The 71,581-nt window shown below is 43.6% G+C and overlaps 1 protein-coding gene across 1 annotated transcript; it reads left to right on the top strand.

The window, feature by feature from the left end:
- The first annotated feature begins 18,762 nt into the window (after positions 1 to 18,762).
- RAB2A (RAB2A, member RAS oncogene family) lies at positions 18,763 to 66,579 on the top strand. Its single transcript, XM_072151841.1, has 8 exons — positions 18,763 to 18,916; positions 30,070 to 30,141; positions 35,240 to 35,307; positions 39,918 to 40,000; positions 41,064 to 41,156; positions 44,722 to 44,833; positions 56,828 to 56,896; positions 62,814 to 66,579. Exons 1-8 carry the CDS (start codon positions 18,871 to 18,873, stop codon positions 62,901 to 62,903), a joined length of 633 nt encoding a protein of 210 aa, XP_072007942.1. The 5' UTR covers positions 18,763 to 18,870; the 3' UTR covers positions 62,904 to 66,579.
- Positions 66,580 to 71,581: the final 5,002 nt, after the last annotated feature.

The raw sequence follows: 71,581 nt of genomic DNA, 5'->3' as shown, positions 1-71,581 counted from the left end.
GGTCCAGGATTCACATACTGACCACTGTTGTGTACTGATGACCTTAACCTGTGTCCTCTGGAATATCTCTAGGGACGGAACTACAGTGGTAGCAGCCATAGCTACTGCTATGGGGTCCGCATTGTCAGAGGGCCCCAGGATCCAATCTGACAAACGAAAGAATTGAGAATGTGCACTAATATCTACATATTATGCTGAGCATTGTACAGCATAATATGTATATAACAGTGCACATCTTCCACACTACACAGAATGAATCGGCAGCTCTTACAACAAAAGGGGGAGAGGGAGGGGACAGCAGAACGACAGGACTAGGGATCTCTTATCTCTAATTCTTGCCGTGTACTTCCCTCATGCGCAACAACACTCAAGAAAAAAGGTGGGATGCGTACAAGGGACTAGACGATAAGACAAAATTTTATTAATTCAAAAAAACAAATGTACACAGGACAACAAAGATTGAATAAAAACACTTAAAAAAATACACCCAAATGGTGTATATGACTGCGAGGGACTGGTAAGCCCTGAAATCCCTTCCCTCATGTGGTCAGCAGCTACTGGAACAGATCTGTATAAGTGTATAAATAGTGTACAAATATATATGTGTATAAATGTGTGAACATACAAATATGTATATTTTCTGAGGGGGTAGGAGGTCCCATTTAGAAGTCTGTAATGGGGCCCTGCCTCTCCTAGATTCGCCCCTGCTTATCTCCAGAATAAATGGCACACATATACCGTATATACTCGTGTATAAGCCGAGATTTTCAGCACAAAAAATGTGCTGAAAAACCTCGCCTCGGCTTATACACGAGTCAATGATAAAAATAAATACATTAATACACACCCTCCGGTGTCCCCGATGTTCCTCGCGGCTCCCGGCGGCTCCCGATTCCTGTCGCGGCTCCCGGCGGCTTCTTCACTCTTCACTGGAGATCGCGCTGGCCGTCGCACACTGTGATGTTACGCTGTCGCCGCGGATGACGTTATCAGCGGCGACAGCGCGGCATCACAGTGTGCGACGGCCAGCGCGATCTCCCGGCCAGAGAAGAGTGAAGAAGCCGCCGGGAGCCGCGATGGGGATCGGAAGCCGCGACGAACATCAGGACAACGGAGGGTGAGTATTAAGTTTATTTCTTTATCTGTATACTGATGGGGGCAGGCTGTATACTACTGATGGGGGCAGGCTGTATACTACTGATGGGGGCAGGCTGTATACTACTGATGGGGGAAGGCTGTATAATACTGATGGGGGCAGGCTGTATAATACTGATGGGGGCAGGCTGTATACTACTGATGGGGGCAGGCTGTATACTACTGATGGGGGCAGGCTGTATACTACTGATGGGGGCAGGCTGTATACTACTGATGGGGGCAGGCTGTATACTACTGGGGGCAAGCTGTATACTACTGGGGGCAAGCTGTATACTACTGGGGGCTGGCTGTATACTACATGGGGGCTGGTTGGCTGTATACTACATGGGGGCTGGCTGTATACTACACCCTCGGCTTATACTCGAGTCAATAGGTTTTCCCAGTTTTCAGTGGTAAAATTAGGGGTCTCTGCTTATACTCGGGTCGGCTTATACTCGAGTATATACGGTACTCAGGCAGTGTTTAGCAAAAATATGTCTAAGCTTTCTATCACACGAAGGTATCCTACGCCCAGGTCGGGAGCCAGGTGTAGCATACATTCTGCTGGAGAGGTAGTGTGGTGAGCGCTCCTTACCCCTTCCCTATGGGTTTGTTTTTCCGGACCGTACATACAGCGAAAGATAGAGCTTAATCTATCTTTTTCTGGCTATGGCGCATCAGAATGGACATCATCAGAATTTTCACTTGTTTGCATGGGACAAGCAAAAATCTTTGTAAAAAGACTAAGTTATACCTCTACAAGTCTAAAACAAGTTGCCCATGAGCAAGTTTGGTCTAACGAATTTGTTCTGTGCAGTTGCAGGTTTTTTCTGCCTAGTTCAGTTCAGTGATTCTAGGTTCAGTCCAGTAAATTTGCTCCTGGACATAAGGATTTATATTCATGGTCTAGAGAGAAGTGGATTTTGCCCCTTATAAATTAATTTCACTGTGCCCGTCATTACACATTTTGGAGGCCACTATCTCTGAGATCAGTCATCATCCCTTGATTGGTTTGATTGTGACTTGTGACTACAGGCAGTCCCCGGGTTACATACAAGATAGGGTCTGTAGGTTTGTTCTTAAGTTGAATTTGTATGTAAGTCAGAACTGTATATTTTATCATTGTAATCCCAGCCAGAACTTTTTTGGTCTCTATGACAATTGGATTTTAAAAATGTTGGGTTGTCATAAGAATCAATATTAACGCTAAAGCTTCATTACAGACACCTGTGATAACTGTTACAGCTGATTATTGTAGCCTAGGACTAAAGTACAGTAAATTACCAATATCCAGAGGTCCATTTGTAACTAGGGGTCATATGTAAGTTGAGTGTTCTTAATTAGGGGACCGCCTGTATTGTGAAGCAGGTGAGTGCTATATTGAGGCTATGCAGGCCCCGGAGATAACATTAGCTGTAATGTCAGAACGCAACAGTAACTTGAAACTGAATTACAGAATTTTTGTTACATGTAAATTTAAATAAATTTGGACAACAGCAAATGGAAGAACAACTAAAAGTGGTGTTTGGTATATAATACAATACTGCTATGTGTATTAGACCATTGTAGTAATCTGCGGCTAGCTGGTTACATCGTTTTTATACAGTTTTCAGATGCCATTATCATCTCTAAGCTTGTGGGGACCTCTAGTGTTGGCTAGAAAGAAGTTGTATTACAAGTATGGCTTTACAGGAAACCTACCATGAGGATTCTACTATCAGAAGTAGATCTAATGGTAGATTCCTCCTGCCTGCCTCTGGAACCTAACCTAAATTGTTAAAAAAAATGTGGAAATTATCTGAAGAGGCTACTGGGGCATGTACTAACCTGGCCAGGTACTGGGAGCTAAGGCTACTCCATGCGTCAGTAGCCTGTGCCCGCAGCATTTAAACTGCCTTCTGGGGGTCTTTCCCCCACAATCCCCCCCCCATGGTGTCCCCCAGGGCTGTCTGCAGGCAGTGCCTGTAAGATGGTGTCTGTGACGTCATCATTAAGGCACAAAGCCAGCCTATGCACGTGCATAGGCTAATACCCAGCTAATAACTTGCAGGTTATTTTCATGAACAATCAGATGATTGCCTGTTTAAGTCCCATAGGGGAAGAAATAAAAAGAAAAAATGTAATCCAATAAAAAATAAATTAATAAAAATGCCCATAAGTCCCATAACATATAAAGAGACATATAATCGATAAAAACGTCTAAATCATAACACAAACCCCACATATATTGTATCACCGCGTCCATAACAAGCTGTAGAATAAAAATAAATAATTATTGAAAATTATTAAACTTGCACGATGAAAACCATAAATAAAATGTTAAAAATCTACCAAAAATTATGATTTTCACCTTGCAAAAAATGCAATAAAAAGTGATCAAAAAAACATGTACTGTACTCCAGAATTATACTGTTGCAAAATACAACATGTCTTGTTAAAACAAGCCAGCAACCAGCTCCATAGCCAAAAAAGTAAAAAATGTTATGGCACTCGGAAGACGGCGATGCAAAAAAAATGATAGATTTTTCTCCACATTAGGGTTTTATTTGGCAAATTTAGTAAAACATAAGAAAAAATATTCAAGTCTGGTATCCCCGTAATCATATTGACCCATAGAAAAAAAATAACATGATTATTGGGCTATACGGTGAACACCAAAAAAAAGCAAAAATCCAGTACAGAATTGATGCTTTTCTACTCCTGCCCTCAAAAAAAAGTTCATAAATTTTCAACAATAGGTGATACCAACCCCAAAATGGTAACACTGGAAAAAGCATCTCCTCCCACAAAAAAATGCTGTCAAATGGCCCCAATAACAAAAAAGCAAAATTTTATAGCCTACAAAAATTGGCTACTGTGGGGACCGCTACAGAAAACTAAAATCCTGGCAGCTGCAGGGCGCTCCTCCCCTTCTGCGCCTCGCTGTGCGCCCATAAAACAAGTAACATCCACATGTGGGGGGTCTCTGTACTCAGGAGAAATTGCAGAACAAATTGTATGGTGGATTTTCTATTTTTATCTTTTGTAAATGTGTAAATTTTAGGGCTGAATGAATGTATAACCGGCACAATTTGACCATTCTAAATTTCACTGTTGAAATTTTGTATGGTTTTCACATTGTGGTCCAAATAACAGAACCCCTTTATTCCTTGGGTCACTACGATGACTGAAATGTGCTATGGAACTAGGTAGTTAAAGACATAGTTAGGAATGAGAGCTGGACACCCCCAGCAGCTAAAATGAACTCACTTAAAAAGTGACTCTGCCAACTACATTTGCACATGACTTTGGAGTAATTTTTTCTTATGGGTGAACAGATGAGTTGTGATGCGGACCGCATTTCCATCGGGTTTCCCGACGATTTCCGTTTTGCGCCGCATTTAACAGGGGTTTTTGCCGCACACGATCGGATTGTGTCGCAATCGCGCTGGCTTTCACGCGACACAAATCGGGGGGCAGGCTGTAGGACGATCCGATGGATTCGGACAAACCACGGGATTTAACTTTCAAATTGTGTCGCATATCACTTACATAAACCGGGAAGAAGATGGTGAACTCCGGCGGACCTGAGCGGGGAAGCGACACATACAAGATATCAGGCGCACGCTGTAAGTGAATCACGGCAGCTGAGCGTTCTCGTCGGCAATCGCACAGGGACAGGTAAGCAAATGTGCCCCATTATTTCATACCCCACCTGTGGGTGCTGGGATTTTAGCGGTATGAAAGCTGATGACATTGTTCCCTTATGTTTACATCGGCTTGCGATAGCTTCCGATATTTATAGCAGAAAAAAATAGTGTAGCAGGGTGTGCCATTTATGTTACTATAAAATACCATAGAGTGTCCATACTTCCTTACTTGGAACGCTATGGGGACTATCCATATTTTGTTTGTTACCTTCTTCCAGCACAATAAAAGCTTTGTCATCCTGCCCAGCAGTCTGGCGCTTCACCTCTCTACATATCTGAGAATCCCATTCCAGTGGCCAATTCTGGAAAATGTCAGCTAGATTGAGGATAAAATGTGCCCTTTCCATCAGCAAAGCAAAGAGAGTGAAACAGTAAAAATCACATTAGGTATCACCCTGATCTATAAAAACACAAACCCAGTTATTGCCGGTGGTGAAACCTATAATGGAAAATAGCGCCCATATGTCCGAAATACATATGCATATTTTATACCATTTTACATCACATAAAAAATTTAATAAAAAGTGATCAAAATTTAGCAAAATCCTAAAAATGGTAGCAATAAAAATGTCAGCTCATTTCGCAAAAAATGACACCTCACACACCACTGTACACCAATGTACAGTCATGGCCAAAAGTTTTGAGAATTACACAAATATTATATTTTCACATGATCTGTTACCCTCTGGTGGTCAGGCAGGGCTCAATAGCACATGTCTGGCCACTGCTGCCAGAGTGTGAGGTGGTCGTATCCAAGGAAGCAATTTCGTTTCTAAGGGACAACATGGCTACATTTTTGAGAAATTATCTTCACACGGGAACATTTTTTTAATAACATCCAATGTTTACATATGACAAATAAATTAAATTAAATGTGAATGTCCAGATGGGAATATCCCTTTAATGCAGCAAGTCAATATTTGCAGTGTTGACCCTTCTTCTTCAGGACCTCTGCAATTCTCCCTGGCAGCTCTCACTCACCTTCTGGACCAAATCCTGACTGATAGCCGTCCATTCTTGTACAATCAATGCTTGCATTTTGTCACAATTTGTTGGTTTTTGTTTGTCCACAAGTTCTCATTGTGATTAAGATCTGGGGAGTTTCCAGGCCATGGACCCAAAATCTCTATGTTTTGTTCCCTGAGCCATTTAGTTATCACCTTTGCTTTATGGCAAGGTGCTCCATCATGCTGGAAAAGGCATTGTTGATCACCAAACTGCTCTTGGACGGTTGGGAGGACATTCTGGTACCATTCTTTATTCATCGATGTGCTTTTAGGCAAGACTGTGAGAGAGCCGATTCCCTTGGCAGAGAAGCTACCCCACACATGAATGGTTGCAGGAGGCTTTACAGTTGTCATGAGACAAGACTGGTGGTATCGCTCACCTTGTCTTCTCCCAACAAGCTGTTTTCCAGATGTTCCAAACAATCGGAAAGAAAATTCATCAGAGAAAATGACCCCAGTCCTCAGCCTGTACCCTGCTGCCATTCCTGAGCAAGCTCTGCACTGCTGGTAGCCCCAATCCCAAAGCTGAAACACTTTTAAGAGACTTTATTCATTAAAAAGATGTACGCATTCGCATAAGGAGACAATAAGGTTGACGTGTTTCGACGCTAAGCGTTGTTATGATTAAGACGCTCAGCGTCGAAACGCGTCAACTTTATTGTCTCCTCATGTGAATTGGTGCATCTTTTTAATGAATAAAGGATAATTCAATTGGTCTAAGACTCGACGAGGATTTCCTTTGTACAGTGCTGGAGTGCCATCTTTTTTTCATCCTTTTATCCAGACGGCTGTGGATCATCTTTCCGTGCACCGAAGGGGAGCCGAGGTCGGAGTGCCATCTTTTGAGGTCTCGTGGTTGGGTGAGCTGGCATTTTTTTACTACTTCATTGTAGTGGGATATATATTTTTTTACACTTTTAAGAGACGGTCCTTGGGCTTGCTGGTTCTTCTTGGGCGCCCTGGAGCCTTTTTGGCAACAATGGAACCTCTCTCCTTGAATTGCTTGATGATGATAGATCAGTGATGGCGAACCTTTTAGCAGCCGAGTGCCTAAAAAACAACCCAAAACCCCCTTATTTATCGCGAGGTGCCAACAAAAAATTAAAGCAGTAACTTATTGCTCCCTGTTCTTCAACAATCATACTGGCCTCCTGAGGACAGCAACACAGTAGAAAGAAAGATGGAAAATTTGCATCATTGTAGCTTCTTTCCAGTGTCCCTCTGTACACAGAGAATTGTGGGGCCAGCAGGAGGTCCTACAAATATAATTTGGCCCTGTCTATTCATTCTCTTCTCTTCCTACAGTCCCAAGTAGTGAAGTAAGTATCAAAATATGACTGAAAGCAGCATCTTTTAAGTTGCTTGGAACTGCAGGAAGTTTTTTGAGTCCTGTCTGGTGTGCTGGGGTGATGGCCCGGGTGCCCACAGAAAGGGATCGGAGTGCCACCTCTGGCACCCGTGCCATAGGTTTGCCACCACTGTGATAGATGATAGATTGTTGACTGAGGTGCTATCTTTCTAGCTGCGATACTCTTCCCTGTAAGGCCAGTTTTGTGCAGTGCAATGATGACTGCACGTGTCTCTTTAGCGATAACCATGGTTAACAGAAGCGAAACAATGATGCCAAGCACCAGCCTCCTTTTAAAGTGTCCTGTGGTGTGATTCTTACTTAATTATGACAGATTGATCTCCAGCCCTGTCCTCATCAACACCCACACCTGTGTTACTGGAGCAATCACTGAAACCATGTTAGCTGCTCCTTTTAACCCCTTAAGGACGCAGCCATTTTACAGCTTAAGGCTCAGTCCCATTTTTTAGATTCTGACCTGCGTCTCTTTATATGGTTATAACTTTTGAACACTGTTACTTATCAAAGCGATTCTGAGATTGTTTTTTTTCCCCACATGTTGTACTTCATTTTAGTGGTAAATTTTGGCAGATAAGTTTTGCGTTTATTTACAAAAAAAGAAAAAAATGATGAATTTTTAGAAAAATTTGCCATTTTCGAAATTCAAAATCACCGCGTTTTTAGGCAGATCGATTTACCACCTAAATAACTTGCAGAATAACATTTCCCATTTGTCTACTTTACATTTTCATAATTTTTGAAATGTCTGGATAATTTATTTTGACGTCACGCGGCCTACAAATCGAATAGCGATTTATCGTATTTTCAGAATTGACTATTTTGGGGATAAATACTGTTTGAAATAAAATTTTACATATTTAGCAACAAAAAACCCCTATATAACCAACCCATTTTCAAATCTGCACCCCACAAACTATCAGAAACAGCATTTACAAAGATTGTTAACCCCTTGAGATCTTCATAGTAATTGAATCAAAATGGCGGTGAAATTTAGAATGGTCAAATTTTGTCGGTTATACGTTCATTTAGCCCTAAAATTTACACATTTCCAAAAGATAAAAAGAGAAAACTCACCATAAAATTTGTTCTACAATTTCTCCCGAGTGCAGAGACCCCCCACATGTGGACGTTACTTGTGTTATGGGCGCACAGCGAGGCGCAGAAGGGAAGGAGCACCCTGCAGCTGCCAGGATTTTAGTTTTCTCGTTGCCCCCTTTTGAAGGCTATAAAATTTTCGCTTTTCCGTTATTTGGGCCATGTGATGGCATTTTTTTTGCACGATGAGATGCTTTTTCCAGTGTTACCATTTTGGGGTTGGTATCACCTATTGTTGAAAATTTAGGAACTTTTTTTGAGGTCATGAGTAGAAAAGCATCAATTCTGTACTGGATTTTTTTACTTTTTTTTTTTCGTGTTCACCGTATAGCCTAATAATCATGTTATCTTTATTCTATGGGTCGATACGATTACGGGGATACAAGACATGAATATTTTTTCTTAGGTTTTACTAAATTTGCCAAATAAAACCCTAATGTGGGGAAAAATCTATCATTTTTGCATCGCCGTCTTCCAAGTGGCATAACATTGTTACGTTTTTGGCTACAGAGCTGGTTGATGGCTTGTTTTTTGCGGGACATGTTGTTATTTGCAACAGTATCATTCTGGAGTACATATGTTTTGTTGATCATTTTTTATTGCATTTTTAGTGGGATATAATAGGTAAAAATCATAATTTTTGGCGGGTTTTTAACGTTTTTTTTTTTACGGCGTTCATCATATGGGTTCAATAGTTATTTAGTTTTATTCTATGGATTGTTACGGACACGGTGATACTATATATGTGGGGTTTGTGTTATGATTTAGACTTTTTTGAGCGTTATATGTCTCTTTATATGTTTTGGGGCTTATGGGCATTTTTAGTGATTTATAAAGTAATTTTTTATTGAAAAACATTTTTTTTTACATTTTTTTACATGATCCACCATGGGATATGAACAAGCAATCATCTGATTGCTTGTTCTTGATAATACTCTGCAATACTAATGTATTGCAGTGTATTATCAGTGCCAGCCTATGCAGTGCCAGCCTATGCAGATGTGCCAGCCTATGCAGACGTCTGTGACGTCATCTTAAAGGTAAACCCTCCAGGCTTCTCTGGGGTCCCGATCGCCCCCCCCCCCCCCCCGAAAACGGTGCGGGGGGGGGGGGGGCGATCGTGGGGTAAAGACCCCCAGAAGGCATGTTAAACACCCGCGATCGGAGTCCACTCCGACCGCGGGTGTTAGCCGGGGATGTCAGCGGTAAATTACCGCTCAAATCCCGCGGCTAACGATGCCGGTTCGGCTGCTGTGCAGCGCTGAACCGGCATCGTCTCTGCGCAGTAGCTGTACTGCGCTGAGCGCTATTCGCGGGACTCAGCGCAGTACAGCTACGGCGCAGAGCGCTAAGAAGTTAAGGCAGGCCTGCAATGAAGTTGAAATGTGTTTTGGGGGAAAAAGTTCATTTTCTAGTCAAATATTGACTTTGCAATTAATTGCTGTTAAGCTGATCACTCTTTATAACATTCTGGAGTATATGCAAACTGCCATTACAAAACCTGATGCAGTAGACTTTGTAAAAATTAACATTTGTATCATTCTCAAAACTTTTGGCCATGACTGTATGAAAAATCTGCATCAGAAAATGACAAAAACTTTTTTTCTACACATAATTTTTTTTTTCTAAACACAATAAAACCTACATAAATTTGGTATCAAGTTAATTGTACCAAACCAGAGAATAAAGCAGAGGTGTTATTTAGTCAGAAAATAAGTCCTCGCCCAACTCTGTACACAGAAAAATTTAAAGTTATGGATGTTTGAAGTTGGAGAGAGAGAAACAAGCAAAAAAAATCTGTGTCCTTAACCCCTTAACGCTCCGCACCGTAGCTCTACGGCGCAGAGGTACAGGGAATGTATGAAGAGGGCTCACGGGCTGAGTCCTCTTCATACAGAGGTGGGGGTTGTTGCATATTGCAGCAAACCCCCACCGCAAATAACCATGGTCGGTGCTTGCACCGATCGCGGCTATTAACCCTTTCATTGCCGCCGGCAAAGTCGCCCGCGCGCCGCCATCTCTATTCCGATCGCCGCAACCCCCGAACGCCATCGGGGGGCGGCGATCGGTTGCCATTGTAGCCTCGGGTCTTCGTTTGACCCGAAGCTATCTGGCATCTGCAGATTCGTTACAATGAGCCAGTGGCTCATTGTAATGAATGAGCTGCAAAAATGCCATATATTGCAATACAGAAGTATTGCAGTATATGGTAGGAACGATCTGACCATCTAGGGTTAATGTACCCTAGATGGTCTAAGAATTAGTGAAAAAAAAAGAAAAAAAAAGTTTAAAAAATAAAAAAAATTTATAAAATATTAAAAATTCAAATCACCCCCCTTTCGCTAGAACTGATATAAAACATAATAAACAGTAAAAATCACAGACACATTAGGTATCGCCGCGTCCCAAAATGCCCGATCAATCAAAATATAAAAACGGTTATGGCTGGCGGTGACCTCCGAGACGGGAAATGGCGCCCAAATGTCCGCAATGCGACTTTTACACCTTTTTACATCACATAAAAAATGGAATAAAAAATTATCAAAATGTAGCACAGAACTCAAAATGGTAGCAATGAAAACGTCGGCTCATTTCGCAAAAAACACCTCACCTCACACATCTCCGTGCACTAAAGTATGAAAAAGTTATTAGCTTCAGAAGATGACACAAAATTTTTTTTCTTTTTTGTACACATTCGTTTAATTTTTGAAAATGTATTAAAACACAATAAAAACTATATAAATTTGGTATCATCGCGATCGCACGGAACCAAAGAATAAAGTAGGCGTGTTATTTGGAGCGAAGAGTGAAAGTCGTAAAAACTGAGCCCACAAGAACGTGACGGTTTTTTTTCAATTTTTCCACATTTGGATTTTTTTTTCAGCTTCGCAGTACACGGCATGTTAAAATAAAGAACATTACGGGAAAGTAAAATTTTGTTACGCACAAAATAAGCCCTCACACAGGTCTGTACACGTAAAAATGAAAAAGTTATGGATTTTTGAAGGTGGAGAGCGAGAAATGAGCGAATAAACCCTGCGTCCTTAAGGGGTTAAGGGGTAAATGATAAACTCCAAACCCGCTCTTATAATCCATCTATTAGGAAAAGCCAATCACATTCCCTAACTGCATGAAACCCTCCTCCCCGGCTACCATCCAGACCAGATCTCTAAGACAGTGTAGTAGATGTGGATGCTACCCCTGGCTGGCCCGGCCTCTGTGCTCTGCAGCAGAACCCTCCTCATACTGTGAATACTTGCGTATAAGCCGAGGCCCCCAATTTTACTACAAAAACTAGGAAAAGTTATTGACTTGAGTATAAGCCCTAGGGTAGGAAATGACCACTTTGACATCACGCGCCCGCGACAACGCTGCCGTCTATGGGGGACATATATACGCCGTATATACGTGGGCCGTATATATACGTCCCCCATACAGCTGTGTGAATGTAGCCGTAGTCTCATTACATCTGGAGTAGAAGGAACATTATATGAACAGTAAAACTTGGTGGTGGTCATGTGATGGTCTGGGGCAGTTCTGCTGCTTCAGGAGCTGGAAAATTTCTGTGATAACAGGAAGAATGAATTCTGCTGACTACCAACAAATCTTGAAGGAGAATGTCAGGCCATGTGTTTGTGACCTGAAGCTGTAGCGCAGTTGGATTATACAGCAGAATGATCAAAGACCCACAAGCAAGTCCACCTCTAAATGGCTTAAACGGAACCCGTCATCAGTAAGGTAATAGGTGTCATCCTCCAATACCCTTTTGTCGTGCATCTACAGAATTTCACTGCCTTTTAATTGTTGACTTACCTGACTCCCTGCCAGCGGTGTGTGACGATTCCCAGAAGGGGGGTACGAAGACCAGGGTGAGGCTGAGGGAAGTTAATGAGTGAGGAAGAGGGGAGGAGACAACTCCTGCCATTTGACCTGCCTTCCCTGGGACCTACCACACGCTGCTGGTAGGGAGCCAGGTATTGTTAAAGAAACCATTAAATATCAGTGGAAAGATGCTCGAAAGAGGCAATTTTGAAATCAACGTTTCAGAGGCTAATGGAACCTGTAATCATGATGATAGGTTCCTTTTAAGAAAAACAAAATTAATACTTTTGAGCAGACTAGGCAAAGTCCTGACTTTAATCCAAATGAGATGCTGTGGCATGACCTTAGGGTGTGGTCACATGTTGCATCGCAATCAGTTTTGAGGTGGTTTTAGGTGCAGTTTTGTTAATTTAGACATGAACTGTACAGGTGAATTTGATTTTGAAGGGGAAACCTGTTCCACAAATGTCATTGTCGTTCAGCAATTGTCTTTCATCTGTTAAATTAACAAAACTGCACCTAAAACTACCTCAAAGCTGATTGTCATGTAGTTTTAACTGCAACGTGTGACTGCACCCCTAAACAAGCGGTTCATGCTCAAAAACCCTCAAATCTTGGTGATTTTCAATAATTCTGCATAAAGGAGTGGCCAAAATCCTGCCAGAGTTTTGTAAAAGGCTCATTGGCCATTATCACAAACACTTGATTGCAGATTTTGCTGCTAAGGATGGCTCAACCAGTTATTAGGTTCAGGGCCGCCGATAGGGCAGTACAACTGGTACTGCCCTATGGGGCCCGGACTCTAAGGGGCCCTATGGGGCCCGGCCGGTGGGGTAATATTACGCCAAACTTCTGGCCCCGGCTCCTGAATGGAGCCGGGGCCAGAAGCTGCGGGTGTCGGCTATATATTATAGCCGACACCCTCCTCTAACACCCGCGATCGGAGATTTCTCCGATCGCGGGTGTTAACCCCTAACACGCCGCGGTCGCGCTGACCGCGGCGTGCTAGGGGCATTTAACAGGATTCGGACCCCCCCGCGGCGCTTACCGGGGGGGTCCCGCTGCTCTGATCGCAGCCCCGGGACTGCCGGTGCCCGGGGCTGCGCGATCTTCTTCCGGGTGCCGGGTCCGTGCCTCCTGGCAGGACCCGGCTGTGACACACTGAGCATGCGCAGCATGCTCAGTGTTTCACATAATACAGTGTAATACATCTGTATTACACTGTATTAGGTGAAGAATAGCTTGAACAAGTGATCAGTGGATCACTTGTTCAAGCTAACCTGTAAAAGTAAAGAAAAAAAAGTTAAAAACACTGAATAAACACAATTTTTAATAAAAATAATTAATTAAATAGAGTTAAAGTCCCCTAAACACAAACATTCCCTATACACATCTAATAAAGTAAAAATACCTGAAAATCACCGAAACCCCCCACATATTTGGTATCACCGCGTCCGTAACAATCTGTACAATAAGTCAGAAACATTATTGGACCCGTACGGTGAACGCCGTAAAAACAAAACCCGAAAAACTCGCCAAAAATATAAATTTTCATAAAATCCCTTTACAAAAATGTTCTAAAAAGTGATCAAAAAAAGTTATGTGCCCCAAAATGGTACCAATTGAAAGAACAACTCAACACGTAAAAAATAAGCCCTAAACTAGCTCTGTCAACCAAAAAATATTAAGGTTAAGTTCCCGAAAAGATGGCGATGCAGAAACAAATAAGATTTCCTCTGTATTAGTTTTTCTCCAGTAAAATTGTAAAAATAAATGAAAAACTATATAAATGAGGTATCACCGTAATCGTAGTGATCTATAGAATGAAAATATTATAGTATTTTTAGTGTATGGTGTACGACCCCCAAAATATACAAAAAAAAGAAACCCCAAATTGACAATTTTCTTTTCCTCCATACATTAAAGAGTTAATAAAATCTCATCGAAAAGCTATAGACCCACTAAAATGAAGTATTTGTAAAGTGCATCTCATGTCGCAAAAAATAAGCCCTTAAATGTCCAAATTGCCAAAAAAATAAAGATTGTATAGCCAATAAAAAGTGACAATGCATAATCTGCTCTGAATGGCGCAGCTCCCCCTCAATGCCCTGGCGTGTGCCCATACAGCAGGTTACCACCACATATGGGGTATTGTTATACGCGGGAGAGATGGGGGATCAAATTTTGAGGAGCGTTTTGGAATTTTATCCACTGAGAATTTGTACATTTTATGAAAAACACATTAATTTAGCCAAATAAAATGTAATTTCGAAATTGCATCCGATTTTGTTTTAACCCCTGTAAACCAATTAAAGGGTTAACAAACTTCATAAAAGTTGTTTTACGTACGTTGAGGGGTGTAGTTTCTATAATGGAGTAATTTATGGGGTTTTACTTTATTTAGGCCTCTCAAAGTGACTTGAAACCTGAGCAGGTCCCTCAATAGCAGGATTTAGCTTTTTTTATGAAAATGTGAAAAATTGCACGTGACGTTCAATAGTATGACTCCTATTGGCAATCTACCAGAAGAGTGTGCCTTGTCGTAGCAACAGGCCTCAAACCCTGTTTGTGAAAGGTCACTGCGGGGGGCAGGAGGCTTGTTCGGTTTTGGGGTGTGTTGGGGCCCAGACACTTTTGCTGTATGGGGCCCCGAATTTCCTGATGGCTGCCCTGATTAGGTTTAGGGGGAAATTATAGGGGGAATACATGTATGCATACAATTTAGACATGGAAAATAATTAAGTTGGCAGACCTTCTGGCCTTCACCGGATCAGTACATGTAACAAAATGAAATGGTATAGTAGACTACACTACTCCATCCTGCAAGATACAAGCTTTGCCATGTGATGACGGTCAACATTATATAAATGTCATCATGATAGGTAAGTGCAAGAAAGGGTTAAAAGTTGGTTATCTAATAGTCTTTAAGGGGCTGTCCAGAATTTGAAAATACATCTCATCATGGTATATGCCAGAGTCAGGGCCGGCTCCAGGTTTTAGTGGGCCCCTGGGCGACAGAGCCTTAGTGGGCCCCTCCGTGGACCGCCCTCCAGTGACCACACTGCGCCCCCTCCCCCTGCGGACACACTGATCCCCCCCCTCCCCTGCGGACACACTGAAACCCCCCCCCTCCCCTGCGGACACACTGAACCTCCCATGTTGACACAATGACCCCCTCCAGACACAATGAACCCCCCCTCCCCCTGTGGACACAATGACCCCCCCTGCTGACACACTAACACCCCCCCTCACCCCCTGTATACACACTGACCCCCCCCACCCCCCCCCCGCGGACACCCTGACTCCCCTCCGGAAAAGAAAAAATTCACCTTTCCTGGTTCCCCTGGAGCAGCGCCTGCAGCTGTCTTCGGCCTGGGCCTCCCGTGCGCGCCGGCTCTGAAGCCGGCACACGTGATCCGATGACGTCATCATGTGCGCCGGCTTCAAAGCCGTCGCATACCCTGTGGAGCGCTGCATCGTGGGAACCGGGACAGGTGAGTTTTAGATTCTGCCTCTATGCTGCGCTCCCGACCAGCGCAGCATAGAGGCAGAAAAGCGATCGATCCGGATGGTGATCAAATTGTACCAGTGTCTTATAGCGACACTGGTACAATTGATCCAGGGGCCCGAGTGGGCCCCTCCAGTACCCCGGCACTTGCCCGGGTTGGCCGGGTGCTGGCGCCGGGCCTGGCCAGAGTTACAGTTTAGCTGTTTAGAAATAAATCTCACAAAGTTGCAATACCGTGCACTACCTGTAATCGGGAAAGACACTAGTATGGGCTAAAGTCATCATGTTTGTAAAACTTAAAGGAAATCTACCATCAAAATTCTGCACAATAAACCAAGGACACCTACTAATAGATCCAGGCACGGTGACTGGGCTCGTGGGGGTGTTACCAGAGCCCTTCTATGCTGCAGATTAACAGGTTGTTACAGTGTACAGGAACACTTCCCCCTCTCCCTGTGTGCTAAAACTTCCTCTGCTGTAGTGCGATTACTTCAGGGAGGGAGGAGACGCTGTAGCAAGAGAGGGGGAGGGGAGTGTAACACCCTGTGAACATTTCCTTTAAAACAATTCATCGTGGCTGTGGAAGTTGGTGATGATTTGGGTGGGGTCAGAGTCGTGATAAAATGGACCAACTCCAAAAAAATGTGAGAAATTGGTGCAGTTTGAGCAATGCAGTATCTGTTGAATTTTTTTCATATGAATTGGGAAAAATCATGAATTGTCCTTTAAATGTCTATTCTATTCCTGATCTATGGCTTTATGTCAGGGATGAACCACACACATTAAATTACCCCTCACCCCTGCATTACAAGACCAGCTCAGATAATGGTATTTCCTGCCAGCAACCAGTGTGCTCTACAATCTACAGACAGATAAGGCATTTATCCAGGGGAGAGGTATATAGCAGTGCTGACTCTGTTTGTTATAGGTGAGTTAGCAGAGCTGAGAGTGTCATTTTTTTTATATCCATCTCGTGGATCTCATCATCTCTCACCTTCTTTTTCTCTGTTTCAGGTACTAGCAGAACGTTCAGATGCTAAATAAAAGTGTAGATAAACCCTGTACCCTGATCTAAGCACATTGTCAGCTCACAGCACTACACTCTGGAATCTTACACTGACCATCACTGTGTGATAGGAGCTAAAACAGAGTAAAATTGTAAAGTCAGGTGTTAAAAATGATCTTTATTGTATACACATCACTCATCTATAACCAGCATCCTAGATGCACCTACAACCACAGTACTGTACACAATGCCACCCCAAAAATGATAAATCCCTCAGTACAGAAAAAGAAAACCTCTCTTTACGTGGCTCCTCTTCTGCTCCCTGTACCACACTCTCCTCTCCTCCATGTGCCGCTCTTCCCTGTGTCCAATGCTGGTTGTATGAGCTGGCATCAGGACCTGAAGCAGAACTGTGCCAGGAGAGGTAGAGGACCCAGAAGAAGTACAACACATATGATAAGTATCATCATTACTTCTGCTGGGTCCTCTCCTGGGGCTGCTCTGCTCTGTGTCCAGTGCTGGTTGTAAAAGATGGAATCAGGACCCCAAGTAGAATTGTGCCATGAAAGGTACTTGGAGCAGTACAGTACAGCTGACAAGTACTTATCATGCCTGGTTCCTCTCCTGTTTCTGGGAAAGATCTTCTCAGGGTCCTGCACAAGTGCATACAACTGACATCAGGACACAAAGCGGAGTGCAGAAGAGACGTTTGAAAACGCATGCGTTAACATAATGTGTGAATTCAGCCTCAAACACTGTGACAGCACTTATGTGTCCAAAAGTTGGAGAACAGGCAACAGGCACTGGGGGACATTCACATAAAGTGTCAGTGTCTGCACTGGCTTGATTACCGACCTGCTCTCGATTTAATATTGTGGAGCTGTGCAGATACATTTCTGGCGCTGAGACCATTTTCTGTCCCTGGGACCAAAATCTTTCCCGAGCTCCAGATATGTGTCTAGCAGTCGGAGAACAGGCAACAGGGCAATAGCACTGTTTTGTGTCCCTGCTAGACCAAATCTCTTTTGGTATACTTTCCGCCAGTTTACAGCGGCCAAAAATGGCTGCGACACATATTATTTGTGTCTGAGTTTCCACTCCGCCAAAGCCACGGCCCTTTTCAGAGAAGAGTCGGAGCAGGTGGAAAAAGTCATTTTTTTATGGCGCCGCCAGCTAATAATTAGGTCGGAGAGCAGAATATGCAGTGAGAGAGCGGCACAAAACTAGAGTAAATGTCCCCCCATGTGTGAACACAGCCTAAATGAGGTCCTGCTGGAGCCGGAGGGGATCTGTTAATGACTTCAAATAACATCTGATAAACACATATTTTTTAAAATAATGTTACCCCTCATCAAAACTGCCAAACTGCCAGCACCAAGGAGCATTTAGGCCTGCCTGGATTAGAGGCAATCCAGTTTGTTCGGGTGTTTTTTAGTGAAGATTTCCTTTAAATAAGCCACCAATGCTAGCTCCTGGGCGGCCCCTGTAAGGACTAGAGCAGTGGTGGCGAACCTATGGCACGGGTGCCAGAGGTGACACTCTGAGCAATCTCTGTGGGCACCCAGGCCATCACCCCTGCACAGAGTTTCCAGACAGGACTCAAAGCCTCCTCCTGCAGTCCCTGGCCACCCAGGATGTGCTGTGATGAGGGCTATTTTAAAACTACACATCCTTAGCTGCCTGGAACTACAAAAGGAGCAAGGAGGTGCAGAGAAGGGTGCGTTATTATTGGAACTCCGCACCGCAATTCTTTCTCTACAAGGTACCCTGGAAGGATAATCGGAATTTCTCCTTTTTATTTCAACTGCATTAGTGTCCTTTAGGATGCCAATAAAATGAAAAACCGTGACAAAACAGGTACCGGTAGTAACATGCTACTGATTAAATTGCCCCGTTGGCACTTTCTATTTAAATAAGTGGGTTTGTTTGTAGTTTGGGCACTCGGTCTCAAAAGGTTCGCCATCACTGGACTAGAGGATCTTTCTTGTATAGTCAGAGCACTGCTGAATGGCCCCATCCTCTTAGCCCTGATGATTGTCCTCATAGTCAGGACACGATGCCGCCATCTTGCTACCCCCTGCCCTCAGCACCAGTGACGCCCTGCGCTCTACACCACGACTACGGCTGCCAGGCGGCGCATGCGCGTTTGGTCACGCACGTGAGGGCTGTCGTGGACGAGCCCGTGGTTACGTCAGCGCGGCCGCTAGTAGCAGTGACGAGGAGAGACAGATCATCCGGACATGGCGTACGCTTATCTCTTCAAATACATAATCATCGGTGACACCGGTAAGCAGTGGCTCGGGCGGTGCGGCTGGCAGTGTGAGTGATAGCGCCGCGCTCAGGACGGTTGCGGTGCGGGCGCTGTGCTGGCTGCAGGCGGCTGTGCGGGCGGGGCCGCCGGTCTTCCCATTTCCGCAGTGTTGGAGTCGTTGACGTGGTGGATGCGAGCGGTGCCAGGGCCCGGAGCGGTGCTGTAGGCCCGGCCCCTGCTGTGTGTGCGAGGCCCGGCTACCGGACTATAAGCCGCCGGGGTGGGCCGGTACCGGGTCCTCCAGCTGGATCCTGCACACCGACCGCAGGGTGGAGAGCGGCACGGCCTACCTGCCGGGGGTAGAGTCTATGACATCATTAGGGCTTACTGCCTGTGTGACGTCATAACCTGGCAGTACATAAGTCAGTGCTAGGTCTATGACTTAACCCTGGAGTCCAAGTAAAAGGTCACTGCCTCCGTGATGTCACAACCTGGCAGGATGCATGTACCTTTCCTGCCTCTGGGATGTCATACCCTGGCGGCACGCATGCACCTTTCCTGCCTCTGTGATGTCATACCCTGGTGGCACGCATGCACCTTTCCTGCCTCTGTGATGTCATACCCTGGCGGCACGCATGCACCTTTCCTACCTCTGTGATGTCATACCCTGGTGGCACGCATGCACCTTTCCTACCTCTGTGATGTCACAACCTGGCGGCACGCATGCACCTTTCCTGCCTCTGTGATGTCATACCCTGGTGGCACGCATGCACCTTTCCTGCCTCTGGGATGTCATACCCTGGCGGCACGCATGCACCTTTCCTGCCTCTGGGATGTCATACCCTGGCGGCACGCATGCACCTTTCCTGCCTCTGGGATGTCATACCCTGGCGGCACGCATGCACCTTTCCTGCCTCTGGGATGTCATACCCTGGCGGCACGCATGCACCTTTCCTGCCTCTGTGATGTCATACCCTGGCGGCACGCATGCACCTTTCCTGCCTCTGTGATGTCATACCCTGGCGGCACGCATGCACCTTTCCTGCCTCTGTGATGTCATACCCTGGCGGCACGCATGCACCTTTCCTGCCTCTGGGATGTCATACCCTGGCGGCACGCATGCACCTTTCCTGCCTCTGTGATGTCATACCCTGGCGGCACGCATGCACCTTTCCTGCCTCTGGGATGTCATACCCTGGCGGCACGCATTCACCTTTCCTGCCTCTGGGATGTCATACCCTGGCGGCACGCATGCACCTTTCCTGCCTCTGGGATGTCATACCCTGGCGGCACGCATGCACCTTTCCTGCCTCTGTGATGTCATACCCTGGCGGCACGCATGCACCTTTCCTGCCTCTGTGATGTCATACCCTGGCGGCACGCATGCACCTTTCCTGCCTCTGGGATGTCATACCCTGGCGGCACGCATGCACCTTTCCTGCCTCTGGGATGTCATACCCTGGCGGCACGCATGCACCTTTCCTGCCTCTGGGATGTCATAACCTGGATGTACACACGTATACTTACATCATCTATGACAGAAACCAGCAGACTCCATAGACTGTATGACCTCATAATGTATTGTTACTTGTTACTCAGCAGCAGAACTCTCAGATCTATTCTTTTTATGACATCACTAGTGGTGTATCCATGATTGTCTGGGGAACACCCTTAGCCATTTGCAGCCATGGCTTGTTGCTATGCGCCTCAATTTGCCACATTGGTTATTTGCTAAACGTTGAGTCCGCTCATTTCTAATGGTCATGTGACTGTAGAGACGTGATGTCACTGTGACCTGAGCTGCTCCTAGGGCAGAGGGAGACACCAGATGTGTTCTTTACTATGTGTATAAATATAAACTGTATGTCTGTGAATCCCTCGTGTCAGACCTAGAGAGCCAAACTGGTTATCATGGGGTTATGCCGGGGGTCCGGAGCTCTTCTCTACTGGGGGCACATAGAGAGGTGATGTCAATAAAGCAGCGCTCTGCCCTTCTCTTGTCTTCCTTGAGAACGGTAGGATGGAGGAATGTTACATTATTAAATGATGTGATCAGGATAGACGGACAGGCATCACTATACATTAAAGGACATTACCACCAAGATGAAAGACTGTATGTAAATAAGCTTGAGGGCTCCATGGTCCATTAACACCTATGGAGCCCCACAGGCTCATCTGTATACAGATGCCCTTTAAATGAGGAATTTTTTCGATGTGCAAGTAATGTGTATGGCCACCTTAATGTCACCACAAATCTGCTGCCTTGGTATAGTACCCACATGTTGCACAAATATTGAGGTACAGGCTGCCGTCTTAAGAGCTAATACAAAAATATTACTACTATTGCATTATCTTGCATGTCCCAAGCAGGCCCATTAAAGCCTCCTGAGGGGTCAGGAACACCAAAACACAGTACCCAAGTACCAAGAACCCACTCTGATCAACTATTCAAGGGAACTGAACTTTGGGGCAGGGGACACAACCCAGGTTCTGGGCTGATATTAAAGGAAAACTACCACTAGGAGGAAGGAAAGTAAACTGAGCACATTTACATGGAGGGGTGTGCACCATCTGACAGGGTCCGCTCTTTAATTTACTAGTTTCCATTGCCTTTCTGCAAGTTATCCTGAGGGGCTCTGTAGCTGTTTATTGAGCGCAGAGCGCCTCAGGCTGATTTGCATAGTTTTTAAAGCCTTTTTTTGGAAAAACAAGGTACTGGGCAGCTAAAAAAAAGAGCAGTAAAAATCCTGTCAAAACAAAGACAAAGTACATGTTCCATGTAGCATCGATCTGCAGTACTAACTGCTCAGTCACCCATAGCCTCCTCGGACCACTGGACGTCTCTTGTCCCATGGATTGAGGAGGCCGATGTCATGGCAAAGCATCAGTGGTAGATATGAGAAGACCATCTTGGCACGGGAGCAGGGTGAGTACTCTTCGAGCACTTTATCTGGCACCTTCAAGCTTTACCAGTATCCCTTGAAAACCTCAGATATAACCTTTTCTAAAGATGCGTCATCATTATAGGAAACTGTAGCTTCCAGTGATCAGCTATTGATCCGCTATCCCTGCAGATTGCAGCTAAATGTTACTCTTAGGAAGCCTCTTCTGTAATGGTTCTGGTCTGTACGGTTTCCGGGCTTATACTTTGACCAGTCCTAGAGGTCTTGTCCTAAGCACAAAGCAGATAAGTGATTGCCGGTGGCCATTAGCATTAACCGTTTCATACTCGCTAAGAGACATTAAGATGTGTTGTTAGGTAAGACCCAAGTCATTTCTATCAGTTTCCTAGCAACACACGTGGTCATCGGAAGATTCCTACGCTACAGTCCTCTGTACCGGCTGTGTGTAGTGACAACCCCCGGGGCTCGGACGGTGGAAGGCTCGGACGGTGGAATGTGATGTAAAGACGGTGTAGTCCATGGGAGGCATCACAGCAAGTGCAGACACGTGGCCTGGCACCACTTTAGGTCTGACCTGCACTTGCAGCCTCATAGGTCATCATAAGGGCTCTTTCACACGGTTTCATGTTTTTTGTGGGGTTTTTTTTTTTTTTACATCTGCAAAAAAAAGGGATGTTTGGCTAAAATTAGATGCCTGCTGCTTCAGCATCTACTTTTTACAAAAAAAACCCAACAGCACAATTATCAGGTTTTTGGACGGGAATCATTAGCATTGATAGTGTAGAGCAGATCTGAGGTTTGACCAGGACCCAACGTTTTTGGATCGGGACCTGGATGGATTCAAGGTTGAACAGCCAGTCCGGTAAATGAACACCCTTCGCTGTTAGCCATCGCTAGTTGCTAGGGAAGTTCATTTGCCAGTTTGGCTGTTGGGCCGACTATACGCCAGGGTCGGGTGGCAGAATCTGAATGCTGAACCTGGGCGTCGGGTCCGCTCATCTCCAGCCAGGATACTTCCATTCTACTCAACGGGGTATTCCCATTTTAACAAGTACCGGTAATTGCTATTGTTTTAATTCTGAAAAGTTATACAATTTTCCAATATACAGGTCCCCTACTTAAGGACACCCGACTTACAGATGACCCATAGTTAAAGATAGACCCCTCTGCCCCCTGTGACCTCTGGTGAAGCTCTCTGGATGCTTTCCTTTAGTCCCAGACTGCAATGATCAGCTGTAAGATGTCTGTAATGAAGCTTTATTAATAATCCTTGGTCCAATTACAGCAAAAAAGTTTGAAACTCCAATTGTCACTGGGGAAAAAATATTTTTGGTCTGGATCTACAATTATAAAATATACAGTTTCGAATTACATACAAATTCAACTTAAGAACAAACCTACGGACCCTATCCTGTATGTAACCCGGGGTCTACCTGTGCTTTCTATATCAATTCCTCATGGTTTGCTAGATCTCTGCTTGCTGTAATTTTATAGAAATCTTCATTGTTTACTTCCAGTGGTTATAAATCTGGACATGGTCACACAGGTGCACGGCTCATTATATCACACAGCTCTGATTACTGTGATATAATGAGCCGTGCACCTGTGTGACCATGTCCAGATTTATAACCACTGGAAGTAAACAATGAAGATTTCTATAGAATGACAGCAAGCAGAGATCTAGAGAACTTTAAGGAATTGATACAGAAGGTATATTGGAAAATTAGTTTCCATGATGAAAAATACATCTTAAATTTGCTGAAGTGGGAAAACCCCTTTAAACAACTAAAATGTCAGTGTATCCCATAACAACCAACCAGTTACTGCATCTAACACTGGAAATGCAGTCGCTCTGGTTCAAACCAACTGCAGAATGTGGGATTAACTGGAATGTGTTTGATTTAGTGATTTTTTATTTTTTTTTTTATTTACCCATCCCATCATTTAAAAGGGTTGCCGGGGATTTTTATATTTTTACTAATACCTACAGGTGGTTTGAAAATAAAAAACATGCTATACTGTACTCGCTCCCCTCCAGTGCAGCAAGGCAATGCCCGACACCACGAGTAGAGGCACAAGCACAAGTGCTGCACAAACCGCTACAGCCTATAGACCACACATCTGTACAAATAGAGACGGGCAGTGACAGGCTGCACTGGAACAGTGTCTATACCGTATACCAGTGGTGACCTACCTGTGGCAGTCAGAGCTCTCTATGTGGCCACCCAGGCCATTACCCCAGCACAGGACTCAAAGAATTCCAGGCAACTTAAGAAATGCTTAATACATATGGTTAATGTATGTGTCAGCATTACTCACCAACCTTGTTGTAGTCTGAATATGACACAATACAAAACCCAACTATAAATCATTAGTATAACCTTGAAGTATCCTATGAGCCAGAGGTAGTAAGCTCTCAGTTTGGCACTTGTACTTGTGCAGTTCAGCTGTTTCCCTTTTTGTAAGATGCAAGAAAATATTACATAAATCTGAGATGTCTTTTTTCTTTGCTGAGCTGTTGTTTGCTGTTTTTTTGCTGAGATGATGTTTATGAGCACAGGACATCAGTTCTTGTCGTACAATCTGCATGAATTTCCTCTATTGATTGGTAAATGGCGTAGCCCCCCCTATCTATCTAGTTGTTGTGCAGTAATCCCGGCACGTGTGTTGCGCTCAGTAAATGCCCAGGTTGGGGTGGAGATCATCCTAATAATAGAATACATAATGTAGCTGTAAGCATAGAGAAAGCTTACTCAGCAATTGGTCAGAGTCTCATGGGGACGGGACCCTGATGTGAACAGTATTCAGTATTTTCTTACCCTTTGTAATGCATCCTATAACCTCCTTCTATTGTGCTCATCAGCGGGTGTCTCTGGGTTTCCCATTGATGCCTCAGATCTTACTCCTGGACTGTAATGGTCGCTCTGGCTTCTTTAGTCAACAGTGTTTTGGCAATTTCTTGCATAATTTCCATCCATTGTGCCAAACCCCAACCTCCCCTGAATAACAGGATCTGACAGTTTTGGAGACTACAAGATTCCCCCCACTACATCCCCCATGTCACTCTAACAACATGCCAGATCCTTTATTGTCAGAGGAGATAAGTTATTACCTGCCATATCTGTCAGTATCCAAGATGTGGCCCAAACAGTTTTTGGATCACCCTAAAAGGGGTTGTACAGAAGTAGTAAAATAAAGATATTGCAAGTTTTCTGCCATACATCATACACTGGTTTGATCTTGCAGCTTGGGTAAATTGACTTAAAATAGGCTGAGCTCCAAATTTACCATGTGATGCATGGATCCATCTCATATTTACATGTGATTTTTTTTTTTTTTTTCATCAAGTCCCAGTTGATACCTGCATCAGACTAACGCTAATAACAAACCTAACAAAAACTACATATGGAGGTTAGCTGTTTCTGTGGCTTGTATCCGGCCTAGATGAAAACCTATGTACCGTATTTTTCGGACTATAAGACACACAAAAATCCTTTGATTTTCTCAGAAATCAAAGGTGCGCCTTATAGGCCAGTGCGCCTTATATATGAACCTAGACATTTTAGCAGGCATTTATTCATGGTGCGCCTTATAGTCCAAAAAATACTGTATATCTGGACTGAAAATTGACCTGTATGTCAATTTATGGTGATGGCAATGTCACAGCCACTGCACCTTGACATCTGTAACACATAATGTAAGGAATATAACTTTTTTATTACTGTACATTTTCAGCAAATATTGTTATGCCACTTCAAGCTATTGTTTTCTTTTTTTTTTCCTGACACCCATTGTCCCGTATAATGATAAACTGATATTTTTCTCAAAATATTTCTGATGTTTGTGTTTTCCCTGGCTTCTTTTTACCCTCCCTGGTTGTGAATGGCTCGGATGGTTCCAGAATAGTTAGGTGTTCGCTTTTGAAGTGGAGAAACAAGATTGTTTACATGAAATCCTGAATTTCCATGTGCGAGACTTGTCCTCCCCGCACAGAGACACGTTGTCCTTTATCCACAGGATTGGGAATATGGTAAATAGTTGGGTCGCTTGCGCTCCTGTCTAAAAGCTGTGGCAGTGGTGCAGGTTTGCCTTAATTTCTGCTGGAGGTTGTAGTCCACCTGTATATCTCCAGTATTCACATGGACATGAACCACTTTCCTCCCCCCCAGGGTTTGGATGTCTAAAATCTACAACTGTCTTAGTCAGATAACATGTCTCTATGGGAAAATGCTTTTAAAGGAAATTAAAATTTATCATGACACTCAATCCAGGCACCGTGACTGTGGTAATCGTCTTATTTTTGTTATCCATGGCCTCCTTTCTTCTAAAATCAGCTTTTCAGATTATGGTAATGACCCTTGGATTGTTAAAAGATCCCCTCTGTACTGCAGATTCACGTGCTGTTACACTGTTTCCCTCCTTGCTCTGCACTTTTCCCCTCCCTCTGGCTGATCCCATACAAGGGAGAAGCGCCGTGTAACAGCCTGTAAAGCTACAGCACGGAGGGGCTCTATTAATTCTCCCAGAAGCCTTTGTGGCTCATTGTCATGAGTTGATTTTCAGAGATTGACGGGAATTGATAACAAATATAAGAAGATTACCACGGTCACGGTGTCTGCATCTATGAGTTGGTGTCCCTAGTTTATCATGAAGGATTTTAATGGTAGATTTTGGGGAAACAACTTAAAGAAAAAGATTATACTACTCCATAAATGTCCAATGGATATCCCCAACTATCTTCAAAATAAACCTCCCCAGATGTTGCTTTCCTTCTGACATATTCTGTGTGTCTGAGGTGGTTGCACTTTACAGAAGCAGCAGCATAGCGGCTATAGAAGTGAGCTGTGGTGTCTCATGGGAAGTCGAACAGTGAATGGTAAAATCTGACCTCTGCAGTGTGGAAGGGAGCCACAGGATTATGTTGATTGGTTCATTTTAGAGATAGGTGTGGGTCCCAGCTTCAGACATTTCGGATCTGTCCTGTGGATTCCATTGAAGACACTCACATTCTTATTGTTTCTTTTTTTTATTTAGCTGAAGCTAAGATTGGCTATAACAGGAAGATAAAGGGAACCTGTCACCAGGAGACCCATTTTTAGCACTCCCCCAGTCCCCACAGAGGATAGTACATACACTGCCAAAGCGTTTTTGTATAGAAAATAGGTTTTACAGAAAAAAAATATGTTATACTGTACCTTGCTGTGTGACTAGGCACTTGTCCACTGGGAGTGGCTGGAAAGGAGCAGTCCCCCCACCTCCCCACCCTTGGGAAACTGCACCTCCATGTGTCCTTTTTAAATATATGAAAACACCCATCTCTTTCTTAGCGACGCCCCCTGCTCCTCTACAGCCAATCCTGAGTGAGGGTAGTTATTCATGTATTTGAAAAGGTCCACTCCCAGTGGATAAGTGCCTAGTCACACAGCAAGGTACAATATAACATATCTTTTTTTTTCTGCAAAACCTATTTTTTAAACAAAAACACTTCGGCAGTGTATGTACTATGCTCTGTGGGGACTGGGGGAGTGCTAAAAATGGGTCTCCTGGTGACAAGTTCCCTTTAAAGATGTATTTCCTGTTTTAATCTAATCCTGCTTATGGTTCAAAAAACATACAGCAAAATCTGCACGTAAGAAGGAACAAAAACTATGTTTATCTCCAGCCTAAAGGAGTGTTCTGTGGTTTACAGTGACACGTCGCAGTTCTCTGTGTATAGACCCGGCAGGAGGAGATGCTCTGGGAGCCTGGTGGCTGATCCGGCCTCAGATGAGAGAGTCTTAGGTCAGGGGCACCAATCATGGTCGCTCCATGAAGAGTGGACAGGACACTGGCCAGATTCTCTAAGGGTCTGAGCACAGTGCTGAGCTAGATATGTAGCCATGCGTGATGGTCCTTTCTTCCCAGCATCACTGAACTATGAAAATCTGTGATATCCGTCTAGCACTCTGCCCTTTTTTTCCATGGACAAACTTCTGCCATGTTCTTCTAACCTAACCCATATACCAAGATAATGGGGAAGAGTTACCGGTCCTGTCTATTATTTAATGAGGTCAGCAGAAGATGCTAGTCTTGATAGTAGGGCTGATTTCATTTTAACGGGTTTGTTCTGTCAACAGGCCTGAACAGCTGAACTAAACTCAGCTTAAGGCCGCGTTCACACGTGTTGCTCTTTCCCAATGAGAAGCGTTTAGGCTGCATTCACACGTTTCATGTAAAACTGCATTGAAACCTCTGCAATCATGAAAAGCTCCTAAGTTCTTACACATTTCTCCCCTTCCCCACCTGCCCAGCTCTGGCCTTTACCTGCATCTTATACTGCACCTAATACACACGTTTAATAACTCTCTCACTTGTGTTTTTTTTTTTTTTTTAACACCAAGCCTAGTCCCCTACTCTCTAGACTTTAGAAAACTTTGTAACTCCAGAATAAATGTTTGCGGCACAGCTCGGGGACATTCTGGGTGGTAGATGTCCCTGTTGACAGACTTGTGGTTACTGCAGCACCTCTCCTCCAGATGGGCGCATGTGACTTGTCATGTTACTAATGCTCTGTGACCAGATTCCTCTCTGGGAAGGAAAACATCTAAGATTTCAGTCTCTTCCAGCTCCATCTGCAGCTTGTGCTTATTGTGGAGGGATTGCCACTCACACATCATCTAATACTAGCGCTTATGTAACATCAGGCTATTGTCCTGCCAATAGGGTCACAAACAATGGCCCCACTGCCTAGTGCAGATGACATTTGTCCACACAACCGGACAGTCAGATGCATTGTGGTGATGTGTGCATAGGCTTTCTCCATGCACACCAACCTGTGCTGCTTGGTGCCTACCATCGGCATGTCCGCACCCCTCACACCACCAATGTCAATAGAAAATGCTGGGAATAGGTCCTGCTCTACCTTGTGAAGCCTAGGCAGGCGGCTCATGCACTGGGCCGTGTACCAGCTGCTGAAGAAAAGTTGAGCGCATGGCCCTAAAATATGCCTGTCATCATGAGGCCATGGGGTCACTTCCCTTGTATCGGCTACCCTTTTTGCTTTTTTTATCTTAAAAGCTGATGATCTGAGGATAAAAGTTATGGATGCAACTGATATTTGAGTCACAATCATTGTGGTCACCATTGGTGTTGGTCTTATGATCCATCTCGAACTACAGGCAGTCCCTGACTTAAGGACTCCTGACTAACAGATGACCCCAAGTTACAGACAGACCTCTCTGCCGACTGTGACCTCTGGTGAAGCTCTCTGGATGCTTTAGTTTAGTCCCAGGCGGCAATGATCAGCTGTAAGGTGTCTGTAATGAAGTTTTATTGATAATCTTTGTCCATGACAGCTCAAAGTTTTGAAAATCCATTTGTCACAGGGACAAAAATGTTTGGGCTGGTGCTACAATTATACTTGAATACAAATTCATCTTAAATTCAACATCTATCACCAGATCAAGGATTGTAAACCAAATATACAGACATACTGGGGTGTGCTCCCTCCGACAGGATCTGCTCTTCTTTAAGCTTCTTATGCCCTGGTTTTTAAGAAAAAGGGCTTTAAAAATTATGCAAATTAGCCTAAGGGGGCGACAAGCTCAATAGGAGTTAATGGAGCCCCTCATGCTCATTTGCATAATTTTTAAGTCCTTTTTCTGAAAAACCAGGGCATAAGAAGCTTAAGGAACAGCAGATCCTGCCAAAGAGGGCGCACACCAGTACGTCTGTATGTTTGGTTTACAATCCTTGATCTGGTAATACATGTCCTTTAAGTAGAAACCAATAGAACCAATCTTGTATGTAACCTGGGGACCCCCCAGTACCAATATTTTCTGTGTTCTTATAATGGAATCGTAATAGCTGAACAGATGTAAATGCAGCCTTGGGGTTCTATCAAACTGCTGTGAATCGTGGACCATGCAGTGTCCTGTTTCATGGACTGACGTGAATCCTAGCACCATAGCGATATCTGATGGAAGGTGTCCCTGCATCCCCTACAGGGCAGCAACGCTAAACTGTAATCCTAACAGCAGGGATAAAGGGACTCTTTCTATCATGTTACACTATGATGCAAGGAGTCCCATCCTTATTTCCATACAGTGATGGTACCCTGTAGACTGTAACTACACTGTAAAGGCCTGTGCATCATACTGTATATTCCTCACAGAAATATGGGCATCAAAATGCTCTTCTTTATTAGTTTGATTTAATGAAAGAAATGAACATAGGAGGGTATAATACGAGCTGGGGTCTGGCCAGTAATATGATGATGAATAAAATCTCCGGTGTTTGTCTTGCAGGTGTTGGGAAATCATGCCTACTATTGCAGTTCACAGACAAGAGGTTCCAGCCGGTGCACGACCTGACAATTGGTAAGAAACTTTAAAAAAATCCTATCGTGTGACATTAAATGACACCTGTCAACAGGACTTGGCAGCCTGTAAAGATAAGTGGTGATGCCGTATATGTGTTGCTCTTTTACCTGGACTAGTGATGTGCCCTGCTCTCTGCATTGTACTGATCCACAGCCCCTTCTTTTTCTGTACTTCAGCATTACACAGAGGTACATACAAATTCAGTACAGTATGGAAAGGGTTCACAGGCTGAGCCCTCTCCTTACAGCTGGAGTATGTGCTACATATTGCACAAAAAAGGGTTAATTTCCTAAATAAAGGTTAATACACACATTTTGGCGAAGTTCTTTGTGGCTCCCACAATGTCACAGAGAGCAATCTGTCAGCCTGGAGTTTATATGAGACCACCGGACCTGTCATTTATGCAGTTCTGTTACAGTGTGATGGTGGCACAATAAATGGCAAATCCACCATATACTGCAGTACTGTAAGTATTGCAGTTTTTGGTAGGATTGATCAGACCCCCTAGGGTTAAATTACATTAGGGTGTCTACTAATACAGTAAATAAAAATGTAACAATAGATTAAAAAAAACAATTATAATGACTATATTCCTCTTCACTGGATAAAAAAATCATTATCCATTAATCCCAAAAGCCCCAATCTATCAAAATATAAAAATGGTTATTTCTGTTAGGGAAAATAGGGTCCATTAGCTCTGCACACAAAAATATTGTAAAAATAGTTAGGGTTTTTTTTAAAGGAGAGGAGCAGAATGGAAACAAGGCATTGGCGGAGAGGGGTAAAAGGATGAAATGTTCTTTCATCTCTGAAGTGTCATGACTTATCTGCAGTGACCTACTGAAAACTGAGCCCTACTTAATTACTCTATTTGTACAGTGCCCTCATATTCGGCTGAGCTTTACATGCCATGGGCTACATCTACAAACAAAAGAAGACATAATACAGCACATACAGTCAGATAAACCATTAGGAGGGAATAACAATCTGATCAATGGGAGTCCCACTACCGGGATCCACACAGTTCAGGAGAACCTATAGTCCTGTGCTCACAGTACAGCGCCCGGGTATCTCAATCTTTCCCCTAGATAGCCGTGCAACTTCTGGTGATGTATGGAACCAAGTAGAACGGGTCAGGGCACATACCCAACCTATCAATGTTTACTGGAGAGGACGACTTATAAAGCAGAAGACCATGATGAAGAAGGGAGCGGCCATAAATCAGGACGCTGATAGATTGCCAAGCAGATACTTGATCCTTTTCATCTGGCACATGACTGTGTTATAGATGTTTATCCTGGGTGTTCTGAACTTGTTTTCTGAGGGTCCATCTAGTGCTCACAGGAGGTTCTTCTGCTGAGGGAAGAAGATATATGGGAACATGCACCTTGGCATGTTATGGGGTGTCCTTACAACTTAATCAGCAGATGGCTCCTTCATGGTGTCTTTTTCCTGAAGTCCGGTTTATATTCACTTTCAGTGTACAGTGGTTCATGCAGCTTATGTAATAACCCACATTTGTCTTCTCCCAGATCAGATCTTAGACGATTGCAAAACTGCATGTCCAAGGATATAACATATTTTACAGACTTTAATGCACACTCTTTAGCATGACAAAGTCTTGCTAAAAATGCCAGTGTTTTATACTCCAAAGGTCAGGAGGAGCCTGCACCTCCTGACCGCTGTCCTAGGGATCGGGAGAAGCGCTGACAAAGCATTTTATCTGATCTCTTAAGAGAACAGAGCTCCTGCACTGCTCTTTTGGTGGTCCCAACATAAATATAAGTGCTGGATCTAGAGTCCTGTCAGAAGAATCACTGCAAGGTCCTTAAACCCCTTTCCTGCTGCCAGGGGTTGGACCCAGAGAAGAATTTGAAGCTGAGACTGAGCTGTGTGTGTATGGATGCAACAGTGCTGAGTGTGTTCATATGAGTGAGTGGTAGCAGGGTGGAGCGAGCGAGTGAGTGAATGGATGTGGCAGTGGTGTGTGTGAGTGAATAGACTGATGGATGTAGCAGAGTTGTGAGTGTGAGGATGGATGTAGTAAAGTGGTGTGTGTGAGTGGACGTAACAGAGCTCTCTGCTTGTGTGTGACCAACGGAATTCTTTTATTGACGATAAAATATATTTTTCCCTTTTTATGGATAACAAATTCTGGGGTGTGGCTTACAGTCTAAACAATACGGTAAATAATCCTTCAATAGCTTTGTTTCCTTCTCATATTTTCAGAAACTAAAAAACCTGTAGAAACCTAGAATATATATAATGATGACATTTGTGCCCTACAATTTGTCGGTAAGGGGGCTCAGGGTGGCACCGGACACATGATCTATGTGTTTCCTACATGTCCTGACACACAGATGAGCGGTAATAGTAATGGAGCATACGACCCAGTTACCTGCGTCCCCTCAGTATAATTGCTCTCTTCTGGCCCTGATGTCACGTATGACGTCACTGTCTCCATGACAACTGCCTGAAAGCGAAAGCATCGTCTTCTGCATTCAGGAACGCAGCGGCCGCTGCAACTAATCTCGCTCTTGTCATACAACACTGACAGCCTGATCCTGGTAATGTCAGCAACACGGGGACATTTTGGGATGCGGCGATACCTAATATGTTTGATTTTTGTTTATCGGTCCTAGGGAAAGGGGGGCAATTTGAATTTTTAAATATATAAATTTATTTTCTAGACCAGGGGTCAGGAACCTTTTTGGCTGAGTGAGCCATGAATGCCACGTATTTTAAAATGTTATTCCGTAAGAGCCCTACAATATGCACATCCCTCCCAGTAGATAGGTAGCCCCAGCACATGCCCCCCAGCACATAGGTAGCCCCAGCACATGCCCCCCAGCACATAGGTAGCCCCAGCACATGCCCCCCAGCACATAGGTAGCCCCAGCACATGTCCCCCAGTAGATAGGTAGCCCCAGCATGGCGCCTGGGTCGCACAAAGGACTTGGGCAGCAGTAACATCGCTGCCTGTGTCCAGTGATCAGTCTGAGACGCACAGCAGCCATCACTATTTATTAAAGATCTGTCTGAGAGCCAGATGCAGCCAACAAAAGAGGCACATCTGGCTCCCGAGCCATAGGTTCCGTACCCCTGGTCTAGACCCTCTAGGGTACTTTAAACCTAGACAGTCTGATCGATACTACCATATAGTGCAATACTACTGTATTGCAATATATGGTGTTTTTACACCGTATTTGCCACTGACCCCCAATAACGTCACGGGGAGCGTCGTTCGCAAACAAGATGGCGGTGCCCATGCGCTTCCGTCTTTTAAATGCCGCCGCTGGCGATCACAGGGTTAAAATTTTTATTTTAATATTTATCCCTAGTGTTTCTTTCAGTATTTGACTGACAGTTTGCCTATGAGACCCAGTATTGGACTGGGCCGCATCGGCCACCGATACAAGGCAGACAGGAAGGTCTATGTCGGACGTCCAGCAGCCATGGAAACTCCTCCCTCCATCTTGTGGGCCACCGGAGGATTGACAGGAGGAGCCCCGTCTCTCTCCTTAGCTTCCACAATGGTGCTTGATCTCACTGCTGAGCCGACACAGCTGTATCCAAAATAGATTGTCCATATGCAGCAACGGGCTACTAATTTGTACTATTTCGTCCTATGGCAGATACCATTTAAAGAAAAACCAAAAATAGAGTCCCCTCTAGATGGCAGTGCCGCCTCATTACATTCTGTAGTGAAATCAGTTGTGTCTACTTTAAGCAAATAATTGATATTGTTTGTAATGAAAAGTTAGTATTCCAATATTTTCTATTTTATTTCCTTGCGTTATCTAGATCTCTGTAACATAGGTGCACGGCTCATTATCTCACTTAGTTATGAGAGCATTGTGATATGAGCAGTGCACCTGTGTGACATCACATGACCAGGGACTAGTGTTGATTTACAGGAAGTAAAGAATGAAGCTTCCTATAGAATGACAGCAAGCAGAGATCTAGAAAACCGTGAGAAAAAAACATAGAAAGTATTTTGAGAAATTGTATAAATTGCCAGCCAACGTGTATATATACTTGAGTATAAGCTGAGGTCTCTAGTTTTGTCACAAATAAATGGGAAAACTTATTGGCTCAAGTATAAGCCTAGGGTGGGAAATGCATTGGTCATAGCCTGTCCCCAAGTTATGTAATGCCCCATTCAGCTAGCCACCCCCCTACTGTGTGCTCTGCCCACCGGCGCACACTGACGCAATCAGCAGCGACACCGCCGCATCATACTGTTACAGCAGAGAGAAGAAAGAAGAGGAGCCGGGGGGGGGGGGGGGGGGCGCCGGAAGGGGAGGATGTAAGATTATTATTTTATTTATATATACACTTGTGCATAAGCCGAGCTGGGGTCTTTCAGTACATTTTTATGAGCTGTTAAACTCGTCTTATATGCGAGTATATACTGTAGTCCTGTTATCAGTGACAATGTAAATGATGCCGGGGGTAGACTGAGACAATGAGAGACAATGGGGCGTATCATTGTATGTCTGCAGTCGGCACACTTGCGTGTTCTTATGTATCTCACACTGGGATACATGAGAACATCTGGGTTTTTTGGTGGTATGAGTGCCCCTTTTTTTTTTTTTTTTTTTTTTTTTGCAACTTTTTAGCCACTGAAAAAGTCTAATTTGCTCAGAAATAGCATCCGTCTTGCCCAGATACACTAGGAACACTGCAACACACACACACACAGTGGTGAACGTCCTAACACCCTGGTGTAGGCGCCTAAAAACGTGCAAGTACTCACAAAAAGCTGTAAAAAATCTTTTTGAAAATCTACACGTCCCCCACTGAATGGCTAAATTCCTATCATTAATAGCAGAAGAAATAGCATCTGTTTTTCAGTTCTGGGCTCTTCTAAGATGGAGGGTGTAATAGAAACCCGGATGTAGATGTGAACTGGGCCTTACACCTGTAAGTGCAGAAGTCTACAGACAAGAATGTTGTTCATATGGTTTTATGCCATGGTTGTCATTATGTGACCAAATTCAATAGTCTGCTCAATGACGTATGTGACTGGTGACATTTTACGAATATAGAGCCACGTAAAGAAATTGTAACCTGCCTTCTTCTTCACTCTCAGGTGTAGAGTTTGGAGCGCGCATGATAACAATTGACGGCAAGCAAATTAAACTCCAGATATGGGACACGGTGAGTAATGGCTCCAGTAACCCATCTAGTTACTGCTCAAGATTTCTCCGGTACAGTATAAGGACAGCGGGACACGTCAATCACAGACTAACCACAGTGCCCCTGACAGGACTCAGAGCATCGTAGGGATATATGATGCAAGGAGCCCCTAATTCTCTGTTATGATTCAGACTTGCTCTGTGTACTGTTGCCCTACGTGTGCCGTCGCCCTCATTACATGGCCAGTTTCCATATAACAATATTTTGGCTGCTAAGGGTTAATGCGCACTGCTTTTAAGTGTACATTTGGACGCAGCAGAAAATCTCCGTATAATCATCAAATGTATTGTCAGTTTAGGCTGGTATTATAACACTACACTAGCTATTTTTATTGGATTCTTTTAAGCTTGGTATACTGCAAAAAATAAGCTGACATTGTGTTGCCTTTATTTGACATAAAATATGGTATCCTCAGCACTAGATTTTATACCACTAAACTTCTAGCCCCCTCAGGAAAGATAAGAAACGCCCTTTCTAGAATTCCCTCTTTTATGTGAAATTTCACCCAAAGCCTTATGAAAATTAGCAGAGAAGAGTCATATTTTGACCCTAGAAGAGACAAGTTTAGCCACTTGAACCATAATTCTGGTATGAGAGAATAGAATGTTATGTCCCCATATATCCAGAAAATATTTTTAATAAATCTAATCAAACTCCTTTCCTTATAATACAGTCAATCCACGGATTATGTACAAGATAGGTTCCATAGTTTGTTCTTAAGTTGTATTTGTATGCAAGTCTAAATTTTATAATTGTAGCTCCATAAAAATGTTGACAATATGAGTTTCCAAATTTCTTGCGGTAATGGGGCCAAGGATTAAATAAAACCTAAGGCACCTTACAGCAGGTCATTGCAGTCTGGGACTATAGTAAAGCATCCAGAGAGCTTCACCAGAGGTCACAGTGGGCAGAGGGGTCCGTCTGTAACTAGGGGTCAGGTGTCCTTAAGGGGAACGCCTGTACACACAGAAAAAAAAATAAATCCAGAAAAATCTCTTAAAGCGACCCTCCAGTGACAGCTGATTCATTGCATAACACCTTGTGCTGGGCCTGAAGGGAACAGTGTGAATTTTGGTAGGAATACAAATTGCCATAGTCACCCAGTTGGCCCAAGACTAAACATATTATATATCAAAACGACCGTCTCGCACTAGGGAATTCTCTTATAATGGTCATTTTGAGTTGCTTTGAATTGTTGTAACTTTAACACCTTAAACAACTGAAAAATGTTCTTTTAACATTTTGTTAATTGTAATCTAGCTCTGGGTCATGAAACTATATGCTGAAAAAATGTTTTAAGGTGGCACATCATAAAAAAGTCAAGGCCCTTAATCCATTACCAATACGCTAAAAATGCCCCCGTCTTTTGAGTCTTTTCAGGTGTTGTCATTAAGGGGCTAAAATATAAAAATCGTATATGGGAACACAACAGAAAAATGTCAGAATTGTGTTTTCTTCATCCCAGGAGAAATGACCCAGTACATTGTTGTGTAACAACAGAGAATTGTTATATGATGAGAAATATGGAGACAAATCCATCCAGCGCTGATTTCTGTATTAACAAGGTGCCAAACAGCCGATTGGTGCAGAGTCCGGGTGTCTGTCCCCCACTGGTGCCTACCCTGCGGCAGTGTCATCTATAGTTATTTCTTGCGAACCCTTTTTAAAAGGATCACTTTAGATATGACATATTTTCCAACTCTGCAGATACATAGCGATCCCTCTTCCTCCATATGAGAGGATAAATTCTCTGTAAGGTCACCTGCAGATGTGTGTGGGCAATATGAGGGCGAGTCAGAAACATGGGCAGGAATAGGACCTGCGGCTTGGACAGACTGTTCATACACGGACTAAGGAATCCACAGCTGTGTGTATGAGCCCATAGACATACATGAGGATGTGTGTTAGCTGTTGGCTACAATGGCTAACATGTGGCCAAAAATAAAGTTTTTGCTAATCTTGGTAAATTAAGTTGCCTGGCATCACTGGCCATAAGTGAATGCACTCGCTCCATGCACCTATCTACTCCAGCTGGGGGCTGGCATGCATTTCAGAAAGCTTTTATGCCAGTTTTTGTTTAAAATATGCTAAAATTCTGTAAAATCTAGTGGGTCTTCCCTTGCTTCCATTTGGGGAATCAACGAGGGTGGTGGATATTTTCTACACCAAAAGGACATGGTAAATTGTCCCATTGCTATATGTACAAGTACCAGAACATGTTCAGTACACGTTCCCGTAGAAGTCACAAAACATCTATGGTCTTCCTCTTCCTATAAGTCCATGTTCCTCCTAATACATATAAGATACATGACCCCTACGTTCACTACTATGAGACTTATTTGAATACCCCGGCAAGTAATGGGTCAGGGGGGGTCTATCTTTTAGCTTATATTGGATAAAGAAGAAGCTATTCCAATGGATGGTAGTCATGTAGAATCACAGAGCAGAATTCTTTCTGAAATTGATCATTGTGATCCGATCTGCAGCATCTCTTGTGGTTCAAACGTTTTCAACAGATTCTCCACATGTCATGTGGGTCCAACACCTTCCATTCTGTGTTCTGCACCATGAATAACGGGTCATGCAAACTTTTGAGCCACAAGAGATATTGCGAATCTGATGGTGGAAGACAATCTGGTCGTCTTATGCAACATGACCACCTTAACACTTTAAAATACTGATCCAATATGCCTTCTTTCAAGATGGCAGCTATGTTCTGGACATAGCCTTCACCTATTACTTGCTGGGACATATAGTCACACCTTTTGTCTTTCTGTTTCTCATGAGGCCAAATGCACAGATTTGTATCTTTTATAGCGACCCCCATTCTCATAATTTGTGGGAGTGCGATATATTCCTTATAATAACTCCATTATGTGACTCATCGAAGGATGAGCTTCCAGTCACATCTGGGTGGGGTGTCCAGTGTCTTTAGAAGACTAAATCTATTAAAGTGATGTGCACCAGTGACCATCAGAACAATCCGGGCTGTCGTCGGATCCCAGCTCCTTTCTTTGCCTAAACAGATTAAAAGGAGAAAAGTGACAACATTAAGTCTGGGGACTGCTGAAAGCCTCGGCTGCTTCCGATAGAAGGGATAAAATCTGCATCCTTGGCCTTCCAACAACCTTTACACCAGCAGATGGTGGGCGTAAAGATGTCATTCATCATTTATTTACAATGGGCTTTATTTATTCCAGTGTCAACAGCTGCCCCAGGGAGCAGGTTATTGAATAGAAATGCGCTGCTCCGGGTTATTTGCTTCCTTTCAGATTTGTCTTGTGAGCTCAGTTGCTAGGAGTCCTTTCTGTCTTCTAATAATGATTCATGTATTGTGAAGCCATTCAGTAAATTGGGATGTCAGGGATTGCCAGGGAAGGGCCGCCTGTTCCTAGAAACAAATAGAAAGCAGAAGGCTCTATAAGCCGCTACCTGTCCCCCACCTATCGGGTGCCATCTCCTCCGGGCACAGAGGAAGAGGGAGACTACTGTAAAATGTCAGCACCGCCACATAAAATAGTGAATTATAGGGGCAAGTGCTGGGAGTTCTTTATATTTATATGTCAGGTACGGGAGATATTTTCCGGGTGACTGATTTAACATCAAGACAACAGGATAGTAAAGATGGATTTCCAGCTGAACCTTGGGGCAGTGAGGGGCACGGACGGGTGGGTGTCCTCCTTCAACGTAGAAAAGGGAAACTTTCAACCCTGAATACATGGGGGCAAGTAACTTTTGCTAATTTAGCTGGCATTGGGACAGTATCTGGTGGCATTCAGTCACATACTAGGAGCTCCCCCGCAGCCCAGTGAGGGTGAAGTCTGGTCTAACTGCTCGGGCGCCCTGTGATCAGTATAGGGGGCATCTAGTATTGCTGCATTAGACATGTTCTTTGTAAGTGAAGTGCCCGTGTCCCACTGGTACGCAGAGTATGCCAGTCACGGATCGCCCATACTCCCAGATCACTAGGCCTTCAAGTTGTCTTGCTCCTCTATTCCTATCTTTTGTATTCACAATAACCGCTTTAAACAAGGACCAGGTATTGTTCACCCAAAAATTGTGCACTCTCCATTCACATCTTTTGGTTTCATGTATATTTTTAATGTGCAATTTGGCTATTTAAAAAAAGGTAATGGCAAAGTGGTCTACAACCTGCAACAGGTTGTATTAGTTATGCAGTTGCTGGTGATGGCATTAATGTGCATATAGCACAGGTCAGTAATTTTTATGATGTATTCTATGAACCCACACACCAGAGCACTTTTATATACTGGAAGTCACCTTAACATTGGGCAGGCAAACCACAAAAATGTAAAGTAAAAGGTTATGTAAAATTCCACCAGCGCAGTCTGTATTGTTCTGTCCATTAAGTTTTATGGTCTTGATCCTCCTGCCCAACCAGCGTGAAGGTGTCTGTATTAGAGATACTGGAGCGCTTATAAACTCTCTGGACTTTTTGGTCCTTAAAAAGGAGACTTTTGTTTGTTTTTTGTTTGTTTTTTTTCCCCTCTCCTGTTTCGGATCTGAACGTTCCCTCAGTTATGGATGACTATTCTTGTGTTTTCTTCCAGGCCGGACAGGAATCTTTTCGCTCCATCACAAGGTCATACTACAGAGGTGCAGCCGGTGCTTTATTAGTTTATGATATTACAAGGTAAGATTTTTCCCGTGTCATACAGATCATACAGATTTTTTTTTTTGTCTAATTGAAGTTTTAATTTGGCTTCCCCATTACTTGGCTGAGATTTTGTATGGTATTTTGCATCAATAGAAGAGCTTTTAAGTCCAGCCAAAAACATGTAAGCCTGTGAAAACAGAGAGTGGACTTACAACATGAAACTGCATGCCGGCTCGTCAAAACTTTATCTTTATCTTGTTTCATCTCGTTATAACATAAAAATCGGTTCTGGTACCTCCATAACTTTATACTGGTGTCCAGGTGAGCATGGCGCACGGCTGAGCCACTCCTACTAAGCAGTCATGTGCTATGCTCGCCAGGACAATACTGTATCTTAATTAGGGACTTTGAAGGACTGCTTGGGACTTGGTATAAAGTTATGAAGGTACCAGAACCCATTAAAGAATAAAGTAATAAAGAAATGAATAAAGATAAAGTTTGGATGAAAGAAGACTGGCCGGTGTGCAGTTTTATGTTGTAAGTCTGAATCACAGAGGACTGAGGAACCTCTTACAGTACATATAAATTGTCACTGGTGGGAAAGCTGCTTGTTGTTAATGTTTCAAGTATAGAAACGGAGAGTCAATCAACAGCAGGATACTGTAATATCATTTAGATGTACGTCTCTGAACAAAGACCAGGGTGTATTTGAACGAGACCTAAAACGCTCTTCTCATTATCTACCATTATTTATAAAGCGACAGCAATATCGCCAGTGCCTTACATTATCATTCATGTCAGCCCATTTCATTACGGGGCACACAGTCTAAATTTCCCATTTTTATGCTCACAGGGGTTAATTCCCTAGAAGACTGACTAACCCATAAATACCCTTGGAGTCGGGTTTAAACTCCCTGCAAAAGGACAGTGCTGAAATATGTGTGCCCGCAGGCATCTAGAGTTATACACTCATTGTAGGTTTCATGGTTCACAGCCTGCATAATAAGTCGGACTAGCTGCCACAGGCTAGTAATGTATATCAGTCTCATGAATGAAAAGCTGGGCCCATCTCACCATGTCATTGTGTGTTTGTACCTAGGAGAGACACATTCAATCACCTGACTACCTGGCTGGAAGACGCCCGTCAGCACTCAAACTCTAACATGGTGATCATGCTCATTGCCAATAAAAGGTAAACTGCTTCTACTGTATCTAAACATCCATTGAATGTAAAGCTGACCCTCCCAGAGATAAGATTAGGCAAGAAGGAAGACTTTACATTCCTGCAGAGGAGGCCTTTCAAGGCAAAGATTTCAAGCCATTCATGCGCCACTGGGGATTCTGGGAAATTAGATATGCAAATACATTGGGATCAAGAAAACTTGGCAGCCATCTTTTAACATCCTGGAAAACCTATTTGCATATTTAATCTCCCATAGATGGACATATATAAAGATTCCCTGACATACAGTGGGTACAGAAAGTATTCATAACCCTTTGAATTTTTCACTCTTTGCTTAATTTCAGCCAATTGATAAGATCAAAAAAGTTCTTTCTTTGCTCATTATTGTACTCTCTGCAACCCATCTTGACAGAAAAAAACAAAATGTAGATATTTGGTAATTTATTAAACAAGTTTTTATACCCTTTGCTGTGATACTTGTATTTAACTTACGTGCTGTAAATTTCCTTCTGATCCTCCTCGAGATGGTTCTACTCCTTCATTGGAGTCCAGATGTGTTTAATTAAACTGATTTGACTTGATTAGGAAAGGCACAAAACTGTCTATAGAAGACCTCACAGTGCATGTCAGAGCACATAAGAATCATGAGTTCTAAGAAACTGCCCAAGGAGCTCAGAATTGTGGCAAGGCGCAGATCTGGCCATGGTTCCAGAGGCTGAGATTTTGTTTAGTATTTTGCATCAATAGAAGTTAAGAGCTTTTTAGTCGAGACAACGATTTGCAACTGCACACCGGCTCATCTTATTACATCAAAACTTTATCTTTATCTTGGTTCATCTTGTTATTACATACAAATGGCTGCTGCTACCTTCCTAATTTTATACCAAGTCCCTAACAGTCCTTCAAAGTCCATAAATATGATATAGTATTTTCATTGTTTCCACATGTACTGGCGTCCAAGTGAGCATAGCGCACCTACAAAATGTCACAACAGCCGTGCGCTATGCTCACCGCCAGCCAGTACAGGAAACCATGAAAATACTAGATCATATTTATGGACTTTGAAGGACTGCTTGGAACTTGGTATAAAGTTATGGAGGTACCAAAACCCATTTGTATGTAACAACAAGATGAAACAAGATAGAGATAACATTTTAATGTAATGAGTGTGGGGTGGTCGTATCCGAGGAGGCCATCTAGTTTCTAAGGGACAACATTTATTATGATGAAATGATTATATTAAGATGAACCGAGACATAGCTAAAGTTTTGATGAAATAAGAGGAGCCGGTGTGCAGTTGTATGTTGTAAGTCTGAATCAGAGGAACTGAGGAACCTCTTACAGTACATATAAATTGTCACTGGTGGGAAAGCTGCTTGTTGTTCATGTTTCAAGTATAGAAACGGAGAGTCAATCCACAGCAGGATACTGTAATATCATTTATATATATTACTCTAACATGGTGATCATGCTCATTGCCAATAAAAGGTAAACTTGAACCTATTGTGTCTAAACATGCATTGAATGTAAAGCTGACCCTCCCGTAGTCAGGGAGGTAAGAAAACTTTGCCCTGAAAGGCCTCTTCTGCAGCAAAAATAACTGTTTTGATCTTACCAATTGGCTGCAATAAAACAAAAAAAAAAATGTAAGGGTGTCTGAATACTTTGCATACACACTGTATACCTCTAATTGATTCACTGTGCTGTATAGTCAAGATTCCCATATGAAACAAAATGGGGTCGGTCTGGCTTGCAACCCTCATGACCTTATGAGTAAGGATTAATACCACACTATTTATGTTTTACATTTTTGTACCATGAAAATACATAAGTGGTTATGATATCACATTTATGTATAGGCACAACATTATCACACTTGAAATACTAGTTTTGTAATTTTGATGGAAAGGCGCCATATAATCGCCGTCCTCCCTTAGGCTATTGATAAGTATCTTCTAAGAAAGCGAAGCTCTTCAGACATCACATTGATCCCTGGTGCTGAGGTCTCCTGAGACCAAGTAGATATGTGGGGCTTGGAGTATTTTTCATAGATTTGTAATGCATGCATTTTGAAGTCTGTGGTTTCTTGTGCGAGACATTTTAGTAATCCTCTATGGTGAGCAGAAGTGGTACTGACCGCACAGGCAGGGGAGGCACGTGCCTAACTGAGTTTTTATTTATGTGGATTAAAGGATTTAAGCAAATAATTGATATTGTTTGTGTAATGACAATTTATACAATATTCCACTATTTTTTCTATCAATTCCTCCCTATTTTCTAGATCTCTGCTTGCTGTCATTTTATAGGAAGTTTCATTGTGTGCTTCCTGTGGATAATAACCTGGCCATAGTCATGTGATGTCACACAGGTGCATGGCTTGTTATATCTCTGAGTAATCAGAGCTTTGTTTATATAAAGAGCCGTGCACCTGTGTGACATCACATGACCAGGGAGGGACGGGTTATTATCCACAGGACGGCCTTCTTGATGGCGGTATTCGGTTCGCAAGCAGCAGGTTCTTTAATAAATAGTAATGGCTGCCTGTGGCCCAGGTTCTGCTGCCGTTGTTGCTTTAGGCAACTGCGTCTGGGTCATAGGGAGTGCTGAAGAGATGAGAGGCTACGTACCTACTGGGGGGCATGTGCTGGGGCTACCGATCTAATAGGGGAGGCGTACACATTTTAAAATATTTGACGTTCATGGCTCTCTTATCCAAAAAGATTCCGGACCCGTGGTATAGAATGACAGCAAGCGGAGATCTTTAGAACACACAAGGAAGTTAAACTGAAAGTGTATTGAAAAGTTGTGTAACTATCTGCTGTAAGTGTTGTAGTGTAATGTTGCAACACTCTACAACTATCTGCTGAAAGTGGACAACCCCTTTAAAGAAGTTTCTGAGCTAGGGTTACAAGTGTTCCATCTGTGCCTGGCTCTTATCGTTGAAGGGGTATTCTCCTCTGGGCAGTCACATTCAGTTTCATTAATCTGCCATTTATATGCATTTCTTCAATAAAATGTTATTTAAAAAAATGTAACTGTGTGAAGATAATTTGTCATAGAAACAAGACTGTGTCCTTGGATACGACCACCTCTGCTGGAGGGATTGCACAAAGAAACAAAAGTTTTTTTTATATGTAATTTCTCGGAGATACTGCATATCTCACAGCCGTCCTGTGGTAATGAACGCTGTATCCAAGATGGTCAGGCAGGGCACAATAGCGCATGTTAGGCCACCGCTGCCAGAGTTGCGGGGTGGTCATATCTAGGTACTAAGGGACAACATGGATACATTTCTGAGCAATTATCTTCACACAGGAACATTTTTTTTTTTAATAACATCCAATTGAAGAAATGTTTACATATAGCAAATGAATTAAAGTACATGTGAATGCCCAGATGGGAAAACCCCTTTAAGTAGAGATGAATGCAGGAAGGCAATGCTCACAGTGGTGTACACCATCTCTTAGAACACTTATTTTCCCACTTTCTATTTGCTTCCATTTTTGAGCCTTCTGCAGCTTTCAGGATGTGCTTTTTGTAAATCTCTTTCTGACACGTAAACTTTTTCCCGCAGTGACTTAGAATCAAGGAGAGAAGTAAAAAAGGAAGAAGGGGAAGCATTTGCCAGAGAACATGGTCTAATTTTCATGGAAACCTCTGCAAAGACTGCTTCAAACGTGGAGGAGGTAATTCAGTAATCTATCACAAAGTTATCAGAGTATAACACATACAATAAGTACACTTTACCGCACAGCATTAGAGCACCTGTCGCTCCATTCAGTAGTATGGGAGTGTCGCAAATTACTGAGAACCGCGCTCGGCTATCTCTGGGCCTTTCATAGATAGTGAATGGGAGTGCCGGAGATAGCTGTGCTCGCTAATCCCCTGGCATTCATGAAAGGAAATCTACCATCAAAATCCATTATGATAAACCAGGGACACTTACTCATAGATCCAGGCACTGTGACTGTGGTATCTTCTTATTATTTCTATGTTGGCAAACTAAAAGTTGGTATATAATGAGACCAAAATACATCAGACTCTGTGATCAATTGGCCTAGACTGGTTTCGTAGAATTTGTAAATCTGCTGCAATGTCTCCATTTTTGGTTGTTAGATGCAATATTTTAGTGTTCCTGGTCTTCTGTAAGGAGTCCCATATCTACATAGCTGTCATTTCACCTTGTGACACCAAAACAATGCACAGACTGGGTTCCCTAAGGCAGCGGCAAAAATGAGTCTCATCGTCGGGTATGTGCTGGGTCACCATATAGGCGGCTCGTCTCCTCTACTACACCACAGACATCCTGGCCTACATTTCACTTGTCCCCCCTGAGGCTATTAGTTCTTTGCACAGCCGGTCTAGCAGAGGGCTGACTATGTATGGCAGAAGTTTTGACTGGGTTATGTAAGCTAAAAAAAGAACAAAAATAGCACCCATCATGTCTAAGGGTTGTGTCTGGTATTAGAGGGAACCAGAATCTAGATAAGAGCCATATCCAGATCTGAATCCTCAGGTGGTGATAGACAATGGTGTCCTATAGTAGGGAGTGCCGCATATTTAGAAGTGAATCGCAAGGGGGTGGTACCTTTTACCTAATATTATGCATTTTACAGTTATAAAATCTTTATTTCTACATCGTCATCATATACTGCGACACTTTACAGATTATCGTACGTATACAAACAAGAGCTTACAATCTGAGATCCACGGCCAAAAGCTGCATTTTACGTATAATAATCTGCTTCCCATCCCTCTCTTATTCCTTCCTCTCCTGTTGGAATAAATCGGCTCCTCTGACAACTATCATTGACCTGAAGAAATACAGGAAAGAATTATGGGAAACAATGTAATTAATAATCTAACTCTATGAGGGAAATGTAATCTCTTCTAGTTGCCCTTAGAAACCAATCAGAGTTCAGCTTTAGTTTTATAAACTGCTGTGAGAAAATGAAAACTGAGCTCTGATTGATTGGTTTCCATGGGCAAATAGAAAAGTTCTGCTTTCAGTTGCATCTGATAAGGCCCCTTTCACACTTGCGTTTTCCACACACATTTTCTGCACGTGCTTTTGACGCACAGAACTTGCATTGCACCCTGACCCATTGTAATCAATGGGCTTTTTCAGACTTGCATTTTTTTAACGCGCGTTTAACTCTCAGCATGCTCTACTTTTGCAAGTCACACATGTGAAAAACGCACCATACAAGTCTATGGAGACGCATCAAAAACGCATTGCACTCTGAGACACTTGCAATGTGTTTTTCACACATTAATTGCCATAGAAAAGATAGAGCTCAGTCCTGAGTCCATTTCATGCGTGTTATCTGTGCGTGAAAAACGCATTGAAATTGCATTGAAAATGTGTGTGAAAAACTGAGACACTGAACAAACTCTGACTGAAAACTGTTTGAACTCTGATGCAAAATGTCAGTTTTTCACTGACCAAAACCTGATCGCACCCTGATCAAATTCTGACGTGATCTGCAACGCAAGTGTGGAAGGGGCCTAAATCTCCCCCTTTTGTATTGTCAATCAGTATGATCTTTGCCTTGTATCCCTGAAATGACATGACTAGAAGTAGTAGCAGCGGCTTTAGGTTAGCTGCACACCAGTGAGTTTGTTCTGACAAGCTCGCTCCACGTGTCTGATGGATTATCCGTCAGTCGGTTTGTCGTGTACACCTGTTCTAGGCCCGTCTTACAGACTGGGGATCTCTGGTTGGAAAGACTTGTGGGGGCTCAGGTGATGAACTGTTTAGGAGGGTTTCATATAACTTGTCCCTTTAATTCTGCCTGGGGGAAGACTGTGTCGCCAAGATCAAGTTAGGATGAAATACTTCACCGGGCAAAATATAAATTTAGATATTTGAAATTGCAGAAATAATTAACCAGAGTTCTGCTTAATTGCAAGTGGCATCCCATTAATTAGGTGCTCAGAAACTTTCCGCTTCCTTACCTTTTTCATTTTTCCCCCTTCTCCTTCTACAAGAGAGGCTTGGGAAGGAATGTGGAAAGTCAGGCAGCTTAGCGGGGTCCCCCATCAACATGACAGCTGAAGATTAATTAGCACTTCCCTAATAATGGAGATACATCTTCTCACCCATCACAGATTTATCACTTGAGCACAAGCGGCGGGGGGGTTTTCCTGGAGATTGCTACCCCTAGCAGCTGTGTGATATGGTACAGGGGTCACTGCATCTAGGAACGTTCCATGCACTGGAGGTCACTGCTGTTTAAAGGGGTTGTCCGTGGTATTAAAAATATGGCAGCTTTCTTCCTAAAACCGCTCCATGCTTGACCATGGGCAGAGCTTGTATCACAACACAATTAATTATAGTAAGGTGGTCCTTTGGGGCACAGTTTGTGCAAGAGGGTAGCCATGTTTTTTCAACCCGAAAAAATGCTTTTTATGTACCAAGTTCCCTCAGCTGCCATCTTACTTCTACGGCAGTGTTATCACGGTTTGGTTGAGTAAATATTGTTCTTGATCCAGCGATTTGTGTAGATTATATATATTCATGGCAAGGTTTTCCCAGTTTTTTATTGTTTGAACCAGTCTTACACCGATCACGTAGATGGCTTTGCCCAATAATATGGTGGAAGGTTGACACCCGGACCAAGCATCAATCAGCTGTTCTGCCTGACGTAAACACAGAAGACGAAAGCACTTGGTTCCATCTGCCTATAGTGGCCAGAAACTGTCACTGCAACTGTCGCTCACAATGCAGCTGACCGGGACCCACACCTGTAATTACAGCAAGGGGTTCTTATAGAAAGAAACTGCTTACGGCAGGCAACCCCTTAAAATTGAGTTTTCTTATAGAGTTAAATGTCTTTCATTCACTCATCTTTTCCACAAGGTGGCAGTATAACACCTGGAATCTCGCAATGTTTGCCGTGCCTCTGACCGACAAGCGGTGACATTCCCAAGTTTCCTTGCATAATTGATCTGATCATTTATTTATGTGGCATTTTATAGTTATTTATGCACATACACCCCATGTATTCTGCAGATAACTTGGACTGAATTTTATGGATTGTCCCCTAAACTCTGTGAGAGTGGACCCTCCTTAGGCCTTGTTTGGCCTAGCGGTTTTATGCACATTAGGAACAATGTAAACGGAGCGGAGAGTGACATTCGGAGTCCAAACTAAGACACTGGATGCCAGGAATAACTATGGGATCAATTCCCAATCCGGAGGCCATGTACACAGACCACATAGTACTCCCCCTGTACTGCCCCATTATTGCGTGTATATGTATGTAGTTGGCTGTTTATGTCTTCTAATGGATGAATTGCTTGTATATTAGATGTCCTCTATATACAGGTGTTATTTATAAGCTTGTGAGTTATTTTCCTCCAGGCAGATGAATATGCAATTCTCCTCCTCCTCCTCCCATCTTTCATTTTATGTGATATATTACATGCGAGGCTACAGCTAGGTGCGGCAGCCGGTGGGTCGTCTGCCGGGATCCTGTAAAATCATGTTGGACACCAGATGCCCAAATATTGAGGCACAGTTAGAGGTGACAGGAGAGGACGTGGAGATTGAAATAATTTTTGATCGGCTCTGGAGGGAGCTGGTGTTATAAGGTGGGTATGAGCCATTCCCAAGGAGACTAGCTCCATATAAATAATACCTTGGGGAAAGCGGGTGATGAATGAGGCTGTCATCTGCCTTCAGTTTCCCGCTAGTATTTCAGCCTCTCACTAATCATGCCGTCTCCATTTTCTGTCTTGTGATGTTCATTTCCGCACCAGGTATCAAACATCCTTCTGCTTCAGTATGGACCTGTATTATCGGAGCTCATTTCTGTGAGGATATTGCTCTCATGTATTATATGGCTACTCATGGCATTTTTATCACTCGTCTACTATTTGTTCTTACACAGAAAGGAAAAATGACATTAGTATAGGTCAAACCCACAACCCCCATTAGCAGCTGGAGGTGACTCGTGAACGGCATCCAAGGCTGAGCTTTAGCCGGCTGTATGGGCAGCCCTGTACTGTACACACACACATCCCCTCTGCCCTGTAGTATTGTAGACTAGTCACCAGCATATATATAAGTGTATATGGTGACTGCTCATCTCTATGAGGGAGACCTTCAGTTTCTTCCCACTTGTGAGAAAGATGTTTTTTTTAGATCAGGGGCTAATCTAATTTTTGGAACAAAAAGTGGTGGTCTCTGAGCTAATAACCACTAGTCCATGGTCCTTAGGTTTATTGAACCTGGCGCTGATATTGGCTCATAACTTACAGGTCCCAGCAGAGTTATGGGCAGAATGTGAAGAACAAAGAGTGATGAAGGTTGTACTCACAACACTTAATTTTTTTTTTTTTAAGATCAATCCTTTTCTTTTATTAAATTTAGAAGGGTTTTAAAAATGTGATGATGCTCCCTGATTGTATGTACAATACACAGCTATAGTCACGTGTATGCTGTATTACTATGTAGCTCTAGAGTCATTCACTAGGCCCCCGGCTGTCATGACATCCTATTGGCACCACCAGTTGGATCAGGGGGGATAATTTGGTGATAGATGGGTTAAAGGGTTTGAAGTTGCCCCCTATCATGTGGATGGGGGATAACAAGGTGATTAGTGAGGGTCCAACTGCTGGGTCCCACGCGATTCAGAGAAGAGGGACTCTTTCCCAATAATTGATTGGGTCCTGCTGGCTCCTGCACCAGTTATTGGTATGGGAGTGTTGCAAATGGCTAAACTGCTCATCACTATGTACAATTGATGGCCTATTCTTTATATTGCTAATACCTGGACAACACATTTATAGTAAAGGTGTAATATACATACCTACCTGGCCTAAAAGCAGAAATTCAGCCGACTTCCCAGGGCTACCCAGAGCTCTTGTATTGCTATGGCATTGCTCTGGCATTGTGACTACAGTATTGTGGTTGTAGCCTGCACCTGAAGTCTGACTACTATATACTGGGATATACAGCATCTTAGTCATGAATATGTGCAGTTCCCCTTTAAGAACACTTCGGAAGTGTCTGTGTCCTGGCAGCTCTGGTTTCTAGGCCTCCTCTGTGCCAGCTTGGTGTTCTCTCCTCTTGAGCCAAAATGTGCAGCCCAGGAAGCATGTAACAAATTGGGTTTTTTCCTCTCGCCAAGTGGAATAGTAGGCAGGAGCATGAAGCCAGACCCAGTGCACACGGAGACATGGATTCTTGTAATCTAACTTGATGCGTGTTGAAAGATTGAATATATAGCGCTGAACAGTAGGGGAATGTTGAGGTATGTTGGAATAAGTGGTGCATGTGATTCCAAACATCTGGATCCGCAGCCCAAGTGCTGCACGGGGATTCATCTGCTCCTCATTCACCTCACAAAGCTGGGTTTGTTTAAAAGAACCCGCGTCCGTGTCATTTTTGATGGCAGCCATTGAAAATTGGAATTGTCTGAAGTTTATTTGTGGGTAATTGCGTCTAAATGGTATATTGCTGTAAAGTTACAGTAATCCTTTCTTGGCGCTGTCACCCGTACAGTACGAGGTTTGTGCAGCCATAAATCAGCATATAATTTCTCATAGACCTAAAATAAACTGAGCCCCTTGGTTTTAATTTAACTGATCCCCCCCTAAAATGGAGGCGGGAGGAAGCTGCGCAGCGGTAATGCTTCCCTCCATGTGCCAGTTGTTAAGTGCTTGTTTACATGAAGTTATCATAACACATTTTCGGGATTTCATGGCTCTGTTTAATGTTTTACTTAATGTGAGCGACTGAACACCCCATACGGGATCCCAGCTGCTTGGATTTGTGCAGCTTTTGACCGCCGTTTTCAATTAGCACGGTTTGTTAGGCCATCGCGATAATTGGTATGTTAATCGTAAGCCCAGGATTTTTTTTTTCTACTCAATCCTCCCCCCCCCCCCCCCTTTTTTTTTATTTGAAAATTAAAAACTTCCATTTCGGAGGATTGTGAATCAATTCACGGTTGGCTCGTTGCCAGGTCCCCCCCTTCCTCTCCGTCCGTCCTAACGGCACGCCTGGAAAAATGCACTCGCTTTCCCCCAGTGCTTGACGAAAATGTGAGATGATTAATTCCTTTCATTATTTTGCTGCAAATTCTCGTGACCCCTCTATGATGATTCGATCACCCACTTAGAGCCCATGCATATTCATATGGCCCTCCGCCCGCTGCAGCCGCTGCGGCCTGAGCCCGCTGCAGTAATTGAGCCGCAGTAGATTGATTGCTCTGGGGAGCTGTAAGGCCTTTAAAGGTGAAAACATATCAGTCCTGTTAATTAGGAAACAAAGCTCTGGTGGCGAGTTCAGCCGTCCAATGCTGCGCGGCTCAAATGAGGGGGACCCAGAGGAGGCTGTTCCCCCATGGTCCTTGTTTACTTTCTTGGATGTGAATGAGATCCCTCTATGTACAGACATATCCAAGCGGATCAAAGAATCTTCAGCACCCGAAGTAACGCAAGAGATAAAGCCTTGTAATAAATTCTGCTCGTTAACACATTAAGGTGTTGGAAGGTATTCAGTATTTTTATATTATCGGATGGCAGAACATCAGAAATTGTTTTTCTATTTTCTGTCCATGATTATGGGGGCTGCCATTTTGTGTGAGATCCTCTGCTTTGTTTAATAGCATTTTGTGATGTGCCTTACTGCACCTTTGTGGCCATAGACCTCAACTGAGGTCCATGGGAGTGGTTTCTTCTTTTTTAAATTTCTTTATTGAAAACATACCAACAAAAAATAACCATGTATAAAGTGCGTGTGTATGTATGTATGTATGTATGTATGTATAAATAGTTTATACCCTATGTCGATCAAGTTCAACCAAGGCAGGGATGTAAGAGAAATAATTATAACATAAGAATCTGTTCCCTTCTTGAAGCTCTCTGCTGTCCCTGCTGTGACCAGCTCCTAAGGCAGGCTATTCCACATATTTGCAGTTCTTGGGCTACATTCACACTGGCGTATGGAGGACGTATATACGGCCGATATACGTCCTCCATAGACGTCAATGGGCACACGTGCGGCACCGTACCGCTCCGTACCAGGAAAAAGATAGGACCTGTCCTATCCTCCTCCATAGTACGGCGCAGTGCGCCGTTAATTCCTATGGAGAGGGGCGGGGGTGAGCTGCGCTCACCTCCTCCTCCTCTCCCCGTGCACTGCCGTTGCCCGCTACGGTACGGTACGTTCGGGCAACGGCAGTGTGAATATAGCCTTATAGTATAGAAGCCTTGTTTCCTTTAGAGATTAAACCTTGTTTTCTTCAGACAGAGACAGTGCCCCCCTTTTCTTTTGTAATTTAACCTGGAACAATGTTCCTTTTTTTTTTTTGTATGTTCCATTCATAAATATATATATAAATTTATCATGTCCCCCCTTAGTTCTCTCTTTTCAAGACAAAATTAAATCTAATTCTTTTAATATGTCCTCCATATACCCTCCATACCCCTTATCATTTTTGTGGCTTTACATTGAACCCTCTCCAGCTCCAGGGCATCCTTTTTATAGACCCGTTGCCGAGAACTGGACGGCATATTCCAGGGGAGGCCGAACCAGTGCCTTGTACAGTGGTAATATTACATCCCTATCACGAGAGTCCATACCACTTCTGATACATAAGATCCTACTGGCTTTAGAGGCAGCTGCTTGACATTGCTTGCTGTTATATAATCTATGATCTGCAAGGACACCCAGGTCCTTCTCAACAAGGGACTCTCCCAGATTTACTCCCCCAAGGACATATGTTATACTATAATATAATGCATTATTATTACTATATCATTAGATCTAATTTTCTACCTTATGCCCTGGTATCAGCAAATACCAGATTTAACCATAATGCCACCTCCGCCCAAAAAAAATAAATAAGATGCAAAATAGTAACAAATGTATTATCAAGTGTGATCCCATTATTAGACTCATCCTTCTATTATAGAAGTTCTATTAGAACTGAGCAGTACAGTGTATATATACGGTACATGAGCCACGTCTACCCCTCCACGGTAATCTGTGTCCGGACGGAAGACAACTGGATGGAGCTGGAGCCATCATTCTGCTTGTCTCCAGCTGACATTGGACAGTGGTAGCAGTTTGGCCCGTGGATGTTGCTCTTGGGGGAGGGGGGGGGATGTGGTTGTTTGTGTCTAGACCAGATGCTGTATGACGACCCGCACATACGGGAATAATCCTGCTGTCATGAAGGTATATATAGCCTGAAGGAAAGGATGAGGCAAACACCCTGGTCAGAAATGCAGTAAAATTGCCTGCGTTCTATTGTTTAGTCTGGTAGTTATGGATATGTTGATAATAAGAGTCAGAACTGTACGGAGCACTCCACAGACTCCGTGGGTGAGGGATTATGCTGAAGAGGCATCTCCAACTTCAGAGACGGGAGCCCAAACCACAAGACGGCTAATCCTCTGAAGAATCTGAGAAGCATCTGTCTTGATGTATGGATTGATTGATCGGCCGGCCACGTATTGTCTGTCAGCATTTGTGTATTATCAGTCAGCGATCATTTACATCTCCCTTCTCTGACCAGAATTAGCAATAGGAGGGTGGGGGTGATGCTGGTGTCCTATCCATGGGCTCTGTATTCCTCCTAGGATGTATTCTAGGTGTGCCATCACTACATGGATCGCTCCTTTATCTTATAGAAATATGTATGTTGCTGGCTGGTTACATGACATCCTGTATTATGTACCTGGAAAATAAGAGATGGAACCTGCTTCCTCTGCAGATTTTCTATACCAGGTCATAGGTACCTGTCTACCACAGACCTTAGCCATTAAAATCCAGATTGTACCCACTTTAAGTTATCCCCTATCCATATTTGTAGGGAGACAGACATAGTCAATGGGAGTGCTGGAGATACCTGAGCGCTGTGATCTGCAATTTCCAACATTCCTGAGTTCTCATGATGAATTGAAGCCCCTGAGGATAGAGGATGATTGGTACAACCCCTTTAACTTGCATACTTGACTCTTGCTTCAGAAGGGCCTTGGGGCCCATGCTCCATGCTGTAGCTTTGCAGGATGTACACTGTGCATCATCCCTCATTCCCTCATGGTTTTAGATCAGGCAGGCGGTGGTGGGGGGAGGGGGTTGCACAGGGAAAGTGGAGACTGTGTACCAGCCTTTGAATCCAGAGCACAGAGGGTCTCTAGTAGCACCCCTAGAACTCCTCTAGCTTGTTAGCATAATTTGAAAAGCTGATTTTAGATCAAGGAGGCCATGGATAACAAATATAAGAAGATGACCACAGTCATGGTGTCTGTATCGATGAGTAAGTGTCCTGGTTTATCATGCTGGTTTTTCATGGTGGATTTTCTTTGATAGTTTTGGGGGTCGGATAAGGATCTGCCAGACCTTTTCGGTGTCATTTTTAATCGGTAGAAAACATGGGTGCAGACAAGTCATAAATATTATAGCAGATCTTATCAAATTTGACTTCCCTTCAAAAATTCTAGTTTATGGTCTCGGGAACTGTATATAGTAGATGGAGTTTCCCGAATTGCCAATGTTTGATCGGGCAGGACCAGAATTCTTGGCTCTGACACATTGATGCCCCCTCCAGAGGTCTCGGGCAGAGGCTTCCTCACTTGTAATGAAGGTGTATGTGGCATATAATGGCCACTAGTCCCTATACCTCTTACACTAGATACATTACTGGGGAATGGTGCAGAATGTTTCCTGTAACCAGCACTACAGTAAATGTATCAAATTGCAGATAAAAGAATGTTATCTGCAGGGCACAAATGCCTTCATCTTCTGAATCCCCATACAGGCATCTTGTGGGAACAGAGAAGGTGCTTGGCAAAATCATTGTCCTCCCCTGCAAAAATGTTTTGGCCAAATGCGACTGCAGCGTAGAGCACATAAAGCATGGCGAGTGTCATCTTCCCCCGGTGCACTCTGCTGAAGCGGAACGTCTCTAGTGTCTGCCGCCCAATGTTAGTAAGGTCACCATTAATATTTAATGGCTCTAGCTCGGCAGCAGGCAGCTCGTAAAAGTGTGCGCCTGCTATCTGTTACTGCGGTGACTTCATAGCTGCTCTGTAATTTCACCATTGGTTAATATAGCTGCCTTCCCTGACAGCTTAGGGAAGATTTCCGGGCTGTGGAATCGATGCTTCAGTGCCCAATTTAACGCTTTCCCCGGCCGGAGCATGTGATTTCCCACAGGCTGCAAAATCTCAGCTACTTCTTGTTGTGATGCCTTTTCTTTTTGCAGCAAGATCATGGTATTTGTGTTTACAACATGGGCTTATATAAGGAACATATCACATTTGAGTTTGCTGTCCTGTCTTCAGGCAAAATAGAGCAGGAGGTGCAATTGCGCATAGTGACCTATCTGCAGGCAGCATGTTATATTTTGAGGAGGGCTGAGCAGATTGTATAGTGTCTTATCTGCAGGCGGCTTGTTATAGAGCAGAAGCAGCTGAGCATATTGTATAGTGTATTATCTAAAGGCAGAATATCATAGAGCAGTGCCCAAACTCCAACCATAACGTGCCAACGAGGAGATTTAAGCAGCAACTTGTTTTAAAGGAAAACTACCATTTGTTTTCATCCATTAAGAGCCAAACGTACCTTGAGAATGCTGTAGCTACACTGATGCAGATACATGTCTTGTTTAATTGAAAAAAAAAATTAAACATTATGATAATGAGGTTCTGGCACTCCTGTTGCTGCCCGGTGTTCTCCTCTTACCCTAATTATGCTCTGCTTCAGCCTTGTCTTGCCAAGCATAAGCCGAGCATAGGTCATCACTGTGTTGTCCCTGACAGGCAGAAGTAACCAATCGCTGCACCATCACCCAGCTGCTGTGCATGTGTCATCCAGCTCAGGCTGATTTCCTTTAACCCCTTAACGCTCTGTGCCGTGAATGTAAATGCTGAGCCCTCTTCATACACAGGTGGGGGTTGTTGCATAGTGCAGCAAACCCCCACCGCTAATAACCTTGCTTGCACTCATCACGGCTATTAACCCGTCCGATGCCGCCGGCGTGGGCGGTGCCATCTTGGATCAGATTGACGGCCCCCCCGGAGGTCATCGCCCTGAGGACACTAATACGATGAAAGAAGAAAGATAAATTCAGAACATCAATTGAAAAGTCTTGGGCTACTTAGGACTCCAGGAAGAGGCCTTGTGTCCTGTCTCTTGAGCTCCGTGATGGGGTGATGGCCTGGGTGCCCAAAGCAGAGGCTCCGAGTGCCACCACTGGTTCCCTTGCCATAGGTTTGCCACCACTGTTATAAAAGTAAGAGGAGCTGAGCGAATTGTACATAGAGTCCTATCTGCAGACGGCATGTTATATAGCAGAAGCAGCTGAGCTGGAGGAATCATGTTATACAGCAGGATCAGATTGCACACAGCATCCTATCTGCAGGTCGTGTGCTATAGAGCAGGAAACACTGAGAAAGTTCAGTATAGTATCCTTTCCACAGGCTTTGGCACATGAGGTGATCAGTAGATTGGATATAGTGTCTTATATGCAGGTGGCATGTTATAGAGCAACATGAGCTGCTCAGATTGTACAGAATATCCTACCGTATATGCAGGCCGCATGTTATAGAGCAGGAGCTAAGAAGACATCGCCATATTTTATTTCTGAAAAAGATAACTACAGTTTCAGAGAGCATTTATTACCGGCTAATTGTCAATATATTTTATTTTTGTCTTTCAGGCCTTCATCAACACAGCAAAAGAAATTTATGAAAAAATTCAAGAAGGCGTCTTTGACATTAATAATGAGGTAATTTTGTGCTATATCTTGTTTTACATGCGATCAATGTATGATGTTTTCATACTGCAGCATGTGGATGAAATTTCCATTAAATGTCATGTACTTTGCTTCTTAGTATGACGAGCTTTAATATTTTGCCTGTAAATGGAGATTGAAAATCCTCCAAATAATCACTACTCCTGGGCATGCGCTGCCAGGGGACAGTGGAGGGAGATGTTCTCTACTCATTGATGAGTCTTGTGAACAGAGCGCTCTTGTGTGTGTACAGGATAAGACACAATCCCTGATCACCCTCATGGTCTGGTACATGCACATGGCTTCACTTTACACTACATTTTTGGTGGAATTTACTAAAAAAAAACCTAGTGATAAAATGATTAAATTCTGTCTACTTACAGCTGCCACTAGGGGGTGCAGATTGCTTACAGCTTTATACTTTGATCTCTGCAATAAAACTGTGTGCTATGATCTAATGTGATTGTAGGTAGATGGCGAGCGCTATATATATAGGTGTTTGTGAAACCATAAACCATGGTAGCAAACTAGAGCCACTCTCTTCTGTAAATTGCATTAAAGAGCAGGAAGAGCGGAAACATATATGCAGGTCTCTACCTTCCCCACTATTTGCTTGCTATTTGGGTAACCTAATAGGAGCCTGGCATGAGGATTTCGGCCCAGTAAAGCCATTATCCTGTTATCCATTACTGTGATGTCCTATATTCTGGAAGACTCTGCTTTATGAGACAAACACTTGTTATGGAGACTGAACAGAGATGAGGTATAATTTAAAGACTTACCTTTTTTTTTTGGGCTATAAGGCACACCGGATTATAAGGCGCACCATCGATAAAGGCCACTAAGACTTCTAGGTTCATATATAAGGCGCACTGGATTATAAGGCGAATGCGGTTTCTTGGTGGCTGCTTGGGTTCCGATGAGGAAGCCACATGGTCCGCACTATGGCGCCTGTGATTCGCGCCCCACGTGGTCTCCCGGTCCCACTAGCGATTTGCTCTTAAGGGGTCGTCTCCGGTGGCGGGGACCCACATAAGTAGAGTCTGCTGCCCTCCTCAGATTTACCGCCTCCTGTCACTGCCAAGTCTCCCGCTGGTGGTACTGCCAGCCCTGTAGGGGTGGCTGCGCCTCTGGTCTCTCCGTGCTTCTGCCCTGCTCCGATACACGAAGGGGGGGGGGACACGATGTTGGTATCGCGATCCCAGGGCACTTCAGGAGCCGGTGTGGGGTAGTGTGCTGGTGCAGGATATTGCTGGCATGGGCCTGGACCTCTCGAATCACTTATGTATATATCGGTTCATATATAAGGCGCACCCGACTATAGTCCAAAAAATACGGGTACCGTATTTTTCGGACTATAAGGCGCACAAAATAATCCTTTGATTTTCTCAGAAATCAAAGGTGCCCCTTATATATGAATAGTCCAGTGCACCTTGTATATGAACCATACTTGAAGACAACAGCTGCCTTAACCTGTGCACAGTTCTGCCACCTGCTGGTCACTAATCCTTATAATCAGGTGCGCCTTATAGTCCGGTGCGCCTTATATATGAACCTAGACGTTTTAGCAGGCATTTATTGATGGTGCGCCTTATAGTCCGAAAAATACGGCTTATGTGATCCACTACTCCTGGTTTTGGCTCACAATAAGTGATGAAATCTCTGAGATGTAACTATCCTTAACAGATGACTTGAATAAAGCAATCCTAACTAAACCTTTACCTTTATAAATAAATTATGCAGATAATAATCGTAAACTTTATATATTTATACTTGAGTCTGTGAAAAAAAAACAAAAAACCTCTGTGCTCGCCTTTACGATGGCCCCCGCAGGTCCTCTTCTATTTTCTCAAGCTCATGGTCGGCCTTCAGGTCCCCCCTGTGTCACACACACCATGATGTCACACTATGATGTAAGCAAGCAGCTGGCGTCATGGTATATGTGATGGCAACGTACGCGGACCAGAAGACAGAGCCGGAGCTTCAGAAGGCCAAAGAGGACCTGAGGGGTGGCAACTGAAAATGGAGTACAGTGTTTTTGTGTTTTTTAATATAGGCTGGGCATACAGGGCTGCTGGCTTTTATACTGGGGCGGCAGGCGGCTGGCTATGTACTAGGGGGGGGCAGGCGGCTGGCTATATACTGGGGGGTGGGTGGGGCAGCCTGGCTTATACTCAAGTCAATAGGTTGTCCCAGTTTTTCTAGTGTGTTTTAAAATTTCCTCTTATACTCGAGTACACGGTAATACATGTTGGTGGTTGGAAATCGTATTCTATCCTCATCATTATCAGTGCATTATATGAGTTTAGGCCTACAGACATTACAGATGGCAGGAAACCACCCCCTGCATAAGTGTCAGTGTACAGTAACCAGGAGGCTCAGGATGAGCAGTGCTATGGATCTCTCAGGGGGTTTCTTAGTTTAAAATTCTAGCAGGACAATGATGTGCCTCATTTTGTAAAATAAAATAGATTTTTTATATACATTTCTGGTACCTTTCACATACAAGTAGTTTTCCTAAACTTTGTAGAGTTTCTGTTGTAACACAATCCGTCCCTTACCTGTGACTAGCCACCAGGAGGTGCCCTGGCCTCGCTCTTGGAGCCTGTGCTTGTGTGGGGTCAGGGGTTACAGACGTTGGCAGGGCATTGTGGGAAGGCTCCAGCAGCTGCTTACACTACATGTGGCCTGGGAGTAAATGGAGGACTTGCATTACAAGCACTAGTTGTTGGTGAGGCTCGGATATTCGGAGGGTCGCCACCTGGCCCCGCGCGGACAGCCACACCACTCGTTCTCTTTTGTTGTGCGGGTTTTTAAAGATTAGATTGACTGCTGCTTGTGGATTATTAACACTCTGCTGTCTGTTCACATCCATATCCCCCAAAAGTTTCCAGACAGATCCTAGAAGTTTCTTTTGTGAATCAGTCTCTATGCTATTCATTCTGCATTTGCTGTGAATATGATGATTATGTGTAGAGACGGTAAGAACGGTGATCTCCGGTGTATCCTGCTGTAGAGGCTTTAGTATATAGTATACACCTCTGGAGGTAACCTCCTATACAATCACATCATGGAGGGAAGAAGCTCCCACCCCCTGGCCATCAGTGTTATTGGTGCCTAATGAGCCATGTAACATTGTATCACTGTCATGGTAGGATTATTGATAAAGATCCATGATTTACATTTGCACATTAGTTGTCTTGTGATCAAGTAAGACATTACCACACATGGATGGTATTGGTGGAGTAACATCCTATAGGTCCATACACTATAATGCCTATGTTATGGGATCTGTAGGGAACCTGCAGGACAAATGCTGCTGTCAGAAATACTTGTATTTAAAGGGATTGTCTGGGATTAACTATTAGTTAGGGCTGTCAGTACTAGTTGTTGTAATGCCTAATACTAGCATTCGCCAGGCACCATCATCGTGGTTAGCTCCTGCTTATAGTTATACAGTGTTTTATTGATGAACCCCGGACTACCCCTTTAAGGTCAGCTTGTAGCAATCCCTTTTACATAGTGGCGCAGTATGGGTCTCTATTGTGCGCTACTTCTGATGTCTTCCATGTACAGCGATAGCATCAGATTACTGTCCGGGCTGGAGCCCTTACAGCGATTATCAGGTTAGCTGCAGGAATATCCTCTCCACATGGAGACACACGGAGCCTGTAATATCCTGTCATCTGTTTATTTTATTTTCTGAGCCGCCCCCTCCCCCTTCCTCTCCTCCTGCACTTTCCATGTCCTTCTCGCTGGCCATCTTTATTATCTCACCTTGGCTTCCCCCTCCCTTACATTTCCTTGTTCCTTTCTCTGCCCTCAGTGACGGGGAGGCCAGAGCCGGCGTGTGTGGCCGTGTTCACACGTGACATTAGGATTCAGCTAGAGGAAAACCATTTCACGCTGCATTCACATGTTACATTTACAAATGCAAGTTGGCGTGGATCGGCCCAGTAGCATATACCTTCCCATTGAATTGCATGTAATTGGTAAGTAGCACCCGGTGCTAACACTGGGTGCTGGTTTCCAATCCTATGCGTTTTAATGGAAATACACGTGACCAGGCTGATCACCACCTACCTGCATTACATTTCTAATGCAGCCTAACGCGCATCTGGAGTTGTTCCTCCCTGTAAACATATCGCTGTAGACCTATAGTGAATAGCAACATGTGCTTATCCTAACAGGGGTGCATTGTGTGAACACGGATCTATAGATGGATGAGCTCAGAAGTGTGCAGGGGATGTACCGGGGCATTGGATCACACAGAACCTGGTGCTGGTACAAAGCAGTAGGAATAGGTTATAGATGTGGGGGAAGGATCATTTCCTCCTACACCCTCACAGTTGTCATGTATTTGAAGACCCTCCTACCCCCTATCTCTTTGCACATTTTTGGATAGCTTCATACAATGGATTAATGTCTGCCAAACCCAACAGTCACAGTGTTGCAGCTGAGAAGAGTCCAACATGCCCAATTCTATTACCCGTGGCTGATGGATGTCTCTGGAGATGCATGCTCTGCTAAACCGAGCGTTCCTGTTCCTGGATTAGCCACATGGAATAGCTGCTGGCCTGATATGTTCCTATTATGGGACCTTGACTTGGGATTTAGGTGGCTTGATCTCTGCAATGTATACATGTCCTCTGGGGGGATCCCATCCAGTGCCCCACTTGCCGGCATCCTCCAGCACCCCCACCCAGTGTCTTTGTACTGCCGTTAGCTCTCCCTCCCTGTCTCTGGGCTATTATCTCATTCTCTTTGTCTTTGTGAGTGAGAGTGGATATGACACACGGGGGAGGGGAGATCTTGCATTATTCTCAGCCAGCAACGCGAATATAAAAAGCTGTAGGAAAGTTGGGCAGGTCAGGGGGGTTCATTTTGTTGTAGAAGTTGCTTCCTCATGTGTAGCTTAATCCAGCACCTGACTTGCTTCAGTGTGTCTTTATGGAGCTGCGATAGCAATCTGCTGCGGGAGCCGCCGCCGTCTGTGCTACTTACCTGGCGCAGCGCCAAGTCTGCCGAGTCCTCCACAACTTGCTACCAGCCAAGAGGGGGCAAAACCAACCAGCCATAGGGCATGCTTTTTATTAAAACCGAGTCAAAGGAAGGCCTGCAACCACTTCAGCTGCTGTCAATAGCCAGACATTGCCAGAAACCCCAAGGCTACTACAGTTGCAGAACGACTGCCAAAGCCTATAAATCTGAGATTTAGCGTGACGCAAAGTTTCCTTAAGAGCTTAATTTCTCCGAGCTTCTGTATCAGCCCTCCCCCACCCAAAGTGCTGTATTCTGCAGAGAAGCCCACTTGAGGTAGTGAGCGCCCAGATTGGAGTGTGATGGTGATGAATGAAGGGAGCCGCTCCATGTGTGGGTTGCTGGCGAGCTGCCATGGCTTTGGGATCATGGAAATTATTGATGACTCTGAACACTTGTATGTATATACACAGCTGATTCAACATGGAGAATGCACGCCGGAAGACTGCGAGCTTTCTCCCCATTTACGAGTCTTGTGTCGGGGAAAGTTTTAGGAAAAGTTTAGTCGTGGATCAAGAGTTGTACAGGGAGTGATTTAGTGGGTTGTAGTGGTATAGCAGAGCTCTGTAGTCTGATCTCCGGCAGCTCATCCACGTGACGAGCCCAGCACTGCTTACCTCTTATATACTCTGCCCACTTCTGGGGGCACCAAAAGCACACATGTTTTTGGATTTTTACCATGCGTTTTGACTGGTTTGAATCTGTTTTTCTTCAATTCTGGAAGTGTAAGCAGCTGTGACACAGATTCAAACCAGCCAAACCTGGTAACCACGCAAAGACACACCATAAACATTGTATATGTACACTATCATACTGTATATAAAAATAATATGCACAAAACTTTAAACTTTTTTTTTTTTTTTTAATGCAGGCAAACGGCATTAAAATTGGACCACAAAACCCCATGCCAGGACCTACCGGACCGCACAACGCAGGACAAGCCGGTGGAAGCTGTTGTTGAACCTGTCCCCCTTTTTTATTTTATTTTTGTTTTGTTTTTTTTTTTGTCCATCCGAGGAGCCTGCTGTGGCTACTTAACCTGTTCATAGGCTATTTACATGTACTTTTACCAATGCCCCGCCCTCTCCTCCAGAGTTTCAATGTTCACTTCAAAGAGAAAGATTTTGGAAATTGTATTCATACTGTATCTATCCGCTTTTTTTTTTGGACTTTTGATTTCTAGGTTTATTGATTGTGGTTGTTTAAATGTCGTCTTGTTCCCCTGACTAAAAAAAAAAACTGAATTCTCAACACTAAAATGTTTTCGTAGTATTTTAAAATGTTTTTTTTTTGCGTAGCTAGGATTCACAGATCTGCGGTGGTCCCTTGCCAAGGGAGGTGAAATCCGGCAATACGGAACGCTCGGAGGCGCTGCTGTTTTTGCTCTCTCTCTACACCAATATATTTTTTAATGAAGGAAACCAGAGAATATTGTAGATGTAATGTGATTGTGCATGTTATAATGTTCCCATCAGCGCTGCCCGTGCTGGATTGTAATCCCTATCTCGGGAGCCTGTTGTAATAATTGAGATGATGAACTGGTTAAGTAGCTTGTAGATCTGTCGGCTTGTGTTATACTTGTATCCAGTGGGGATCTCCTTGTCTCGTATCTCTGAAAGACGCTATGCTCTAGGAAATGTATGAGCGAAAACTGACAACTGGGTGTTACCATTCCCCGTCTGACATATTAAAACTGTGTAACTGAGTAACAGCCCCTTAAATTGTAACAGCCCCACTGACGGATTATTAACATGCTTCTAAGGGGACGACTGAGGCTGCGGCTACACCAAGACACAGATTAAGTCCTAAACGCTTACATTTGGGAACTAGCAACACAAGTTTTACCTTTATTAAGCACCAAAACATGTTGCAAGTTCCTGAACTCAAATGTTTAGGTCTAGACCCATCTAGTTGCTCTTCCCCAATGCGCTTGAATTACTATTCAAAATGCAGTTCAAGCGCAACGTGTATACGCAGGCCTAGCAGACCCGGCACAGAGTTATGAGGAAAGAGGCTTGAGAACCGTTATACTAGGAATATAATAATCTATATGTCAGGAGAGAAGACAGACTTCTGTATCTGTAAAGATGCTCCATGGCTGCCATTGCCATCACTGGCCATCAACACGATGTCACTGCTGTATAAGCAGACCGCAGCTATCGCATCCCAACACGTAACTAATGAATATGCCCAATTCCAATTTGTCGAAAACCAAGAAAGTTGTTAAGGAGTTTTCTGAGAATATATGCCACCACCCCACCCCCCTCCCCCCTGGACTCGGGCTGTTCAGTGATACACCCCTTGCCTTGGTGGGCTCTGGTGGTGTCAGTCAATAGGGTCAGCCAACCAAATGAGAACCGCAAAGCTGGAGCATGGTAAGGGGTGTGTATATAAATTTACAGAAAATCCCTTTAAGCGTTTATTAGACATTGAACACACTCGCTGTATCCCTTGTACGGATACATTGGGTTCAGCATTGATGAACTTATTGTATCATCAATGAATGAGATAATCGATTTTTTTGGGTGGTTTTTGGGGCCCATTATACAAATTGCCAAAGGTGAATCACTGGTGAACAAGGTCCCTCAAGAGGAGATCCTTATGTAATGTGCTACAAAAATAAATGGGAAGGAAGGCGTTTTTAATGCACAATATTGGTGGATAGGAAAAATACACATAATGTATGTGTCCTGTTCCTCATGTACAGCGCATACGCCTGATGTCATGCTGCCAGATGTAGTTGGACTAGTGATCCCAGAATACTATTACAGCTGATGGGTTACTGGAGAGGGTAACCCGTGTGTCATGGAGTATACTAGCTTTTCATTACAGGATCCTTTAGACTTTCTTGCACTGTTCTCATTTTGCACATCTTGTCGTGACTGAAGTGACTTGTTCTCGGTTTATTATTGGGGTGATCTCGCTGGTGTCGTGTGCTGCTTCTAGACGGCCTGTGTATAATATGGAAAAGGAGACTTCAGTTTTGCAGCTGCAGTAAAGCGATTTGCAGTCCCCCTTATTTTAAAGCCTGTGACTGAGCACCTTCTCCTACCATGATGGGTCAGTGCCACTGGGATCATGTTTACTAGCATTATGACTCTGCAAACTGCATTTTAACTAAGCTTTAAAGGGGTTGGCCACTTTACCTTTGTGTTTTTTGTGATGTGGGGGGGGGGGGGCAGGATATGATGTAATTTACCAATCTACATCTAGTAATAGATTCCCCGTCTGACATATTAAAACTGTGTAACTGAGTAACAGCCCCTTAAATTGTAACAGCCCCACTGACGGATTATTAACAAGTTTCTTAAGAGTACTGAGGCTGCTGCTACTCCAAAACACAGATGCATTGAGTCCTAAACGCTTACATTTGCTTTCTTCATATGTAAAGTGAAGCCTCCTGTCTTTTACCTCATCAGCCAGAGATTCCTGACCATAAAATAGCCGCAGATGGAGGATCATGTGATCTGGGCAATTGGCCTGCCAGGACCTTGATATTATATTCATGAATACTATAATAGGGCGATTGCTCGTGGACAGTTAGACCCACATGACATCACATGACCCTCCATCTCCAGCCATTCTGTGGTCAGGAATGTCTGGCTGATGAGGTTAAAGACCGAAGATTTCACTTTACATATCAAGAAAGCGGAGAAGAACTTTTAATAGATGTATATTGGTAAATTACCTAATATCCTGTCCCCCCAACCTCCTAACATGCCCTCACCCTGTTCTGATGCATTTCTTTCATATTGTGCCCACAGCAACCAATCAGGGCTCAGCTTTCATTTGCTAAAGTGTTCTGTAAAAATGAGAGCTCCTCTGTGATTAGATGCTGTGAGCTGATGGTCCACAAGTTAACAAGACCCAATATTCACCTTGTTATATCAATAACTAATATAAAAAAATTGCAAAGATTTTGTCATTTTGCTCTAAAAAAAAAATCAGCCTTTGGTTTGAAATCCTGTAAATCAATAAATTCTGTTTATTGTATGTGGATTAATGGATCACTCCATCTTAGACTGAGATGGCTGCTTACTACCAGGAACAGCGCCGCGCCTGTCCACAGGTCATGTCTAGGACTGCAGCTCTTCAGTGCACCTGATCTGTAATAGCAGGTGTGACCCATGGGTAGGTGTGGTGCTGTAGTCTTATGTTATCTTGTATAATCTATTTATGTGTTTGTATTGATCTTATTTTAGGCAAATGTAGTAGAACATGACTTTCCTACCTGGATTTACTAGAAGATACAAAGAGAAATGGACAGGCCTCTTCCCTCATGCATGTTGGTTGCCTCCACTAGATGAAGGCTACTTGTGCACTTTAATGTACGATACATTCCAGGTTCTGGGGATGACCCAATTACGGTGGGGTTGGCTGTAGCGTCTACAGATGAGGTACATGGCAGGACTGGAAATGGTATATTCAGTATTTTAACCTCCACCCTCTCTATTTTCTTTGGCGTCGTGAATTTAGTTTGCGTAGGTCATGTTTGTAAATACATTGGGATATTTTTATAATGCGGAATATGTTATCTCTTTAATCCTGGCATGATCATGGTTTACTGCTACTGGAAATCCTTTCTTTTGCCTTATTATTGTGCTCTGTGTTTGCAATAAAGATTTCTTTCACTGTAACCTTGTGAGAATTTCGGGGTAAAGATGTTTGTGGATGTGATGCATCAGACTTGCCACCAAGTTATTGACTCAGTCTCCCATACACGTCACAGAATCGTCCATATCAATGGGCCACTGAACTATCTAATGTGTATGTCACATCCGGACTGTCCTGCGTCAGGAGATTGAGGGATGGGTTGTGTTTAATGACCATTCCTGGGCCTTTTGTTCCTCCTGAAGATAAGCCACCATCAGAAGGGTCTCTCTTCACTCTCAGCTGACCTAAGATTGAATGTAAGGTGGATTGGCTCCCTCCAAACAGATCCCATGTGAGGGGTAGTTATGTCCTACACACAGTGGAAGGAGAACATTGAAAGAATAAAACCCATCATGAACCTAAAGAGCTCCTCTCAAAGTCTAAGGTACCATTATTGGTCGTGGCCCAGGTAGAAACCATTGAGGGTCTGTCTTGAACATGTGATGTAATAAAGATCTCCTGGAGGTAAAATGCTTTTTTACAACCCAAGTCTCCAATCACATCTTGTGGTTTAGATCCATGTAGTAACTGATCACTTACATTTGAGAGGAGAGTTGTCTCAACCAACAGCCAATCACCAACCTGTGACCTGTCTGTGGAGGATTGTATTGGAGGGAGGATGGAAAGGCCCAATCCATTGTTGCTGCTGAAAATAAACTTCTGCCAGTCTAAAAGCGACACTTCCATCCGTAGGCGACCTGTGCATTGTTAGACCTAAGCTTCTGGTGCGCTCTCGCATGCAATAACGGGCAGGAATAGGACCTCAGCCTCGTTTTGTGGCCCAGGTAGTCGGCTCATACACAGGGGCCATTGAAGCCATAGCAGTGAGTACGAGCCCCTAGTAATACATAGGAGGGGGGGGGGGGGGGGGGGGGGGGGGGGTTGAAATGACTCCTGGTACATGCCCCAAAACAAGATTTGTGTGCATGAGGCTGTACTGAGACGCATAGGTGTATGGTTGGTATATAAGGATCTGTTCGTTCTTCAGATGTTTTTTAGCTCATCAAGATCTCTGCTTGCTGTCATTCTATAGGAAGTGTCACCGTTTACTTCCAGGGGATAATAGAAACGGACCCTGGATGTCACACAGGTGCACGGAGAGTAATCGGCTGTGTGACATCACATGACCAGGGACGCTGGCAGCACCTCTGATCTTCAGCCTATGTATATACATTGAGTAAATCCACAAGGGAGATAATTCTGCTAAACGCTGTTTCTCACCTGCATATTGTACATGGCGTGTAAGATGACGTGCCTTGGTGTATATGCCAGGCTAATATTGCTATGTTTCGGGCCTCTGCAGAGCATTGCATTAGGCACTCACTCCAGTCCAGTAATGTACAGTGCGTTCTGTAGCATACGAGCTGAAGTAGATTTACGTGCCAATGGTTGGGGAAACCTGTGCCAGTCTGAGGAAACATGGCTACTCGTGTTGGGGCATGATAAGTCCAAGCTTTTACTTATGGAAGACTATATATTTTTGTTTGTGTTTTAAACATCTTAGACTTTCTTCTAGACCTTTGTTGAGGTGGACTTTGCAATGTGTCAGAATATGATGTCCTAAATGTAACACAAAACTTACAATAAAATTACTTTTTCTTAAAATTGTAAACCAACTCTCTAGTAACTGCTATGTGTTGTCTTTATTTATATAGCGCACACAGATTACACAGCGCTGCACAAAGCTTGTCAAATCGGTCCCTGTCCCCATGGGGCTCACAATCTAATCAACCTACCAGTATGTTTTGGAGTGTGACAGAAAACCGGAGGAAACCCACACAAACACGGAGAGAACATACAAACTCTTTGCAGATGTTGACTGGGATTTGAACACAGGAGCCCCGAACCGGGCAAGGCAGAAGTGCTACCTGCTCAGCCACCGTGCCGCCCATATATCTTGTATCTTCTCAAGCACTACAGACCCACCAGGTTACCATTCTGCATTTAGTGGGTGCAGGGACACCAGTGTAATGACACCTCCCCAGTGTCCAGTCCTCACTTAGTCTGCATTTAGAGGCGCATTGTTTTAGAGAATTTTTAAGGATAAAGTCAGGAACAGGAAATGGCTACACATGCAATCACAAGCTTGGTACTTAAGATCTTGAAATAGTTTTTAAAAAATGGTAAACCTTTTTGAGATTAATATAAAAAATGTCATTAATAAGAAGTATTCTGTGTGGTGGGGCAGTTAATAAGAGTACTGATGCACCAGAAGATGATATAGTTGCATCTGCATGTCTAGGAGCAATACCAGAGCCCCTTCATGCTGCAGCTTCATGGGCTGTTATACTGTCTCAACCATGCTCTTTAAGGGTTTTTGCACAGGATGAGATCCTCTACAGATCAAGAAAAAAGGGGGTCTGAGGTACCTCCATCAGACCCCTCTTCGCTCTATGAGATGAGCGGAGCAGACAGCTGCGCATGTCCAGTCTGCTCCATTCATTTCTATGAAGCTGACGGAGATAAATGTGAATATATCCTAACGCGAGTAAAATAGCAGTATTTTAAAGGGGTTTTCTACAAATCAAGTTAGGCCCTGTCCCTCTCGTCATACGTAGGAGGAAAATTTATCAGTGGTGTCTGAGAGCAGAACTGCTCTAGTTGCCCCTGGCAACCAATCAGAGCTCAGCTTTCAATTTCCCACAGCTGTTTGTTAAACTGAAGCTGAGCTCTGATTGGTTTCCAGAGGCAACTAGAACAGTTTTACCTCAGACTTTTCTAGAGGTAAAGGTGACTTAACTAACAAACGCCAGAAACCAGGGAGTTACATGAAGCTGCCAGAAATAGTGAAGCGTCTAATCACTTGCTGTCCCCAGAATGTGAATCGTGGATATCTAAGTAAATAATTATTACGTGTAGCCGCCTGCAATCAGCGGATCTTTCATGTCAGGATGGCGCGCTGCTGTTCCTCTTTAATATTAATAGGGAAATGACTATTTATCTTAAAGTCAACAGTTACGCTAATGGCAAGTATTACATAAAAATTGTCAGTCAAAGTCTAATTAGGACGAGTGTTTTCCGTGGCGCGCGCTGTCAGTCGATGCCTGTCTTGGAAGCTGTCTTATATAGGATCATCTATCACCCAAGAAATCTTTAAATTAAGGAGCTAATGTGGCACAGAGAATCTCCATGCCGCCCGGCCGGAATGACAAGTGCTAATTTCTGACCTAAACAAACACGTGTACAAGTCATTGTCAGCGCGCCAGCTCTGAATCCTGTAATTACTGACAACTATATTACTCCGCTAAAAAGAGCAGCGCACAGTAATTATTCCCAATGTAACATTCATTATTTGCCTCCCTGGGGACGTTTCCTTTGCACATTACAGTAGATTGTTCTTAGGGTAACTCGAACTCTCTAGTTTGATGAACCAAAAGTTCCAGCATGTCCACTGGTTGCAATCCATCTACAAAGGTAAAGCAGCAGTAGAACATTTAAACAGTGTCTACTCCTGATCTTTACACTAGACATCTCTATAGGCTATATTCGGAACATTTGACATACATGAGGGCAGTATGGGTTATCCTACCTGATTTTGTCTGCTATTGAAAAGGTTAATTGGTTCCCCAATTTAATAAATAGGATTTTACAATTAAACTTTTACTGTCATGAACTTGAACATTTAACATTTTCACTGAGGCTTGTGATTCAGCTACTTTATTATCTGAGCTTTCTACATTCTGGCCTTAGGGATGTAAATTTGCTGGGACAGCTACTCCCTTGAAGTTTCTCCTATGTCTTGAATGTTTTTCACCTGTGAATAATCTTTCTCACTGAAAAATGATAGGCGTGATGGGGGTTATTTATTATTGGTTTTCCTGAGCTTTTTTGGTGTAATAAAAGTCTAAAAAAAAGTGGCAATGCCATGCAAAGCCAGATTCATGACTTGGGACTTTTGCAAAAAGTCCCATAAAAAGTCTCAGTTACTCCAGTGCCCAGCTGGTGTTTGTGCTGGGTCTTTTTATGTATTTCTAGACTTTTTGGAAAAAGAAATCTCATGCAGAAAGTAGACCATAAAGGGCCAAAGCCACTTTAATGAATCTGATGGACAGATTGGCTCCAAAAATAGACATAGAACTGTCCCAAGGAGCTGCCCAATGATAAATAACCCCAATATGTCTTTTCAAAATGATATTGATGGGTTGCATCACCAAAGGATCATCCAGTGGACCCAGGCTCCGTTGCAATAATAAGCCCCAGAAGTTCTCTGGGGGGCCAAAGGAGCCTCAGTCCGAAGCTACTTGCAAATATTGACACTCTGAGATGAATTCTGATGTCTTTCCTCTGACATTGTGTAAACATAGATCTGAATGCTCCAAACCATCAAACTGCCAAAACATCTGTTGTCATAGAAGTGGTCACACTTGCTGATGGTAAATTAATCAAGGGCTAGAAACTCATTAGGACAGATAGAGTGTAGGAGAGAGCGAAAGAAGGATAAATCTAAAGATCAAGTGGGAGTCTTTTTAGAAGCAGAAAAGAGACCGCACAGTAAAAGTAATACATAAATGAAGTGTGGTCATGGGTCGTGTGTGGTATTGCATCTAATTCATCAATTCATTTCTATACAGCTGAGCTGCAATTCCAGAACAAACCATGGTAAGGTCAGGCACTGTTGGAAGAATGCAGCCATGTTTTGCAACCTCGGGACAACCCCTTTAAATGGAATCTGTCACCACGAAGATCATTTTTGGATGGTGACGGGTTCCAATAGCCTCTGGAGTGTTGATTTGTCGTGCATCTGAATATTTCCACTGCTTTTTTTATTGTTTCTTTAAGTTACTTGTTTCCCTACCAACAGTGTGCGTTGTGTCACGGGGGAAAGCAGTTCGAATGGTAAATTCTTGCGGCAATGAGCTGTAAGCAGGGGTAAGGAGCAATGAGTAGGGGACAATTCATGTTCCTTAAACTGACCCCCATTCCCCAGGACTCACCATATGTTGCTGGCAGGAATCCTGGTAACATTTGAAAAAATTAAAAAATAAT

Source organism: Engystomops pustulosus, chromosome 5 (assembly GCF_040894005.1).
Source record: "Engystomops pustulosus chromosome 5, aEngPut4.maternal, whole genome shotgun sequence".
NCBI lineage: Eukaryota > Metazoa > Chordata > Amphibia > Anura > Leptodactylidae > Engystomops > Engystomops pustulosus.
The sequence above is the reverse complement of the archived record's forward strand: the minus strand, read 5'-3'. Positions and strand labels throughout refer to the sequence as shown.

Bases quoted from the DNA above. Each gene is read 5' to 3' on its own strand.
- RAB2A (XM_072151841.1), top strand. From the start codon at position 18,871: ATGGCGTACGCTTATCTCTTCAAATACATAATCATCGGTGACACCG. The intron at 35,308-39,917 runs GTGAGTAATGGC...GTTTTCTTCCAG, and splicing joins AACTCCAGATATGGGACACG to GCCGGACAGGAATCTTTTCG. The intron at 44,834-56,827 runs GTAATTCAGTAA...TTTGTCTTTCAG, and splicing joins CTGCTTCAAACGTGGAGGAG to GCCTTCATCAACACAGCAAA.